This window comes from Mastacembelus armatus, chromosome 14 (assembly GCF_900324485.2).
Source record: "Mastacembelus armatus chromosome 14, fMasArm1.2, whole genome shotgun sequence".
Taxonomy (NCBI): Eukaryota; Metazoa; Chordata; class Actinopteri; order Synbranchiformes; family Mastacembelidae; genus Mastacembelus; species Mastacembelus armatus.
The window spans coordinates 20,892,276-20,964,364 of record NC_046646.1 but is presented as its reverse complement, the minus strand read 5'-3'; the positions used below and the strand labels follow the sequence as shown (position 1 = coordinate 20,964,364).

General features: G+C 38.5%; 2 protein-coding genes across 3 annotated transcripts in view; both read left to right on the top strand.

Moving 5' to 3' along the window:
- The window catches only part of gabra6b (gamma-aminobutyric acid type A receptor subunit alpha6b), a 13,035-nt gene extending 11,187 nt beyond the window's left edge, over positions 1-1,848 (top strand). The window contains exon 9 of the mRNA XM_026328324.1: positions 1,588-1,848. Coding sequence (XP_026184109.1) covers positions 1,588-1,848 — 261 coding nt within the window. The remainder of the gene's footprint in view (positions 1-1,587) is intronic.
- Positions 1,849-35,376: 33,528 nt separating this feature from the next.
- On the top strand, positions 35,377-58,642 carry gabra1 (gamma-aminobutyric acid type A receptor subunit alpha1). 2 transcript variants are annotated; one of them, XM_026328347.1, is made up of 9 exons: positions 35,377-35,456; positions 39,419-39,531; positions 40,503-40,570; positions 42,044-42,264; positions 43,785-43,867; positions 45,015-45,158; positions 46,030-46,182; positions 57,429-57,631; positions 58,280-58,642. In XM_026328347.1, exons 1-9 carry the CDS (start codon positions 35,377-35,379, stop codon positions 58,598-58,600), a joined length of 1,386 nt encoding a protein of 461 aa, XP_026184132.1. In that variant the 3' UTR covers positions 58,601-58,642. The 2 variants fall into 2 exon arrangements, with proteins under 2 accessions (XP_026184132.1, XP_033181434.1); XM_033325543.1 differs by lacking the exons at positions 35,377-35,456; positions 39,419-39,531 and having other exon boundaries at positions 40,553-40,570; positions 58,289-58,642.
- The last annotated feature ends 13,447 nt before the right edge of the window (positions 58,643-72,089 follow it).

Below are 72,089 nucleotides of genomic sequence, written 5' to 3'. Positions count from 1 at the left end.
TGTCATTATGAAAAATAGCTTGTGTATCAGATCAGCTACACATACGTACAGCACATGGTATAAACATGCCACATAAACAATGCATGAAGCATGTACAAAATGCATTATCTTTGACTTCTGAAGGAACCATTATACTAATATAGCAGCTGACATTTGAAGCCATAGCCTGGTGCTGTGGGAATCAAGGACGCCAGTTACAACAGAAAACATCAACACAAAATTCCCCACTCACAGAAATGGCACTCACTGTAAATCAGTAGGCTAATGATTGAAGGGCCTGGTCAACAGTGGGCTCAAACCCCAAATCCTCTGGTTGTAGCACCAACCATTGCCCACCATGCAGCCCAACATCACACTAATAAAATATAATTTAATGAAACCTTTTATCTGCAAATATTTCACTTTTGTAAAATTATGGGACTTGTCAAGTCTTATTCTGAGATTGGCCACCATGTATATTTTGGAAAGACTCACCCAGTCAGAGGACTGTGACAGTTTACTAGTGTCTCATCATGTAGAAAAGTGTGTAATCCTGTAACCTCATAAATCCAACATAAATCTTGCAAGATCATGTTTTGGTCCAAGATTGTAATCTGAAAAAAAAATGCAGTGTGTACTGAAGCCAACACCTAGCAACTGAACTGGTCACTGGACTATAGCGAGTTTATTTTCTAAAACACATGAACCATTATTCAAACTCTACACTGCAGACATTCAGACAAAACAGGTTATTTCAGAAAGAGTAACTCTGCTTTGTGTAGCTAATGTTTTAAAAATGGTTATAATTATGTTATACACAAATTAACACTGATGCGGTTTATCACAGGACAACATGTTATATATTTGATAAGGTTCTTCTTTAATTTTCTGTCCTGCTAATTTCCATGTCTACAGTGTCATGAGAGTCAAGCAGTGACTGTTAGTTTGGGTAGTTTTCCTGCTGCTCTCTCTCTCGGTGTGCCTGCACACTGTGTTTCTTGACCCATTTCCCAGATGTACACCCTGTATACGTACTGAGTTACATGCAGGAAGCACGTGCCAGGATTACATTGGTGTACTGAAACTTGATGAGGCATAGTGATAACCATGTGTCAATATGCTATGAGCCTCTTGAGAAATATGTTTTGTTTGCTTCCCACAGCTGCATTAGTGTTCATGGAATGGTCTGATTGGAATCACATAAAATCCAAAGCAAAATCATCATTCATTTGTTGAGCTTAATTACTGTGGTGCTCACTGCTATCCTAGTTATAATTTTTTTGCTCACACTCTCTCTCTCTCTCACACACACACACACACACACACTATCCACATGTACTGACAAACTTGCAACTGTGGAAATATGGCACAGATTTTTGTAATATTTCAATTTCCATTTTATCACTGTAGCATGTTGTCCATTTACATGCAGAATCCATTTCTATGATAGTGTTAATATTCCTTGCACATAAGATATGATGATTTTCTGACTTTCTGGGCACAGCACAACCCCAGTTTTATTACCAACACTCCCATATCACATGATGCAATATTCTCTTTAAAGTCGGATTCCTCTTACATTTTTTGTTTTCTAATTGCCTGTTCAAGGTGGATGCCAGTAGTGTGCTGAAGAAGAGGATGAATTCTGCTCCGCTGTTTGACCGCCCTGCCAAAACATTTCCCAACCCTCCTGTCAATGCACATGCCTTCCTGCAGCAGGGTTCAGCTGTGCCAGCCAACAATGTCCTGACTGGCACCAGCATCATCGACAAATACTCCCGCATCCTATTCCCCCTTTCGTTTGGCGCCTTCAACCTGGTCTACTGGATCGTCTATCTCACCAAGGACACCATGGAGATGTCCAGGTAAACAGATGGCGTGCTTGTTACAAATAATTCCAGCATTTGTTTGGTTGTACTTGGAGCACAGGGTGTTGTGGAACTGTATTTGTACACTAACTCTTTAGTGCATGTTATTTGTTTGATTTAAAGTAAATGCATTGTTTTTAGTTAGTTTTTCTTAAACATTAAAACATGATTAAATATGTAAGAGTTCATGTAAAATTAATTTCAGGAAATTACTGTATTATTATAATATAATAGTATAATACTATAATACTGTGTTACTTGGCACCGGAGCTGCCAGAGTATTACAGTGTTTTTAGATTAAACAGTGAATAGCTGATCGACGCTGACATTTTTGCAGGTAACTTGGTCATAACCCAAATTACTAAATGAAACTTTGGATTTTAGGTCAGAAATAGTTATTTGAGATTTAAGTAGTAGTTTATTGTGGTGCCATCAAACACAAACCAATATGCTTCACATTTCTGTGTGCTGCTACTTTGGTACATAATATTGATTATCTAGTGTTTGATAATAATCAAAATATCATACAATACAAAGAGTATCAGGAAACAAGCTCTGTGGTGAATTCTGAGAGCTCAGTGGCACATTAACAAAATTTTACAAGTGGTTCTTTCAAATGTGCATGATTAATTGAGATATTTACGTGACTCACAGCTTTTATTGATAGTGGAAACACACAGCAGTCTTCATAGCATGGTGTTTGCCACAGAAATATGTCTGTTATATGCTGTAGTGTTGATGACATCAAAAGATATATGTTGCTCTCATTCATCACCTCTACAAGTCCTGTAGGATTTGGACATTTTGACAGAAGGCTGAGAGATATACTGGTTCAAGGAAACCTCTCTTTTGATGATGTGTGTTTGTAAGCATGTACGAGTGTGCAGTTTGTCTCAAACATATGCTCTGAACATATCCATATGCCTGGTTGTGCATATATGTGCACACTATTGATGTGCATCACCACTCCTGAGGCATTTCAACTGTGTGGGTTCAGCTCCATTTATTCCCTGTCTTGCTCTTTCTCTAAAAAGAGAAAAGGCCTGAGGCCTGCACTGAGACAAGTCAGAAGACATGACAGTGTTGGCAGGCATCAGGACAGCTCCGCGTGACTAACCCTCTTAGTGACTCTCTCTTAACAATTTCTATTAATTGATGACGACTGTAAGCAGGAAGACACTTCCTGACAAATTGAGAAAGCAGCATATAGTCTTCAGCCTTTGAAATTCAACAAGAATTATGTTCACATTTTAGTGCAAACAGTGTGTGCAAAACACAGAAATGTTTGCACATAAATTCAGTTGTATGACATCCTGGAGGGATGTTTCAGGGAGTGATAAAATGAAAGTGGTGATACAGCACATAGTGTCTTAGGACTGATAACTGAAAATTCCAGAGGTGCTGATCATGGTCACAACAAAGAAAGTACAACCAAAGCTTGTCACTATGATCAACTGAGGTCACATTCACCTCACAGTAAAAGTCAAGATGTCTAACAGATGAAAACTGTCACCAAATATAGCTGCTGCAGCTGGTGTGGTAGAATTTACAGCTGAGTACATTTTAACTTACAAATTGGATGCATAAATCCAAAGAATAAGTCTACTACATATCCTCATGGATGAGGACTTCTATATTTTTATTATACAGTATATATTTATAGACAGAGTTGTATATAAATATACAACACTGTTTTGCACTTGTACTTGTATAGTTTTGTACTATTAAAGATATCTGCCTGTAATAAGGTTGAAGCAACCATATCTTGCAGGGAGGCCCATAAATAAAATGTCAACATTTCAAACCAGATTAGACTGGAACTGCAATCCATTGGAATTAGATTTAAGATCTGGCCAATGGAGATGAATATCTGACTACGTGTAGGAGTTAAGATGACAGAAACACAAAGTAGCACTGATGAAAATGACAGGACACAACCACAACTGAATCACAATCCACTGTGCAGTGCTTCACACTTACACAGTTAACACGTTTCGTTTCACTTCTAATTTTATGTACTGCAGCAGCACCCACACGGGCAGACCTTTGATTCTAGGTTTAGATCCACCTTAATCCAAATATCACGTCCACTGAATGAAAGCGGGCAGTCCCTTTCACTCCAGAGAAATAAATATACAGCTCCAGCTCTCCTAACTGAAAGCAGATAGCAGTGCATGAAACAGAGTCCTTTTCTCTCTTTGTAGCTTTGCTTTTATTATAAATGGCCCTCCTGCAAAGATGAGCTGGACCAGAAGAAAAGAATGTCTGTCTGTGTGTGTGCAGGTGGATTTGTGTGTGGGTCTCCTTCTGTAAGAATACAGGCATACAAGTGCATAAATGTGCCATAGCAGCAGTGCCTACCGACTGGAGGCTATTTTAATGAATAGCACCATTCAGGGTGAGACATGAAGGAAACAAATTTGCTGAAAACACTTCCTTCCTTGAAGAGCCCCAGCTGGTTGGCTGACTGGTTGCTGGCTGGCTGGCTGGCTGGCTGACTGGTGTATGTGTGTCAGAGTGGGTACAGCAGGCGATAAGCCTTGCTTCTCTTTATTGCCCATCAGAGTCCCAGGCTGGAAAAACAACTTCCCCACTGTTGCTCATAAATCAAAACCACTAAATGCTGTTACCAACTCAATTCCTATTTTTGACTGTCAGCCTGTAGCCGTAACTTTGGTGTAATGATCATTCAATTACAGGCCACTCAGACAGAGAACGAAGAAGACTGATATAAACACTGATCTTCTATCTGTCATATTACTCTCCCTGGCTTGGTGGGAATTGCTACATCTGCCTAGTTTGTGTGTGCATGCATGAATGCATTTCTCACACATCTGTGTTTGGTTGGACATCTACAGTACGTGTACACTCAACTGCAAATATATGTATATTCCTAATATGCATAAGACAAATTGCTATCACACAGAAAACTGCTCTCTGTCACTGACTTCCACTTCACATGTACATGCTCTCTCTCTCCTGCTATCCCTCACACTCAATTGCTTCCTCTATTTATCTTTATCTCAGTGTCACTCTCTCAGACTCACTCTCTCCCTCTCTCTGTCTCTATCCTCCCCCTCCCTTCATCTCTCTCTGTCCCATAGTGAACTGCCTGCTTCCTCTCACAGCCCAACAGCCTCGGCAGAGTGGTATCCCCCTACGTCATCTACTCAGCCTTAAAGTGCAAACTTGGGGAGAATTTTTACAATGTGGGCAGAATATATGCAAATATGTTGTATGTGTAGGTGTGAGCCCTAATATCCCATTTTGGTCTAAACTCTTATATTGACTTTGCTCTTTGTGCACCAACTAAGGGTGCAAAGAAGGCCATTACACCATTTGTTTATTTATGACTACTTAGCAGATCTTTAACAAAAGACTGAAGAACCGTCAGTATCATTTTTTATTTCTCTTATGATGCAGGTTTTAAAACTGATAATTAGAACATTAGAACAGTTTCACATTCGCTATTCAGAAATGTAGTTTTTGTGGCCATTTTCCACTGACAAATGTGTGAACTTGCCAGTCTTTACTGTTGAGAGATTCTTACTTTATTAGCAGCTAATACTTTTATTTAAGATACTTGCAAGTGATAAATCATAATTGTATCCAGTGTGACTTAAAGTGAGAGGCTTGCTCTAGAACCCACTGACCGGTCCTACACCTGCTGACGGACTCATATTCTTGTCTTTTGGTGAAAGGACCATTTCTCTTTAGATGAGGTTGCCCTACTACATTAACCATAGATGCCCAAGTAACCATGTGGCCAACATGCATCTATAGAGTTGGTAAAGAAGACTAATAGTCGAGATATCAGCAAATGACTGGATGATTAACCCACATGGCCATAAAGTGCATACTTTGTCCTCAAGTGTCTTCTCCTCTACCTACCTACTTTTTTTTAGCCAGTAGCCATGTAAGTTCTCTGACTGAAAATGGCTCTCAGTGCTGTCAAATGTGTCTACTGCTATAACACATCAGGCGGAGGAGGTGGAGGTGTGAACTACCTGGCAGAGGTTCCTAGACGAGTTTCACAAGGTCTTTGTGAACAACATTGGCAGGAAGCGATTGGAAAAAAAAAAATCAAATTTTAAATTCAGCCTGGAATGGATGCCAGCCTTCACACCAAGACTGAACAGGAACATACTGTTACGTCATACCAATGTTTGTTTGTGCTAGTATGCAGGCAGCTGTGTACATATATGAACAGAGTGTGTGTAGATGCCTGTATGCACATAGCTGTATGCTTCAATATGAATGAAATATACTCCATAATTCTAGGAAGAAAAAGTCTTTATAGAGGTGAGGTACCCGCTACTTTATGAGTCCAGCTGTCTCGGTCTCTCCTTAAAGCACATACAGTGCAGACAGTTGGCATTTTTCAATAAATCAAAACTAAACCTTTCTTTCTCTTCTTTCTGTCTTACAGGGATACCATCTAAACCAAGAGTTTGTTTACCTGGACATCACACACTCCCCCTGATCAGACACACACACATACACACTTAAACATACACAATAAACACATGACAAACACTTGCCAAGCATCTTTTATGCCGCCTCAGTGCATTGTATTACTTTTTAAGTACTCCCTTGGAAAATGAGTGTTTTGAGAGTACATCTACCCGCTCCTATTGCCAACCTGACCCAGGAGCTCACAGCCTATGGGCCTTAGGCAATGGAACTGTTCCACACATGTCCTACAGCTTTTTGTGACTCTCTCAACTCTTTATTTTTCTCTTCTCCAGTATTTAAAAAAAAGTTACAACACTTTTTCAGTGTCTGTTCGATGGCCTCTTCCTGAGTGGACGGGGCAAGGTGTATCTAGCCGTGTTGTATGTTTTTGTTTCTGTATGCGTGCAGCATGCATGCATTTCCACACACTAAAACTAATTTGCATGTGTGTTTAAAATGACACATTTCCTTGCTTGATATTTAGAACACACTTGAGGGAATTAGCTGCCCTGACCAGATCCAGTGTGACAGACTAAAGATTCTCACTTCCTCTACTCTTCATTTTTTCCCATAACACTATTTTTTGGTTCATTGGCTTAATTTCCCTCCACTAATGTAGTACAGAGGATGGGAAGCAAAAATCTTCAAAGGGTTTTTATAGTGTGTTTCACAGATACACTGGCCGGGTCGACTATTCACTGTCACATGCGCATGCAGATGGAAAAACGTGCACATGAAGACAAGAATTTAAAAAAAAAAAAAACACTACAACATATACACATGTCACACACTTACATTTTATGCTTCCCCCCAATTTATGAAATGATACCCACATTTCCTATAGACACAAGTAAACTGTAAAACATCAATGCATGATTTAATAACTGTTTTAGAGCTCAGTAATGTGATCCATCTGGTATCATCTTTAAGAAAAAAAAAAAACAGAAACATGCAATACCTGCCTACAAAATCAAGAAAGGAAGCTGCTGCCAAATTGTTGAGAAAACACATGTTCAGGTTTGCCAGATATTACTTGTAAGCTGGAGGAATTAGGCAGCAACGTGTACGCCATGCAAGACACTTCTGTTTACAATAAATGCAAACAAGGGGTGTAAATTGTGTACCATATGTATAAAACATTAATAAAAAGAAAGAAAGAAACTTAAACCACTAAACTATATATCATTGGTAGCATCTAATAAAGCAAGTTCTACCTGTAACCTGGCAACAACCTGTCCTTCCTCAGGGAAGATGTAGGCTCCACAGGGTGATAATTTGATCTTTTTTGTTTTTTTATTGTTTTATGTAGTGCAGATGTACCACTGAAGTTAAAGGATTTCTACATTGATTGCTAGTTTTTTTTTTTTTTAAAACGAGACCTCTGGCCTCTTGTTTTCAAAAACACTAAAAAAAGAAACTAAGACCTATCATCATCAATTAGACGAAATGTGAAAGCACATTCATTAATAATCCACTTGGGTGGATTTGCATATGATTATGCATTGTTTCCAATTATGTAGAGCAGGTAACATGTTAAACCTGTGTGGTGTCTAAAAATAAGCTGATGGGCTTCCTCATGACATCCATCTTCCATGAGGATGTTCTCATTAAGTGTGTCTCTTAACACAGGCGCCTCTGGAAACGTACACTGCACCAAAAGCTCATAGTAATCTTTAAAACTGTGAACTTCCTCTGGCTGTTTAGTTGATATTTGATTTTGATGAATGCCATGTTAAAGCTTTTGGTGTTAATTGCCCCTGTGCTCTTCTTCCGTCTATCACATACAGAGGACCCTAACTAGCAAGTATTGACTCTGTGGTTCAATAATACTGTTTTATGATGTGTTTTTCTAAAAGCCATTTGGGAATGATGGTCTTCATGTGTTTTAATCATGAGCACTTATTATGAGCACACTGATTTGTGAACAGACCATCACAGTAAAAGCTCATGGTAAAGCAACAGAGATATCGTAAGTCAACTATGTATGATTAAAACTTTTCATCTTAAACATTTCGTTATGTTTAAGAATCAAAATATGCAATGCAATAAAACATGCAATATGAACTCTGGTGGGATGCTCAAAGTTGGGATCCATTGCTTAATACTATATTCATATTCTGAAGTTGCAATGCATTCATGAGCTGATTGCAAACAAGCAATTCTATTGCCAGATAAGAACATCAGTATTGGACAGTTCTGCAAAACCTCAGATTACATCCAGTGCCAAGGACTTTAAAACGTAACTTTCTAGAGCATCTTCTATAGCAGCACGGCAGCTATGGTGTATCTAAGGCAAGACTACTTAGGCTACGAACACTCTGTGCTAAGGTTAGGGAAAGATCATGGTCATGGTTAAAAATGAAAATCTAACATGCTAATTTTCGACACATGACAGTAGTATCAATCTTTAGCCAGCTAACATTGAAATGGTGTGTAACTATGGCCTAATGTTGTTAATTATGCAGTGAAAATAATTTATTCATTTTACAGCCTCTTGTTGCATGTTATTTTTCTTTCATGTGTGCACCAGAGGACTAAAAGACCAGTGGTGTCAGACTGTGTGAACCGTCTTTGTATCCTCTCTCTTTCTCTACTTCATTCATTACCCTCCTCTCCTCAGGGCAGAGACAGGGCAGCTCAGCCCTCATCGCCCTGTATGTCAGGAACTATTCTGGGGAGACCTGACGGTTCCAACACACCCCCAACGGCATTTGCATGACATCCAACCCTTTATGTGCTTTTTAGGGTTGTTGAATGTAGAAGCCTGGTAACTTTAAAGAACACTGAATTATTTTGCTACAGTATGTGGACATAAACTATCCTTTAGTCATGTTTCATTCCACGGGCATGGGCTTCAATGTTTGTCTTCATTTCTACATGTCTACATGTCTTTTGTCAAGAAATTGTAGACACAATTTAGAAGACAAGGAATACTTTACATTATTGATGTGTATATTTTGTGAATATGATTAAATATTTCTGTAGGTTGCTATTTGTATTCCTCTATAACCCTGCTTGACGATCATCTCCACTACATTAACAGTTTCTACTGTTTTAAATGGACCACAGCTTCAGCAGTTTAGTTCCTTGACATTTGCTCCAGTTTGTTTTTTTTACTGTTATGAGGATGACATGTTTTAACAGCAACAGATGACAATAGTTGAGTATTCAAATCTTTGTCCTAGCTAATAAAGGAACTCCTGCTCACTTTTCCCACAGGACTGTATGTATGTCCAATAAACCCAGATTATATATATCTATATTTCCTTCTTCCAATCTCTTTGTTTGGAGATACCACTGTGCAGTGACAGATACCGTCACCTTAGAGGCTCTTGAGGTTTGTGAACATGCAATCTCCAAAGAGGAAGTCTAGGAAGGCATTTATTTTATTTTTATTGCCACAACTTTTCTCATGTGACATGTATGAAGCATATTTTATCAACACGGCAGCCTAAAATTACATTTCTGGATAATTATTGCAGTCGGTCTTTAGTAGAATCTTACAATGGTTAAACCTGTTTGTTACTTTTAACCACACAGTATGATTATCATTTCACACCTGAATGCTCTTGTACACTAAACGTGAGTCTTCCAGTAATCATAGTAATGACTTGAAATGGGATGTTGTGTGTGGTCATTGACTCACACATTATGTAATTCAGTTTCATTATGTTCTACTCTGTGGACAGTTTACACTACAGTAAACTACAGCTTATGACACTGAGCGTACTTTGACATTTGGAGGTGTTTTCATATGTACACAGCATAAACACACACACACAGTCATATTTTATCAGCTACAAATAAACATGAAAGGTAATTCATGCTCTCATTTTGGTTTAAGGGAAAGTGATTCTCTAACCTCAGCTTTGTTAACTATACATTTATCCACAGAGTGGTGTGACCTCCACCCCCTCTAGCTCCCAGCGTACTCTGCTCTTACTTTACTTTTATTATTCTACACTAAGAGCAGCCAGCAGGCACAAATAAGCAGCGAAAGAGAAGGAAAAAAAAAAGAAAAAAAAGGAAGTTTTATCATCCAACTTCCTGTACCATTCAGATGCAAATGCATGCTTCCAGACCTGTGTTAGTCTGGGTCAGCATAGCCAATCACAAAAGGGTAGAGTGCCACCTATTGGTGCACAACCTGAATCCTCTCCTTTCCACCACAACCTATCCATTCTCCTTCCTCCCACAGACACACTGGCGCTCAACTCCTACACACTGACTCACCATATGTTTTTATACATGCACAGAGAAAATCACAGTTTGAGCACACATTGCCACTTACATGCACACAAAGACTGACATGGAGCAATATCTTGTGTGAATACAATATGTGAGGATGCACACAGATGCTCATGCGTAGACAATTACAGCACACATTGTCATATCAATGCAAAAATAGACATTTTCATGTACTCACCACTTAGCAATAATTATAAAAATCATACACCTTAAAATTGAAGTGGGTAATCAGTGCCAAGATAAAGTTACACAGCTAAATATTGTAACAAGATTTGTATTTGTGTTATTTTTAAGAAAAACCTTTATTCAGGTCCTTATTGTTCAAATGCTTGTATGCTCATGTTCTTCAAAGTAAAATTTTAGAATTAGTTACATTAGTTTTTATATAATATAAAATATGAATTAAAATAATAAATGAAAAATCTAGTGTGCTTAAATATGGCTGTCAAAATCTGTCAAAGCACCAATTTTAATGGTCAATTTAAAATAATTGAAATCTCAATTTTAGGTGCAGAGTCTATTGTCAGGTGTCCTTTGATTTGATAACTTTTACACATTATTATAGTTTAGCGTCAGAAAAAGTTACCAACCTTTAGTTTTAGACCTAACACCATGAAGAGAGGTGGATGTGTGTACAATATGTATCACTTGAATATTTCCAGTGAAGCTGTTTCGCTGTTATGGTCATGGTTATGTGAACTCCTGAAGGAATAGCTGTTAGAGCAAGCATGATATGTGTAGGCAGAGAAACATGAAGGCGGCTTATTCTGCTGACCTTTGACCCAAAGGCAAAATAGTTTATGCGCACAAACATGCAAGTATACACATGCTCCCCCTACACAGGCACACTCTAAGCAGCATGAGTGGGGGTAGCCAGGCAAAAGTGTGGCTGTAGCTCCTCTACCGTGAATGAATTCCACAGTGCTGTCAGCAGGCACCATATTAACCACATCAGGTTTACTCAAATGCCAGACTGTCACATGCAGTCTGATTCATCAGCTTTCCACACTGTCAACCCACGAGAGAAGATCGAGAGAAAGGGAGAAGGATGGAGAGTAGAAGGGTACGGAGAGGCGACAGAAAGAAGAAGGTGAGAGGAACGATGCAAAGATTGAAGGGTAAAAAAAAAAAAATTGTAAAAAAACTCAGAAAGGGATAGTGGAGAGAACCAAACACAAAGAGATATAAGTAGCAATGGGGACTTCAGATAAATGAGCTCACCTGTAACATGTCAAGCTGGTGCTCAAGAAGAAAGACAACGCCACAAAAAGAGTATAACCCCAGAACACTGAGTGTGACACAAATGGGAAACATACTCTTTCCTTCTGTCTTTCTCTGACTAACTCAGCCACAAAAGTTGTTTATGTGGAAGTGCCAGCTGACTCTTCGGTACCGTTTCTCTTTCCTCTGAAGGATTTTATGTGATGTCATGCACACAGATCTCAGATTCCATTTGATGCTCAGTATCAGTAAGGTACATTAAACAATGCTTAAGAGGTTAACTTGATGGGTAGTATCTTAAATGGTTCAATCACCAGGCATATTGCATTTCAACAGCCGAATATATGGATGATTATGGGCCTGAAGTGCATTTATCCAGTAAGGCTTAGTCAGTCCTTCGCTTATCGATCCAAGAAGAAAATCCTCAGTGTACTGATATAAGGCAATGCATCACTGAATAAAAAATGCAAATGTGGTCTGACGAAGCTCATCACAGCTGGGGTGACTTGCCCACTGTTACATACTAGAAAGATATTACTCTTTTGTTTGATAAAAATATAAATTATGTCTTTTTTCACTTCACAAACATGGTCACAACACTTGACTCATCTTTGGGACTGTGGGCCTCCTCCGTGAACATTTCTGCAGCCTTATTCTACAAAATCTCGTACTTTTTCCGGTGAACTCTTGTATCTGCATAAACCTGTCATGCATCTGCATGAAGACCCTGAGGCGGCTGTCGGAGGGAGAGTATTTTCCTAACTAACAAGCTGTTAGTTAGGAAAATACTGAAAGATGCCAATAAAAATACCAAAATATAAAAACTCTCTCAGGAAAATAGGTGAGTTATGAAGATGATAATATGGCCAACAGAATATTTATCAAGCATTTAGTTTGTTATATACATTTTTAAAAAAATTAAATCAATTTCAGCATTTAAAATTCCAAATGTGTTCATTTTTAGCGTCTTCTCCCTCTGAAGGAAGACAGTTTGTTTCTGCAGAACTCAGTCTGGGCCACCTGGGATTTTTTTGGGTCATCTAAAGACAAGATAATGACAATCGTACAAATTCTGTGATTCTGTAATTCTCTTATGTGTCAACTAACAATAAATCTGTTCATATGTCTGGTTCCTGCATGAGATCTGTTGTCTTTTCAATTTGATTACATGGTCCAAACCACAACTGTCATTAATACTGCAGTTCTGTGGTCAGATGAAGTTATTATGGTAATTTAATAAACTGTTACTTACTGAAAGGTGACGGAGCTATGTGTTCATATGTGTTTGGTGTTATAATGACATTCAACAGTGTGACTAACAGTGTGCTGCACGCTTTGTTGCAGATTATTATTATTATTTTGTAAAAGTTTACCATTTCCTTTGGTTTCAATAAAAAAGAGAACACATACATATAGACTTCATTAATTTTAAATATGACTTTGTCTTTGGGTTATTGCCCCATTATGAGGTAACTAATAAGCTTAACCTCCTCTGATTCGAAGCCATTAACAGAGAAATTGCAAAACTTAACCCTGCTCTGCCTTTAGCCCCAGCAACCCTCTTGTGTAATTGACCTTAGTCTGCTACATTGTGGTAAGGTATATGTACAGACCACGTCTTATTTCATGAAAATTTATTTCCTGGTTAATTTGATGAGGAACATCCTGTTCTGATTAGACCTGCACACAGGGGATGGTTAAAAATAACCACAGAATCAGTGATAAACGACCTCCTTCGATACACTCTACCACTCCACACACTCGTAGAACGGAAACGTCACACTGGGCAGATTATGGAGCTCTGATGAGTATTTCAATATCAAATCAGAAACAGGTGAGCACACCTCATTTAAAAAAAAAAACATCACAATCCTCAAAATTCATTAACATTAAAAGGTCCAACTCCATGCCAGTTTCTTATTTTGTGTCAAATACCCAGTGTATGGATGACACTAAAGTTTAACATGCCTCATTTATGAGTTTAAGTATCAACATTTCCACCATAAAAAATAAACGTGTTTGAATACCTCCTTTAAAAAAAAAGCTAAAACTGAGTATTAATCAGTTACCAGTGGGAAAAATTTCAGAAGAAGTCTATTGACGTCTTGCATGTGCGGTCTTTAAATCATATAAATCGTGATTGAAGTGTCTTTGGTGAAAAACATAGAAAGATTGTATATCTCAGTAGCTCATTGAGTCATATTACGTCATTTCTTTGACAAAATTAGGAAAAGAAAATTGAGGAAATGAAATGCTGTTTACGTTGGTATGTAGTGCCTAATCCTTCAAATTCCAGTTTTTAATGAATGTATATGTATACTGCAATAAAACCAGTGCTGAAATATATATTGCTCTAAATTAATTTGGATAAATCGGTGTATTGTGCCTCATGGCGTTCTGTGCAAAAAGGAAAAGCAACATGCACCACCACCTGGGACCATATAAAACAAAGCGTTTTCTAGTCCAAATAAGCAATTGCCATGTAGGCATGTAGATGGTGCACTGTTTGGGAGCATTACATTGGTCTATATAAAGTCTCTACATAGCAACATCTCCAAGCATATTATTAAAATCTTTCCTGATACCATAGCAACCAAGTTTTTCTTATTACAAGAGGTCAGATGCAGCTTGTAGAGAAGATGGCAGGGTACCAACGGCTGGGTCGCCCACACTGGTGCTGTAGGCGAAAGGTCACATCTTAACTCTTACATCAACCATTTATTCTCCTCTGAAAATTACTCACAAATACACATCTGTTTCTTCATTTGTGTCATTTACATCCTAACTGTATTTCCCAGCCACTAAATAGCTCTTGTCAACATTCAGACTTAATTTGCTATTTCCAATGATTCGCACAGTTTTCACAAACAACTTTTGCACAAGACTCTGTATTGTCATAGAGACAATAAAGAGAGTCTTAATTTATCTGCTCCCTGTAGCTTCATGTTTCATACATTTCACACTGAGAATACAATTCACAAGTATCATTTTAACAGGTTCCTATGACAACTGATTAAACCTGAAGTACTACAACTAGTTTAATGAAACAACATTTGGTTAAAGAGTGTAACAGATTTATCTGAGTTAAAAGCTCCAGTTTAATAATGAAGTTGCTGCAGTTTGTATGACAAATCTTTATGAGGACAAATTGATAGATACAGTTCTGCATGCTGTGCGACTAGCCGATTGAATTTTAATCAAAACCATATCATTTAAAACAGGGTTATTATGAGACAACTGACAGGCTGGAGGAGGTAGCACAAGGACACACACTGTGTCAAAAGAAGAGCAACAGAAAAAATATTATCATTGAAAGTTGGTAAAAAAATTAGTAATTCTGTTTTTGCAAGCCAGAATTTGGCTTGCAGCACAACCCTGGTGAAGCTAAGAGGTTCAACTTTACACAAATGTCCTCTGATGACTTTTAGCATCAATATGGGGACGACTAATCAGTTGTTTCCTGCTGCTCCAGCTCAGCTGTGTAAAACTACCTCTACTTCAAACAACATGGAGGAAAAGCTCATCAACTACAGTCAAACTTAAATGAATTACATGTGACAGAGTGTTAGTGTAAATATGCATGTTTGAACACACAAGGAGCTGTGCTTTTATTGTGGGACCTCAATGGGTCATATGTGTCTAACGCCGCCCAAAACTGTTCTGATTTCTTCAGTCATTCATTCAGTGAGAAAATCACAGTTATTGACGAAGAACACTCATTACTTATTGATTTTCTGTAGCACTAGTATTGATAGTATCAGGAGTTCAGTGTGTGTAGTGGTGTTTTTTTTCCATTTTAATTACTACTCAAGCGAAACAGTTAGTATCATCTGGTCAACAAAGTAACTGTGATTTCACCTTAAAAGTGTTGGTACTTTTCAACTGTTTATGTTTCAGAACAGTGAAGTTATTTATAAAGTTGATTCAGCACATCTCTGCCATAAAACTGAATAAATGAATATTAATTAGAATATTTACATTTTGCAGTGTTGGTATTACAGAGATATTGCATATGACTAAATTAGGTGACCTTGTTTTTGACCACTGCCTGTACAGACTCACATATACCTCTAATTATCTGGTCTATATTCAACCATTGCTGACACACCCACTGAACAGTACTGCTGGTTGCTCAGCTGTCCAGTTATGCTTGTAACTCTGGTCCTGCCCACACACTGGTACACCCAAATCCCACATTCATACATGATACTTCTGACACTGCACTTTAAGCAGAAGACATTCATTGTGAGGATTACAGTAGGGACAGTGAGAGAGGAAGACGAGCACAGGCTGGGTGATGGGAAAAGTCGATCTGTACTTAAAGAGGAACCACTAAGCAGCTTGGTGTGACCTCAACATTTAGATTATACTGCAGATAGACAGTACTGTGGACGCACCATTACTAAACATGACATGAGCTGATATGACGTGTTATAGAGCAGATGGTAATTGTCTGCATATATTTTTTTTCTATTTGTTTTTACTTTGGTAAAAGGTAAGTTAATATACACAAAATGACAAAAGTAAAAGTAGTAGAAATTCATGTTGATATTCACACATCCTATGCTCTGTCAAGCTTTTACAGTATGAAAATAGTTATATAAGCAATTTATGAGAGTCCAGCAGTAAATTAGACATCGTGTTTGCATTAAAACATCTCTTTACATCACTTGGGTTTTCTGGCTCATGCACCCAGGAGGAAAAAAATTGTTTTATTGGCAGGCAAACCTGTCTCAGCCATCAGAATCTATTGAAATCAATGCATTTAGCATTTACTTTTTTTTCTTTTTGGCAATTTAGTATGGCCCCTACAGAAGGTCAGTAGACACAGGAGGGAAAAGACTCAAAGCTGATAAATAGAAGAGAGAGTTCAGCAGCCAGCAAAGGAGAAATGTAAATAAAGTTAAACTTATTTAAGAAGGCTGAAGTTTCATTGTACAAAAACAGGAATAGTAGTACAGACTATATTAATACACAACCTTTATAAACTTACTGTATATCACAAGAATAGTAATGACCAGTAATGACTCCTTTATGACTTAATACAGCATCAGCATGCATTATAGCAATAAATATTCTGGCTACCTGGACAGAGGTGAAGTGCAAGCAATAATTCATTCATTACTTTACACATAGCAACAAAACCATGTGGACTATATGAAACAAGAGTGGACACACAAAAATGGAACGTGTTTAAGTTACTTGTTGGAAATTCACAAAGAATCACAAATCTACTGTTTCAACAAGCATCAAACTGACAGAGTTTTCTGCTGTCTGATTCCGTTTCTCTCTTTTTTTTGTTCCAAGTTTGTATATCTTAAGTAGAAGACTGATGACAGGCCACATGCTGCGGACAGGATCTATGCTAATGAGGAATACAGGAAACCCCCCATGGGTTTAGAAGGCAAATTGAATTAAAAGTGGCAACAGTGACATGGACAGTGACAACAGTGACTCAGTGGACGCTGTATGATTTGCTTGAAATAGGTGTGTGGGCAAATGCCTATGAAAGCATCTTTCTTTTTTAGTATTAATGGCTAAGTAACAATTGCTTTAGCCGATATCCACGAGCATATATGTGTTTAAACATAAACATATATGTCGATCTTATTTAAAAAATGATTTGGTGTGGTGTGATGGTGGGGCAGCAGAAATATCAGACACAAATAAGGTCAAATCTACATTACCATGGTAACACACCAGAAGAGACCAGCTGGTCCATCTGTTCCTCGGCTAACTTTGAGTCGGTTCTCCTACACCTCATACCAGCTGCTGTTGTTATAGTCAGGATCTGCATGTTCACTCAAGCAGCAACATCCTGTGCTATTCAGCTTCACTAAACTACAGTTCTGATGTATGTGAAAAAATATAATACAAAAACAGCAAATGAGCAAATTTCTACTTGGCAGTCACTGAACTGGTTATATTACATATAACAAATACACAAAAGAAAGAATTAGCAATCCTCCTGAGTCACAGTAGGAAAAGTATTTGAATCTGTTACTTAAGTAAAAGTACCAGTACCACAATGCATGTGTTGCTGTAGTTGTGACAAGGAGCAAAACTTACCTCCACTTCATGCACTGTTAGGCAGTACAATCAATACAATCACATTATGTTTGAGAAACTCATATGCTACAGTATATGTATAATATCTTAATGGCGGCTTTAATATTTTAATATAGCGCTTTTCCCAGAGTGCTTTATAATTTGCCTCTCGTTTATGAGTTCACACTGGTGAAGTGACCACGACGGGGGCTGACCTGACCATCAAGAGCAGCCTGAGTTACAGCACATTGCTCAGCGATGTCTCAACATGTTCACAGGAATAGGCAATGATCAAGCTACCAACCCTGCGATTAGTCGACAACCTTACTGCCTCCTGACTCACAGCAGCCCCTTATCTAACAATTAGTAAGTGAGGCTGTCAGATAAGTGTAGTGGTGTAATTAGTACAATATAAGCATAAAGTAGCATGGCATAGAAATACTGGAGTATATGCACCGTCCATATATATACACTTGGTACTGTAAGTTTCGTAGTTAAGCTTGTGAAGGTAGAATTCAATGATGATGAGTTTCCCCCCCCCACACAATATGATACTAATTTTTCATGCTCAACAAAGAATAGAGTTTCTCTGTACAAAAGCCTAAACATAAAAAGTAGTAGATGGTTTTATGGCACACACTGCCACAATAAGTTGATAAGCAATCCCATAACACAGGCAGTTTCAGCTGTACACACACACACACACACACACACACACACACACACACACACACACACACACACACACACACACACACACACACACACACACACTATTCTACCCCAACTGCTCCATTGCTTACCATTGCAAGTGGCAGGTGAGGTACAGTAACAACTCTCTGTTGTGGAATTAAGTTTTATCATAATGTTGCACTGGTTTCCCAAACCTGTGTTTAGGATGTATCTCTTGTGAAAAAAGTGACAGTTTAAAAGAGCAATAAAATAAAGCCTTTTTAATTTGTCCTTTTAATCAAAGCACTGGTCTTTTCTGCCCTACATCGCCTTCACTCCTGCAGCACGGACAGCAGGTCACACTTGCATAACATGTCCGGCTGGAGTGTTTTCAGTCTGTATGTCAAAGGGATATTTTTCGGGGTAATTTCTCACCATGGCAGCCATTCTGATTATCATGAGCATGGGGGAGGGGGGCCCAGAGCTGAGAAGCTAATGAACTGCTTACATAAAATCTTCTGCCAAGGTTGCCACTCTCCGTCAGGATGTCTGGGAAAAAGCTCACTGGAGCAGAGAGTTTATACCATGGCTGGGCTTTGGAAGAGATAGAAAATGAGCAAGATGGAGAGAGAGAAATGGAGAATAGGGGGGAGAGATAAAAATATAGGGTAAATAAGGAGCAAGGGAAAAAGGTGAGGAAACCAGATGGCTACCTTTAGCTGTCTGCTTGGCTAGATGAGTGGATGGATGAATGGATTTAATGAATTTATACGTTCTTGAATGTATGGCTGGATTGGGGACATATGAAAACCAAAATGTCTTCACTATCTTGGGGGAAAACACAGTTTTTTGTCATTATCATCCTTTTCTACAAATGCAATGCAACAAGAGCATATGCCCAAGATGACGGTCAATCTAAAATAGTTGAATAAACCACACGTACATGAGCACAGATTTGACTGAATAACAAACTTTCATGTCAATGATGACCACTGACAAGACAGTTTTATCTCATGGGTCAGGGCAGTGATTGCTTTGGTTGAACGGTTCGCTCGTTTGCCTGGACACTTTTAGTTCACTGCTGCTCAAAGAACAAAATTAGCAGGAAAAATAATTATTTTCACTGTCTAAAATATAACAAATAGTGGGCCCCTAATTCATGTACTATAAGATTCCCAATGATTTTTGCCTATGATGATTTGTTTGAACTTACGGCCTGAAAAACGATTAATATCAAACCACTGAATAACATTATTGTATTGGTTGACATGTCCCTTCATTACTATGAACGTGGCCACTTATTTAGAGTTAGTTCCAGACACATCATCCTACTGTGGTAAATATTCATAAGCATATTACGATATGCAAATGAAAAGAGTACCCAATTAACACTGAGTAATGTTTGTCAACAACTGTCCTACAACCCTACCAAGCTCTGCTGTTCTCAGAAGTTACGATGCCCTGTTCAAAATATGAAAATATGTAGGTAGATCTAGACTTAATAAAGTGTGCTAAAAGTAAATGTTCATATATAAACCTGCCCCAGAACACCTTTCCATTCATTTAATTATATACATAAACTTTAAAGGACACCATCTGTCTTGACAGATGTGAGTACAGTTAGTGGACATAGACACAAACTTTTTTTAAAGCACCAGTTACTTTTAATGATTTCCATTTAAATGTGTTTGCATATAAATACATATCTTACTAATTGTCATTTAACATTTTAAGTTATTTGACTTAGGTTGTTACTCACATTATTCACAACACAGTAAGCTAAAGGAGTAGAACACCTAGTGCATCTTGAAAAGCATTCTTGGGTAATCTCAGGAAATAAGTATAGTGAATTGAATAATTATAGCTGGCATTTTGGCTCCAGATTTTTAATTTTACCTATTTTTCATAAAAAACATTTTCATAAATTCATTTTCTTATTTACAATACCTATTTTCTAGGTCATTGTTCCTCAGTCGGCAGACCACGCTGCTGCTTGTACCACTGTAAAGATAAATCAAACATGATTATTGTGTTTATATGTATCATGTAGTTCTGTTGTGTAAAGTTAAGACTAACCAGTAACATCACTGATTCCTGCTCATGTAAAAGCTGTGTTTCTCACTAGTGGGTGGTTTTACATGACCAAGCTAAAAGCAAAATCTAAATAATCCCTTCTGAGCCCACTACACGAGTGAGATTGTTTTTTTTTGTTGTTTTTTTTACATTAATTAAACAGTTTTGTTTCCTGGCAATATATTTCCTGCATCATTATCTATTCCTACTGCGTAACATGCGGTGCTATAATATAGCTTGACATTTTATATTTCCATTTTGTGATAGCATTTCACAATAATCAACATTGGTTTCTCAAAGAAGCTTTTTCCTGAGTTCATTCATGAATCATCCTCTAGCTTGGTTATTAAAGAAGATTGCTTAATGACTTGTGTATGTCTGGTGTAATGAAAGGGACATACAGCAGTGTCCCCTTTACATGTACAGCTGAATTATTATTTATTTACAGACTTTAAAAATGCCCTTCTAGACATGACATATAGGGAAATAAAATCTGTAAATAATCTAACTCCAAATGAGAATGTGGAGTGCTCACTAGGGGGCATGTAGAACTGAAGAAAAAAAGGACAGTGGGTGGTGATGGTGGGGTGGTAAAAGGGAATGAGGGAGGAGTATATGCCCATTAGAGACAGCAAGAGAGAGGCTGGTATTGGCATGAAAAAGGTTGGGAAGAGGGAAAATAACAGGGTAATGCGGAATGACAAATAAGGCTATTTAGAAGATGGACACGTGGGCAAATGTTAAAGCTGAAGGTATTAGACGGGAATACAGACCAAAGGGATCAAAAGGAGGAGGACAGAATAACACAGATAAGGAGAGGGGTAAGGGCAAAGCTTCAGTAGGAACTGAGGAGAAGGAGGAAAAGAGAAGGCATTATGGGACATCAGAGAGACTAAAACTTAAATGGAGTCCAAAAAACAACCCTGAAAAGAATCAGTCTTATATATAGGGAAGAAAAAAAAAACTCTTGTTCCTGTGAAATAAAAAGGAAGAAAGCAAAAAGGGATAGAAAAATGGAGTTAAGAAGACATAGTGGGTGAAACAAATAATGGAGCCAGAGTAATTCAGTAAGGCAGAAAGCTGAGCAAAGAGAGAGTTGGAAGAAGATAAATTAGCACGAGGGGTGAATGAGGAAGCAGAAGGATGAGAGACATAAAACAGTACAGGTGAATTCAGGATAAGGAACGAGGGCCAGGTATAATGGACACTGTGGGAAGAAGATAAGGGATCGGCTGGATAGACGGATAAATGGATGATGGTTGGATGGATGAAAAAAGAGGGTTGCCAGGAAAAAGAAATGAGAAGGGAGGAATATGAACATGGTCAGTGTGCTGAACAGATAATTGAGACAGGAGCACAAATCAAGCATTAAATGACAATGGAACCCAATTGAGCAAAGACATGTTACAAATAAATGAAATGTAGTGCATTTATTGGTAAACAACAGTGATGATGATGATAATGATGACACTGTGCCTCATAAATTCCTTTATTCTATGTCTTTCTGACATGACCTGCTTCTTAGAGATTGCTTCCCATAGAAATACACATCAGGTTGTGCTGCCATTTCTACATCAACCAATTTACAGCCTGGTCCAATATGCTGACGGTGCTTAAGTAAATACCTGCTCCAAGGAGAACCTTCAGACCAGTAAGGAGCTGACATATTTTACATCAGCACATATCATTCTAGGCCTGACACACAACCCAAACCAATGAAAACATTCCTTATGCCTTATCCCACTGAAGCACAGCTGTCATCTCACAAAACCTTGGCCAACAATAGATCTCTTGAAAATGATTACTTCCAGGCAATTTAACTGTGGCAGACTAATCAGTAGCATAAAGGTCACAGGTTTTATGTATTCATCATAAAGTGGAGTTCTAGTTAACCATTTTCTTTGTGACAAACCAAAAAGGCCTAAGAGCTAAGAAAAAGGTCAACATGCAAGGATGCATTTTTGGCAAATTATTTATTCAGCCTTAAATTTGTCTGTGCCATTTCTGCCATTTTGTGCTGCTCATAAGAACAACCGTGAGCTGCGGGACAGTTTTGGCACAGTGTTTAACAATGAGCACCTGTCACCATACAAGGTTCTGATACAGAACTTTTGTTATTGTAGGTATGAACATGATATAACACTAAAAGCCTGGCTCCATTCTCTCGCCCAGTAAACATGACAGTCTTATAGTAAGACAACATGCACAACACCAGGTTGTCCATGAAAAAAACAGCTAAATGGAACTTATGGTAATATTTTCACCTGTTCTTTTCAAATGTCAAAATGTCACATCATAGAAAAGATTTAATAGCAAGAATTTAGCACCTATTTCTGAAGATCTTTTAGGGTTTATTTTGCCACTGCAGTTTAAAAGCTGTAATTCCACCTTTGAATAGATCAGCGATTTCCATTGTGCATGGCATTTTGGAACAATAGAGATACATAAAGAGGACGGTTTAAACTAAAGTATTTTGTACTACGTGCAGTGACTTTACTGAGTATTTTTAAATTTTCTCATTTGTAGGTATGAACACATGACATAGCCCTTAAACCTGTTTTGAATTTGTGTGTATTATGGGATTAGGGCACATGTCACAAAGACCGTAATTACTGGGTTTTGTCTATTAAGGATTAACCTTGAGAGCAGCTCTGTCTAGAGGAAATGTTTGTAGAGCTAAAGATCCAATCTGCCATCTCAGCAGCCACTGTGTTCACCCTGTAGCACTGTCATTGTGGAAGACACAGAGCCATTCCCTGCACATTTAAAAGAGCTCTCAGAGAGACCATCAACTGCATGCCAACATGTAAATAAATATGGGCGACCACCTCTCAAGTGATGTCCTTTCAGAAATAGACACAAAGGTCAGTCCCTGTGTTCTTGCAGCAGTGTCTCATGGGTCAGAATTAGAAAAGACCCCTGACCTGATTTAGGTCTGTGCCCTGATGGAGGGTCCTCTGTTTTCTAAAATTGCATTTTGCTTGAGAAAAGGAGTAAAAAGCAACACAGATTCACAGAAAAGCATTGATCAACTAACTTAGAAGCTAAGCTAATGCTGGTGTCTTGGAATTTACCACCCACTTTGACACAAGTGCCACCATCATAAAGTGGATGGGTCATCTTTGCAAATTGAATGGCTCCAGGTGTCCAACACAAATCAGTTACCCCTTCAGTGATTGATGTCTTGCCCTGGGCGTCAGAAAAGACATTAATATGACAATTCCAAATCATAGCACAAGAAATGCCACAGGTGCAGGAAGCACACAGGACACAGAGTACAACATGGAGGAGGATTACAATGTTGGCTCACGTGATATATACAGTGTGTCAATCACCGTATTTAAAGGAGTTACACGTTGCTGTGCATATTCAACAGTATACCCTGTTGTTTAAACTGACAAAGAAGCAACGATATTTATTTTAAGCAAGCATTTCAAGAACTACATACAAATTAAATTCAATTAAAAATAATCTCATTATTAAAAAGACATCAAATTCTTTGTTTTTTCTACAGAAAAGGGAAATCTCTCCACACCTATTGCTAGTAAGGCCATTAAAAAAATACAACATAATTCTGTTAACATGGCAGTCTTTGGTTCAAACTTATTCAGAGTTAAAAAGATCAGAATTCAAAGGGACCTTCATTCGCTTCCATGATTCATTCCTCCTCAGCTAATAAACCAAGTAATTGTTTGATTATTAACAAGGTCTCAACAAAACTTATTATTATAATTGTTTTAATAAAATAATAATACTGATAATAAATTCAACCCCACTGCAACACTTAGCTGCAGTAATCAAGCTATAGTCCACAGTACATCTTCTCATACTGGTTATCAGTTCAATAAAGATATATGGATTCGGAAAACATAAAAGCCAGAGGACTGATTCTCAAACTGCCAAACCCTGTGAGATGTTTTCAGCCAAAGAACTTCATCCAAAACTGAATTGATGCTTCAGAGAATTTGAACCTACATTCTATTGTATGCGGCACTAATGCATCCAGCGCAGCCATCACCTTATTACCTCTATAAGCTCCAGTGGTCACCCTCACCAACTTGGTCTGTGGACTTTCATCAATCATGGTCAACTAGCTATGGAGCTGAATGAAGACTTGGTGGAGGTTGAAAAACATTTTGGACAAGCTAATGTAGCCTAAAGACACATTCTGAAAGCAGTGCACAGAGATATATGAGCTGTGATGTGACTCATTTAAATTTCTGCTACAATAGCTTTATAATTTTTGAAACTCAAATCAAAGCCCTAATTATACACATTTGTCTTTCCTTCTCAGTTTCCAAGTTTTTCCCAAATATGTCTACATACAATAAAACACTGCACAGTGCTGTCAATTTAGATTTACGTCACATCGACCAACATCAATCTTCATTACACAGCACTTAACCTTGGAAGTGACCAGTGAAGTATGGATGATATCACCTAGCACAAACCTAGAGGGGAGTTGGGCACTTGCAAGGGTGTGTGTGTCACCGAGGGAGCATTTGTGTTAGATGCTATTGTAGATGTGTGTGAATAATGAACACGTCTACACAGTTTTATGCTCATGCGGGCTCATATATTGTGTGTGTCGTGTGCAGCACTGCATTTTAATGTCACAGCAGCAGAACATTTACTTGCATCTTTACAAAAATCCCAGTCTTGTTTACATGATTATTACAGTGTTAATGCATGTCAACACAGAAATAACTGCTGCAGTGTGGGCGTACGATCAGGTAATCATTTGTTGCAGCTGTGGGGAGCTTTTTTTTAAAAAATTGTGTCTCAAATTATTTTTGATTCCTCAACATAACTGGTATAATTACAAAAGAGCCTTTGGGGGCAGACTGAATGTTTGTACATTTTGAATTCCTGCAACTGAGCAGGTCAGCCCTGACATTCGCCTAAGTTCAAATTAGGGAGCAAAAGGTGCTGTTGGAGATAGGTGTATAAAAATCGCAAACTTTTTTAGAATCTTAATTTTACATACCACACGTCACTTCAACTAGAGAAGCATGCTGTGGTGTACTCATCCTACAATACATCCTGCATCTACAACACTCCTGTTTAGCCTTATCAAAACAGCTGCATGGATGAAGGTCATGGATGAGGGCTTTTCTTTCTGACAGGAAGCAATGGTGCTCATGCCAATTGCTAATGTTTTTGTCCACATGGGCTTAAAGGTCTTCTCTTCTTTTTACAGGATGCACTCTTTATTGATTCATAGGAGCTGGTAGAGTTCTGAGATGTTTTATTACTACCACAGGTTTTCATTAGTTAGTGATTGGTCTTATCGTTAAATCACATTTCACCAGAGCCATTTTGTTTATGGCTTGTTGCACATTGTAATAGAATCATCGTTGACCATCTCACTATCTCTAAGTCACAGTGAGGGAGACAGCCATCACACATACAGTAGTTTTAGTTACAAGATTGTAATCTGGACTCTGACCTCATGCCTCCCCACTAGGAAACAACAGGTGGAGGCCAGGATGAAAGGCCAGGATACTTCATGGAAACTGCAGTAATGTCAGCAGAAGTAAGTGACAGCAAAGATCTTCAGAAAGAACTGTTGGTTCATACCTCAGTATTTGTTATGAAGAGCATTTCTGTAACAAAGCTAAAAGGAACTATTGTATAGAAAATATATGTCAATTAAAACCATTAAGCATGTCACACTGGTCACATCAGACATCCAGCTGTCTTCATGCAAAAATCTTTGGATTGCCTGCCTATGAATTTTTTCCCTCCATGCCACACTGGTTAGCCTCACATTCACATTATGCATTGTAAGTAGGGCTGATAAAGGTTGGCAGCACAGTAAAAGTTTTACATTTTCTGCAGAAACCTGATGGCAAAGGTATCTTTCTGCTGTTTTAAAACAATTGAGCAGAGAAAAAAGTAGATAAATTAATTGTAGGAGTTGATGTTTTTGCAGTGTATGCTTTCTTCATGTGAAACAGGACAGAACACAGCAGCTCATTGTTCAGCATATTTTAAAATTTGACATACTAAGATTTGTTAACAATAACTCTTCAGGCATTAATTATAATGCTGTGCGTCAAAAAGAAATATTCTCAGTCTTGGCTGCACAGTGAGAACAGAAGTGCAAGTTTTTGTGGCAGCAAACCAGAATAGTATCTCCATACAAACTGACAGTTTTCCTGAATGACTGAATGCTGGGCTCTAATGAGACAGGAGATGTGTGAAAAATCTTTCTTTCACATGCATGCACACTTTTACACCACCAGTTTTTCTCTCAGTCACTCAGACACAAACACACACACACACAAACTTCTCAACCTCCAGAATTAGAAGCAGCAACAGTCTCACTGAATCTCTCAGGCCACATGTTGCGAATGGCACCTTTTCAGTGTTTCATTACCTTGTGCTAACAATCAGAGAACACCTCTATCTCTCAGTCTGTCTTTATTTTGGGATCAGTGGGATGTTTGAGAGGAACTGTCATTCCAGATAATTGCCATAGTTAATAGTGCTACACTGCAATTTCTCCATTGCATCTGGAGAGTTTATGATCCATTATTGTCAGCACTCTAACTTGTAATCTGCATAAGAGGACTTATTAGACAATGGCAGGACGGTATGAAAGCAAGGTCTGTTATAGGGGTGGTTGAGTCCTAATTAAAAATATAAAGGACTTCCTGGCTAAAACATTCAGCTGATTTTCTCTAGACCGTAGGCAGATCAGTTCTCAAGAAATCACAACCCAGTAACTGCAGAAGACATTTCATGACACTAAGGTTCATATTTGATTTCAGAAAAAAACTGATGTCTTAGGTCAAATAATATTACAGTGCAGAGCAAAAATAAAAAAGTACATACACTGAATCTTAATGAGCATACAATTGACTGCACGTACAGTCAAAATATCGCAGTGATTTCAGTGCTGTGTAATGAAGACGGATGTTGGTCGATGTGATGTGAACCTAAATTGACAGCACTGTGCACTGTTTTATTGCATGTAGACATATTTGGAAATCGATAAGGAAAGACAAATGTGTATAATTAGTACTTTGAGTGCAGTTTCAAAATCACTGTGATATTTTGACTGTCCAGTCGCCCAGTTATCTAGAAGCTGAGTCTTGTTCTTCACTCATCCGAGCAACTTCTTCAGAAAAGCAAATGTCACCAAGGAGTCAAAACAAATATGGAAAGATGATAAAAAATATCAAAATATAATTATTTCTTGAACTTGAAGAAAACTTGTATTAACCTTTTATTTCCATACTTACGTATTTTAATTTTGGTAAATATTAATTATTGTAAGGTTTGTACAGTAATTTGAAGTGCTTTACATTGAGAAAATTACAAAAACAAAAATAAGTGAGCAAAATAACACCAATAGGAATTGCTCATTAGATTTAAATTATATCTGAAATAGATGGTTTGCACTGTGATGCTTGAGTAGCAGTAATGCATGAAGCAGAATCAAAGGTATTTGAAGGAAAGCAACTAAGCAGTGGAACAGATGGTCAGTGAGATTATAATGCCCAGACCAAACTAAACTGTTGCACATTGGTTGGCTAAATCTCAGGGTTATAATCAGTGTTATGTAAACTGACAAGTGAGAGTGATGCTGCTGCTGTGTGGTCCGCCTCCGCTCTGCGGCCCTTTCACTCATATCCACAACGCTGTTTGTATGTGTATGTTTACCGTGCATTCACAAGCAGACGTCAGTGTTTTTGAGAGGCTGAGACAAAGGAACCAACAGAGAGATCAAGCCCAGCAGGAAAACCCACTGAGAAATTCGGATGGTGGCATTCAAATATGTTTCCTGTAGCAGAAGCATTTGAATGACACAAGCCTAAAGAAGCTGCTCATCACAAACACAATGAACGCTGAAGCCAATTCATACAGGTCTATAGAAACACTTCCATTAAAGGCCACTAGAGGCTGCCTCCAAGAAACTGTGTTGGAGTGAATGGGAAAACCTCCAACAAATCCGCTGTAGACTGGTGCAGTTTACTGGGAGATAGTGAAACAGGAACAACATAAAGAGATCCAAATAAACTAACACTTCAATTAAATGAAAAGTGGATCTAGTGCTATATTTCAGAGTATTTTATTTGTTTCTGCGGCCTGCAGAACTTTCACACCATTAAAGAAGTAGACCATAGTTCCCAACAGGATTCAAAAGTTTCAGACTAGTTTCTCAGCGTGTTAGCTTTGATAAACCAGTTTGTGTGAGTAGACTCACTGCAAACTATAAGATTTATTTTTTTTTACCTGAGAGGATAAAAATACCAAATGAATCAGAGCCAACCTTGACAGAGAGCAAGAGTGGTGAGTTTTTTTCCACGATTATTTATTCAGTTTCACACTAAATATTTGTTGCAACAAAATGGTTGACACAGTCTGCTGCTGTGAACTAATTATGAAATATGTATGAATACATGTGCATGTAAACATGTTCATGTAATCTAAAAATGGAGCTGAACAGTGCACTGCCTTTAATATTTATTAAGAAGGTGTTTAAAAATGATGATGTTCCATTGGCAATCATGAATATTTGCATGCAAAAAGATACTTGCAGAGATTTATCTCTAGATTTGTACTGTGTGGTGCATGGGTGTGTGTATTCGTGTAGGTAAATGAATGTGTGTGTATGCTGGTAGATAATTCACAAGCATTTACCACAGTGTGCACGAAAAACCTATGTATGTGTATGCATTTATGTCTGCTGATGTACTTACACATATGTGTATTGCTTTTGCAAATGCATACTGTAAGCATGCTTAAGCTTTTATAATAGTCTTGCTGTTACTGAGCAAATTACATTGCGGTTTACTTTACTTACTTGAGTTTACCACACTCGTTTACCAGCATTTTGTGTGACGAAGCTGTAGAATATACTCTTATAAATTATATCTTCCAATTAGGATTTTTTGGACTATAAAAGCTGTTTCTAAATTATATTGTACTACGGCAATGGTGAAGTAATAGTGACTTTTTATTCAGGATTTCTAAAGAGCACTCTGCAATCCCCCACCACCAGATTTTTAACATGGGTCTAGGACCTGCCAACACTTTTTAATTGACTGAAAGGTCTTTTGACACACAAATAAACAATACACAATCTAAGTTATTTATATGTCCCAGTGTTGTCAGTAATAGCTGGTTTCTCCAGCCTGCTGCTCGGCTGTAGCACAATACAACATGTGGGAAAGGATCAAGTAATTTAGACATGCTAAATGTTGGCAGCTGTAAGAGGAAAAATGGATTCCACATTTGTCTAATATGCGCTAAGCTGTATTTCACTAGTATTTAGTTTCTTTAACATGTTTTAGAATTATATTTTGAGTGTAGCCTGAAACCAAGATTTTTAGTCAATGACTAAACCAATGCTCAAGTGTTTTCATTATTCAGAACATACCATCATCTGTATTTGCTATATGTGCACAGTATGTACTACTGCATGCATGCAAGTGTGCATATACACATCCATATGTAAGTATGTACAGCATATATGTCTAGATATCTATGTGATTAAGTTTGTATGAGAATGAATGTGTGTGTGTGTGTGTGTGTCACAGTGGACTTGGCCTGAAGCAGTGAGTCAGAAAAGATGCCAGCTTATGGCTGATTGCAGAGGGCAGCTCACAGAGGGGAAGCACACTTTTGTCTTCTACAGCAGACTGATCAGCCTGATTTATTCGTCAGGATGACTGATTGAGGCATGCTACTTTTACTGCACTGCAGGATGGGAACCACAGCCACAGTGGCTCTATGTGCATCAGTAAAACTGCTAGAAGGGCAGGTACTCTGTAATTTGGCAGCATAAACTTCTGTCAGTGCATTCTGGTCCACTCTTGTGCTAAACTTCATTCTAGCTTGTTGCTGGATCTGGACTTTGATTTATTGTAAGCGTGTCTACTTTTTGTGATGCAACATAGAGTATGAGTGACATCTCACTGACGATGCTCAATTACACCTGTGAAAAGTCTCAGTTTGTTCAGAGGAGTTGGTGGACACCAAGTTTGGGTTCAAAAGCCAAAGCAGTGGCAAGTTTCAGCCTGCTAGCTTTGTAAAATGCACCAGCCAAAGGGGCAAAAAAAAAAAAGCAAGAGCAAATCAAGCTTTAAGGCAGTAATTGAGCTGAAATACTGCACTTGGGAAAAACCCCACCACCAGTGCCCACCCCCCAGGGTTAGAGGCAGCCGGAGGGGAGCCCTATGTACTGGACAGAGTGGTCTTGAGTAACCACTTAATGGAGGAATAGCCCTGACCTAAGCCAAACTGAAATGCCGCTGGCTAGAAGAGCTCATGAGCGTAGAGACTCTCAAAGCCTCAGGAATCTTCATTTGAGTGACATCACGTGCCAAATTAAGAGATTCCTCCCCTGTGGAGAGCACACTGCACTGCAACAAGAAGAGGTCGACTGCCCTCGTCCACCTGTCCCGATTGTATCTCTTTTTAAAATGTTCTTTACCTCCTACAAATAAACAGAAACTAAGATTTCATCTGCTGTTGTCTGTGTGCTGGCTGACAAAGACTGAAAGACTCTGGGGGTGTGAAGTTGGTTTCAGCCATTAGAAGCGGGGGGTTTACTAAAGAGCTGACCTCCTTTCAGGGTCATGAGTCCTCAAAGGGCCACTTTCTTTTTGAGAGACAACAATGCTGCTGGTTTAAGTGGCGGACAAAGGCTGCATAGGACATCTGAAAGAGCAAGTTGTTGTGCACTTGAATGTGTAGCTATATACACCCAAACAACACAGTGAGAAACTAAAGTGTGACTTTACTATAAAAGGTCAAATGGACAAATACTAAAACACACTGGTATGTTTATTGATTATGCACCTGATCAAAACGTAAACATCCAGAAACAAATAGAGATACACACATATACAAACTGACACTCACACAAAGGTGACTACACATTATGGGCCACACTGCTTCTAAATGTTTAGCACAGCTGCTTCTCTTAGGTTCATGCGAAACAAAAATTATCACCACATACAGGTCCATGACGAGCAGGGAGGCGCAGTTTGTCAATATTCCTTCTTTTAAAATTCAAAATCACTGTTCGCTGTGACAGATTATTTCCCTATAACCTGCACCTAAATTACCGCCATCCATCTTTCTCCGTTTAGCAGTACACACACACACACACACACACACACACACACGCACTTCACAATCCGTTTCCATCACCTGCCCAGGCAAGGATCTGTACGTGAGTAAGCAAGTCGCCTTTGCTTGCTGTCATTTGTTTGAGCGTCGTCACTGAGATTCGGCTTAATTGACCACTGGCAGTGTTTCGGAGAAGCTGAGCCCCTGAAGAAAAGCTCCTCTTCTGCAGAACGGAAGGTTATTCAAACGTGAGGTGGGGAAGGAGTCGCACTTTCACCCCTCTCCACTATCCGTCGCGGGCGTGCGCGTCTACACGACACGCACGCGGGCACGTGTTAGTTTTGCATGCCCACACGTGCACGCGCGCGCACAGACAAATCGAGTCACATGCAGTGGTGGCGTCTGGCTCTGAGAGAAGAGAAGCAGCTTGAAATTATGCTCCACTTGCATTACAATAGCATTAATTCTACGGAAGGAGCGCGGCGGGGGAGTGGAGTTTTTTTTGTTTTTTTTTTTTCCTTGTGATTATTATTAAAATATGCGCGTGCACCTGCAGCATCAGGTTATGAGGACGAAATGTGAACAGAGCGCGAGAAGAGGGAGAAAAGGAGAAGTCCTTGTCAAATATTTTGGATTATTCTGTTGTTATTTCTGCCACTGTTTTACATTAGTTATATTTAGAAGGTTTGGATATTATGTTTATGCTGCATATCATAAAACATATAACTATTAGATTTTAGATACAGATAGATAGATAGATAGATAGATAGACAGACAGATAGACAGACAGACAGACAGACAGACAGATAGACAGATAGACAGACAGTATTGAATACTGAGAATACAGAGGGCCATGACGTCCCTCATAATTAATCACGCACATGCACTACTTTAACCACGCGTGAGAAGGCAACATACGCACACACACATACACAGAGACACACACGCACAAAGAGGAAACGTTGCACTGCAGACCACATCGACGTGACTACACTGCCAGCTCACTCTGCCTGCTGTAATGAAAATAAACCCCCAGTCAAAACTGAAGGCGAAAAAAAAAGAGTTGCTTTTCTGTCCAAACCATTCCCAAATCAACAGCTGGGATTTACAGGAGGCTTATGCGATCATGAATTGCACTGATATTATATAAACCCATAATAATGTCCTATTTTTACTCTTATGCCTCCTCTTGTAGCCCTTAGTGATGAAAATGTCCTCCGATTTGTAGTTTAACTTGAAATACGCAGATGACTACAAAAATATACGCTGGGTACCATGAGCCCATTTTTTTCCTCCCTTGCAGATGCACGCAGCTCAGCGCTCCTCGGCGTTCTGAGCTCAGTCTGGAGTGGCGCGGCTCTAGCAGCAGAATATTTGGCAGTAAACAGAGACACTGTGCTGTTGTCTCGATGCGAAACGTGGGCTTTTAGGAGACGGTGAGTGATTCGAGGAGGATTTTATTGCAAAGAGAAGCTCTTATCAGTGCAAGCCGGTGAGGGAGCACGATTTTCTTAACATTTTGGAGGTGGCTTTTTCCTGCTTGTGTGCGCGCGTATCCGAACCGTAAAATCCATTCATCCTAAATCTTTTTTTTTCCCCTTTTCGTAAGTACTTCGTGTCCGTTTTATGACTGCTACCGTGCATAAGATGCCCTAGCTGCCTTGATCGCGAGACGGTCTTTTGATAAATGTCAATTGCATCTCCTTGGAAATCATCACGTAGGAGTCAGGAAGAGTCAGAGAAAGCGCGGTGGGGAAAAAAACAAGGGATTTCAGTTGAAAATGTAAGAGGATTTTTATTTAGCAGACACTGAAAATAGATTAGGGCGACAGCAGTGGAAGTTAAATTGTGCTGCATATAAAATGGGCGGGCTAGTCTTTATATTAGGTTGGCACAGCCTATTCTAAATTTAAATGGTCTGCGCCTGGACACAGTCTTCGTGCCATGCATATTAGGCGAGCAAGACATACGTTTTGGCTTGAGGTCGGTACACAGAATAGATTTGTTAGTTTGCTTGAGCATTTGTGTTGCTGACAGACAGAGAGTTCAACTCACTACAGCACCACCAATGAACAGTGAGAGAGACCTGCGCATATCGTCAGCAGCCGCTTCTCCAGCCTCAAGCTAAAATTCGTCAGATCTGAGATCACAGAGGATTTTTCTCATTCAGTCCGACTAGAAAAGATATTCACAAAAGTTTGAGGATATAGACAGCGGACAGAGAATATACCCCGACTCATTTGCTGTAAGTGATTTTCTCATAAATTCTCGGCTTTTTGTCAGGCAAAAGGGGAAAGGGGAGTAATACTCGGATTTAGACAGGGGTGGTTTGTGATGCTGGACACGGGATCGAAGATGAGTTTTACTGGGTAAAAAGGGGAGTTTACCGTCGAAATGAAAGCGTATTTTATGGGGAACAGGAGTGGTCTGTTGCTTTTAACGCCAGGCAGCTTGGTTTCAGCACCGCGGACAGCGCTCCGAATAAAACAGCATCAACGCACATTTGCTTAATTACTCCGCCACGCACGAACTGGATCACCATGCATGTATTTAGTCCAGGTTTGCAGAGATGCCAGTTGCAAGCCAAATTTCTATCCAGCTCAAATATATATTATCATATGTTGTATGGGAGAGGGTGGCATCTCCTGAATAACTTAGAAAGTGTGCTTGTGCGGGATTTTCTCCTCTATTCGTTAATCTGCATCATGTCCCCGCTTTATCAAAACCTTGTCAATCAGATGTATTTGATTTTTATTTCATTTTAAAAGAGCACTGTAGAACCCTCCGAGTCCTCATTCGCTCACAGTGCACCTTGGAACAAGCGAGTCGCATGGGTATTGTCTTCTATGTGGGCTGTGTTTCAGTGGCAGAATTTTGTGGTCCTTTGTGAAATACAGGTTACGCGCTTCTTTTTGTTTTTTTTTTTCTTTTGACAAGTAAGTATCAATTACTTAAACGTTATGTTATCAAAAATGTACCATGCATCTGAGCATTGTGTTTTGCATGCACAATAGCGCAGACTATTGCTTACATACTTTATGACCCCGCTGACATCATAGCTTAAAGAGTGAGGAGGAAGCAAATGTCCTTATTTTATGAGGATTTGCTTTGATATTGCAGTACCGTCGGATTTCCATGTTGTAGGGTATTAGATGATGCTGCGTACAGGTGCTACAGGCTCATACAGAGTGATATGTGGTCGATGATATGTTGCCTTGTTATTTCCTCTTAATTATTATGCTACAGATGTAGTCATACCGTGTGAGTACTGAGGGTCAGTTATAAAAGTCGTATTTGCACTGGGTACCGTTTGGATCACGGAAATGCTGAGAAGCTATTCAAATTCGGTCTCCCACACAGTTAGGGTGTATATCACTGTCAATGTGACACCTAATTCAAAAGGACGATGCAAAACCATCATATGTGATGGCTCAGTGCACGAGACAGGACCATTTGGTTTGATTCACGTGCTGTCAGTGAATCTGTGAAAGATGTTAAGACCCAAGACCAGAAACCTCACATAAAGCATCTCTATAGAAACAAGATCTCCCTCAGAGACTCCACTTCCATGTTGGCTGCTGACTGTTTTGGCAGATCTAAATGTTTATTTGCACCAGATGTGTTGAAATGACAGATTAATGGTGCACTAGTGACTCACATGACTTGGTAATGATGTTCATTTTCTCTTTGACCTCCAGCATTGAAAGGTCCTCATATTGCAACTATGTGTGGACGGAGCAGGACGGCCTTTCTATGTCTGTGGGCTTCCTTGCTTGTCACTAATAGTGTGCTTGGTGGGAAAAGGTAAGAACAAATCTTGACTTACAAATGTACATATATGCCTGTGTATTATACTGGAACGAAGGGTAATGCTAAATAAACCACGAATAATCTGTACATATCATACACATTGGTCATATAACCTGGTTTTAAAGCCTTTTGCAGTATTTGAGACAAATGGACAAAATGTCTATGGTGAGGATATCACTGGAATACTGTAACTGCACATAATGAAATTTAGAGGACAAACCATGAAGCCACATTGCATTAGATAAAATCAAATTTCATTGAAAAGGACAATTACTGTGTATTGCTAGACCGTGTGCTTGGCAACTAGTCAGTTGCATAATATATGCCATATATGTCAGTAAATCAGTCGGTCAGCCAGTCAGCCAAGAGGACATGGTATCATTGTCAAGCTGATAGTTTGTCTTGCCTATTGGTCTATTGGTTTTCACTGTTGCAGAGCATATTCATTGTGGTTGTATCTGGGGCATCCCCACAGGACACATCCGTGCTTATAATTGCATAGAGGTAATAAGAAATGCAACACAGAGTGAGGAGATGAGGAACCAAAATAGCTACTATCCATGTTGCCAGAGTGTAACACCTTTTTTTGGTTCACTAGCCTTATGGGACAACATCTACATTATCAGTTTTCAGACCTGCACTGTGTACAGTAGATGATGTGTGTGTTGCAGCTTGATATTTGGCACAGATCTGTGCACGTTTTTAACAGTGGCTGCAGGGATAGTAGGGTTGATGTACAGACACACTGTCAACACTGAGATATCAGAACCAGACCAAGACAGAGAGAAAGAAGCAGAATGATTGGATAAGGGATGACAGCAATATGATTCACTGTCATGTGACTCAAACTGCATTAATTCCCACATGATTCAAATGCTGGGTATTCAAGTGTAACATCATAATATGACTCCACTGGGATTAATAATTTTGGCATTGAACACTACATACGTAATCAGCTAAATTCACAATTCACAATTACAAATAACCACACCAAAGGCGGAACCACCAAAAGCTGCTGCAACTGCATGAGATTACCTTTGCTCCCATCCCATCGTGGTTCTTCTGAAGAATCACAATGGGTTGGAAGGGTTTTTCTGCATGGCTGAATAATTCAATACTGTCATCTCAAGTCAGCTGTCACAGGCAGTTGACTTGAATTGTGCCATCTCGAGATGGTCCAGTTCTCTCTGACAGCTACACCACAAAAAACAAAACAAACCAAAAAACATATAACCATACAGTGTATATTTCATCTTATGTGCCCTGAGCTCATGCAGAACACAGCCAAATGTGTCCACTTTTCAATACATACGATGTAGTGTATTACATTATTGCTCACTGATGTGATCAAAGTGATTAGTCACAGTTGTAGCTTAGATTTGAGATGTACTCACTAAGAAATGGAGGAGAGGGGGGCTGGGGGGGGGGGGGGGGCTGATTTACCGACTTTGATGTGCTGTCCATTGACAACATTAGAGAAAATGTAAAAGTACAGATTACTTTGCTGAGGAACTGTCACTGCAAACTGCAAATCAATTACCACCCAAAGATTTACTACATAATCCAGTCTCCTTTTGAAGTCCAGTACAGAATCTCGCACATATATACACATCTTGGGGGAATTCAACAAAGACCTAGAACACCTAGAACTCACTACAGTATAGTGCCAACAAAAGAAACTGCCTTATAATTAGATACCTGAGTGACAAGAGAGAGGGGGGTACAGTAAAACTGAGAAAGAGAGGGAGAAACAGAGAGTGGCATTGGCAGAAAGTCTGAACAGCATTGTTGCTGTTCAGATGACCTGTAGATGGGGATGGTGTACAATATTTTATGAGGAAGTGGCCCCTGGCAGTTAAATGTGTATTTTTCTACAGCATCTTTTATCTCAATTTTGTTTTCATTTCCTTGACATACAACTGTAACCCCACGACCCCCCCCCCCCAAGCCCCCCCCCCCCCCACCACATCACCCATGTTTCCCATACACACTGTATTGTGTGTGACACACAGTCAGCCTTAAAAAATAAAAAAGGTATGTGCCATTTTATTCCAAACTAAATATGCTTAATTGTCAGTATATCAATTGAGAAAAACTATAATAAATATATTTCAAGCAATGAAACGTCAAACAGCACAATCTTAAAATATGTGCACCACCATTAATTATTAAGGATTTATGAGGATAATTTCTTCTCCTTGTATTTCCCCTTAAGTAGTACGTTTTAACTACTGGTGAACTTGAAAGAGCTAAAGGACATATTTGTTTGTTTTCTGTGGTGATGACTGCTCTGTAACAGTGAACACCAATAGACCAGTTGTTGGTGTCTTGGTCTGGTTTGGCAAACTGAAAACACAGAAAGTAGGAGCATTAAGAAGTATTTTTATTTCTGCATCAGCTGACGTCCTATGGATTTAATTCACACATCCTGTATTTATGCATAATTGGCTTCCCAGGCATAAACAAAACAGATAAAGTATTTTTTAAATATTTAGAGCCTGTTACACCCAAGACGGATTCAAATCAAAACTGCTCATCACAGTTTTCACAGTTGTATTGCTGGCTATGGTTTTCTGATATTTTGCCAGATATAGGGAGGCTTGTGACTTAGGGGAAACTGGAGGCATTAACCAGTGTGCATTAACCCTTTTATACAAATCCATGTGTGATGTGGGTGGAGCATCTTTATTTAGCAGCTTATATTCACAGCTGTAGAACATGTTTCAATCCACAGCTCTGTACGTGAGTTGTGTCTCTCTAAAACACCAATCCTCAGTTTCACTTAACAGTATCATCACCTTTTCTCTGGCCGTCTCTTCTGCCCTTTATGTCTCCCTCCCTCAACTGTAACCCTCTTTTTTCATCTCTTTTCTTCACATATTTCTATATACGCCCTAGTCCCTCCTGCCATTCCTTCCCTCCTCTTGCAGGTCCCTGCTAACTAATCTTGATGACCTCTCGCTCTCCTTGCAGCCATTCAGCTAGCAAAGCTTGTTTCCAAACACTTGCTATTTATTTACCATGCATTCAAACCAAATGCTACTGACTATAAAAAGACGGAGTGAATGATGGCTTACCGCATACAACACATTAATAAGGCTTTCATCTGATTATTATAAGTGTTATCACTTATTCAAACACATGAGTGAATATGTGCACAGGCTCACATATGTACACGAAACCTGAGACTACAGTATGCGCAATGACACGCACACACACACATTATTCCTGTCACATTCTGCCTTTATGACACACAATATAATTAGGGGCTGTATTCCTGATTATGGGTGTGTTGAAATATTCATGCATGGAGATGCTGCAAGCTCCGCTCTCACAATTACTGATTGTGAGTATTTTCAGCATTGCTCTAAGCATTTTGTTTCATGTTATTCAAACAGCACTATCAGCAATGCTTTTGTGGGGTAAAAGACCATATTAAGGTATAAATAATGTATTATGATTTCTCTATTCTCTCTCAGTGTATGTGTTTGTACGTACATGGGCGCCTTACATGCCCAGTTTTACATCTCAGGGGTAACACTTGCAACCGTGCCTTTATAAAAACAGTGATTTTGTGAAGAGAAAATACAGGTTGACTTCGCCTTTTGGGATATTTTCCTTTTCAGTCCACCACTGAACAATCACTTGCTTACTCATCTCATATATCAATATGATTTAAAACCTTATGGTCACACACTAGGAAATTGGAAATTGGCAACAATGATGAAACATGTCAAGGTCATACAGGATATGAGTTTAGTTCTTTTACACTTTGATCCACAGGACATTCTCTGCTGCCTACTTACCTCCTCAAAGATGTCTACAAAGCAGAGATCTGCTTTTTTGTCTTTGATGAATATGATTCACATTCAGAGTTTGTTGTTTCACTTTTTGCAGTTTTGACAGTGGTTTTGGACTCTGGCTGTATCTTTAAATTTTCTTCTTTGCTTTGCCAGCTCTGGGCAGAATGGCATGACAGATGAACAGAAAGATAACACCACAGTGTTCACCAAGATCTTAGACAGCCTTCTGGATGGCTATGACAATCGCCTCAGGCCAGGACTGGGAGGTCAGTGAACCCAAGTCTTTGAATGTATTTTGTCTCTTGTTTTATTTTTTGCAAATACGCAATAATCATGCAAAAGGCTTCTACAGATAGCTCACTGCCCACTTGTCCTCACAGGATAGCAACTATATGACTGAATCTGATGTAGGTAGGTTTGCACTACGTGTCAATTTGAGAGTCATTCTTTACCTGCTGTTTTTATGAAGTGATGAATTGTCATAAAGCCAGTACTTGTATTATGGATGTAATTTTATTGTGTGGTCTTCTATTCACTGTGTTATCAACTGTCCATTATTAGAAAAAAAAAAAACAAAATACAAAATGGCAGTGAGACAGAATCTGATCCAGAAATGGAAAAAGAGAGAATCAGATAAAAAGAAACAAAGAGTGAAAGAGAAAAAAAAAGGCAGAGATAATGTGAGAATTGGTGTGTGAAGGACACCAAGGATCTCAGTGTGATGCAGCAGGCATCAAACAGAGGCGAATAAAACCAGCCCTGCTAGAAGTTCAGCTGCAGAAGGGAAGAAATTATGGATTATGATGGGTATCATTCATAAATCATGCTGTCATAGTTCAGTTTCAGAATCACAAGGAATGAAGCCACTCTCACACTCTCACTGCCTCTGCTACCCCTTCCAAATGCACCCTAGTGGACTCATTTTGTCTATCAGTATTATGGGACCAGAGTGGCATATTTTCAGTAATACAGCAAATTTATTAAGAGATTGAACTTCTGTCCGGGTAATGAGGCTGACACTGAAACCAATAGCAACAGAAATGATTACCGACAACCAAAATTGGCATTTTTTTTTTAATGGTGGTGTTTGTTTTCACTATGTCTAAGTATTAAAAATAATGTTGAATAAATTGAATGGATCAGGGGCTATAGCCAGGTGGTCTTGTATTAACAGGTAGTTACGGGCTAATGAATGCCACTGACAGTCACTCACTCTGGCAATTTCCTGCTTCAACAGAGCGTGTAACTGAAGTCAAGACTGACATTTTCGTGACTAGTATTGGGCCAGTTTCGGACCATGACATGGTAAGGCTCTTTTTGCCTCCGTAAATGTCACTAGTTTCCCCATGTTCCTGTCCCTCCACCCTCTTTTAATCTTCTAGCACATAGGCGTCTCAAAGCTGTAAAATAATTAATACTTTGATGATTCATTTCATTAACTCCTGATGTGTTAATAAAACTGACATGAAATGTATTTTCTGTGCATAGTTTATAATCTCACTCTACATAAAAACCCCTCCTACTCATTAACATGACTGCATGTGATTTTTATGTGCATCAAAATGTTGTGGACCCTGAAAAAAAGATGTTTGCATTAATGTTTCAAGACCCTCCACATCTTAATCTGTCTTTAATGAAAAATCTGGAGCTGAACATGTACTGACAGCTGACAGTACATATCACTTTTCTGATTCCTGTAGTCTTCTTCAATCTGCTGCCTAAAATAAGCTGTGAGCTGTTCAAAATGAGCATCTGATCTTTGCCCAGTGCACAGCAGCACAGTCCATCTTATTCAAATGTTACTACAAGAGTCCTCTTATATATATATATATATATGTGTGTGTGTGTGTGTGTGTGACGTGTGTATACTCTATTTGACATAATCTCAGTTAATTGCTGTATCTGACGTGAGTCAGGACTATTTGGGTGTTGTGTTAAAGCCAGAAGGAATAGCCAAAGAATATTTCCCCCATCTCTAGCATTTCCACATCTTCCTCTATTACCTTAAAGCACTGTTTGAGCTTATGCTAATTATCTAACCTGGGTCGAGAGGAAAGGGGGAAAGCGACAAAAACAGGCTGTGCTGTAATTTTTACTAGCTCACTTTACTCTGCCGGATAGTCATGTGGAACCATTAAAATCTGCTCTCAGCTACAGTTATTAGCTGCCTTCAAATGAAATGTCCTTCTAATTTTGTGTCCAGTGTAATTTAGATTACTGAGCAAAGATGTTGCCCCAAAGATAATGCTAACAATGATAATTTGTGGCACTCACTTAACAATGCAATATAAAATGACCAAATACCAAACGATATCCCATCTGCATATAGGGCATTAAACTGACCAGAACATAATTATGCAAAATGCAAGAAAATGAAAACGTGACCACACACAGAGTACAGTATAATATGTAAAACAGAGACCAATTACTACACTCTAACATTAGATTAGCATTATTTTAGGAAAGATACCAGACAAAACACCATGCACCTCCAGTCATTACATCCTGTTTGCCAAGCCTCTAACATGAAGAGACAGTTACCTGCAGGGAAACTAGGTCAAGACTATCATAAGAACGTCAAAATGACACAAGGTAGGAAAAAAGAAATCATGAGAACATGAAAAAGATGAAAAGGAAAATAAGGCCAGATTACTCAGCAGCTTCCCCGGGCTAACTGTAAGAGATGAAGGTAGAAAGTAAATTTGCTACAAGGTGGGTCCATGGCTATCTCCTTTTTTTGATTTCTCTTCTCCTCTCCTCCTCACCATGCACCTGTAGGAGTACACCATTGATGTCTTCTTCAGACAGAGCTGGAAGGACGAAAGATTAAAGTTCAAAGGCCCGATGGCTGTGCTGCGTCTCAACAACCTGATGGCCAGTAAGATCTGGACCCCTGATACATTCTTCCACAATGGCAAGAAGTCAGTGGCCCATAACATGACCATGCCAAACAAGCTGCTGCGAATTACAGAGGAAGGCACGCTGCTGTACACCATGAGGTAGGCTGACGATTTCTACTACACCAGTACAATGACGATGTTTTGAACAAACCAGCACCTGAACAGTGTAAGCTGGCAAGAAGAGGCCTTCTTCTCTGTCAATATAATCACACATTCATTTGTCAAAGAGGAAGGAGAGCAATTTTATGAATCCACAGTAAGGAAATATTGGAAATATGGCCGTTGACAGATTTAGGACATTGTTGAACAAAGCATAATGAGTGTCTTTATTTTATATTTTTCAACAAATTCCATGCCGTGACATGATGAAGCATCAAAAGGTCGCAAGTACCAGTTATTTAAGACAATAATTTAGGTCGGCTTGGCAAATAAGTAGGTAGGTAGCGCTTTTGTTAGTTTTTATTTTCAACTATGGGTTAATACATATTTGGTGCACTAGTAAGTCCTCACTGCGGTATATGTTTTAACATATGACAAATGAGTGTCCCCATGTTCACGGTAATGAAGACACATATCACTCAGTCCACTGGTGTTATTCATTGGCGTGTTTTTAATCATTTTTTTGAGAACAATGGATGTCTGTCACACTGAGGAATAAGGTGTATCAGGCTTTAGCTATGCAGACAATGCTTGTTAGCAAGATCAATCCGTTCTTGGCTTTGGTGTTTATTTATTGTATTATGTTACTGCGATATTGCATTATGTACTTCTACCCTTTTAATTGTTAATACAAATAATACTGACTTTGGTACATATGGTTCATTTTACACAAACATGATTTATGACATCACTAAATTTGTATTTTTGTTTATATACATGTATTTGTTTTTTGTTCTTTGGAGATTATAGTCCGACATATATGAGACTCCTCACATAAATTTGAAACAAAATTTCTCATTTTTCCTTTATAGTGGAAGAACAAAATAGTTTCATTCTGTCGTGACCTTTCACTGTGGGGATCCTATCTGACAGGTGCAGCAGGACGATAAGGTGTACAACCAGCTGAGCTTACTTTAGATGCGCATGTAGCATCCCATTAAAGCTGGGCAGATAAAACTCTTAAAGACAGTACCAACCTTGATGCACACCACAGAGTGATGCTAATGTGAGATGTCTAAAGTAAGGACCGTAAAACATTTGTATTAGCTGTATACCAGCAAGTGGAAGAGTGAAGGAGGAGCCTATATTGTTGTCACAGATGAGCAAGATAAAGGATGGATGGGGGATATGTGTGTCACTGGTGGCCTTGCATGCTGTTTTTCAGCAAACTGTCAGGAAATAGAAACCCAAAGCTCAGGGAACTGAAGCATTTCTGTTGGTTTGGGGAGAAGTAGCTCCAGTTTGACATTGTCTGGTGCTGAGAGACTGGAGAAAAAAAGAATACACCACATGTTCCTGGTGCCGCACTGTACTGCATTTTAATTCTTGAGTCTTAGTGCTTCCAATCCTCTTCCTTGCACCTCCACCAGCACTGCCACCATTCTTCGTGGTTTTGGTTCATTTTACTGTTTTACTTTTTTTTTCTAATTCACTGTACTTGTCTGTGTGAATCTCTTTAGGCTTACAGTAAGAGCAGAATGCCCCATGCACCTGGAAGATTTCCCTATGGATGCCCATGCTTGTCCATTGAAGTTTGGCAGCTGTAAGTAGCCTCTGTGCTAATACACAAGTTTGGATACGTGCACATAAATGCTCATAAGCATGATATGCAGAGGCACACACCTCTCTGACACCCCATCACTATCTCACGCAACTGGAAGCACAAACCCAGCACCAGTCCCTGATAAGGGATGACAGTATGGTAACAGCTGTTCTCCCAGAGGAACTGTCTGCCAAGGCATCTCCCTTCCCTCCATTCAACCCTGCCAGACCCCGCAAGACCCTGGCAGGCATGCAGCACACAGATCTGTGTTTATCCATGGCAACATTCTCTGTAATATTTCCAGAACATCACACAAGCTGCTCACAGCTGACAGTTATTCCTACCCTGCATCATTCTTGGGAAGGAGATACAGTGATGGAGGTTGAAGACAAGAATCAAGAATTAGAGGGGAAAAAAATGCAACCAACGGAAAACAGAGAAGTGAATGTCATACAGTTGCTGTGCCATTCCTCAGACAGCTGCACAACATGAGTGAGATGACCAAGCCTCAACCTCCTTTAAATTGAACTCACTCCCTAAATATTTCAGTGACAAACTCTCTTCTTTATGCTGCAGTCTGCAGTCGAGCCATCCTTTCCTCTGCAGTGGTCGAGCCACACTGCAGCTTTGACAGGTTGGGTGGCCAGAGGGAAGAAAAGACTAACTTGGTTGTTTTAAGGTCATGTTGTCCTGTTAGGATGTTGTTTGTTTTCTTATGAGGGAAGGATAACATAATGTGACATGACAAGATGTGATACAATACTGCATCTCATGATAAAATGAGGGGAATTTGATAATTCTTAGATAATACATATAATTAAATAAAACAGAGCAAAAGAGGTCAGCAGACAGTCTAACGAGGTGAAACGGGGGGATAATATGCTTAAATTGAGAATGAAGCAAGACAGGCAGAACTCAGATGACAGCAGACTTGACAAGATAAAAGACAAGATGAGACAAAATGAGATGTAGTAAAGCAAAGCAAAGCAAAACTCAAGGGTTTGAGAGGGAAACCGCATCTCACATTTATCTTCTTTTACCTGGCATCCCTAGCAGTGCTAAAAATATGACCTGCAAAGCTACACACAATGACAGACAACCAGCAGCCAAATAATTTATATCTTTCCACTCTGTTTGTCCTTGTCAGATGCCTACACTCGAGCCGAGGTGGTGTATGTGTGGACCAGAGGGGCTGCCCAGTCTGTTGTGGTGGCAGAGGATGGGTCCAGATTAAACCAGTATGATCTGATGGGCCAGAGTGTGGATTCTGGTGTAGTGCAGTCCAGCACAGGTAGGTTTCAGTTTGGTGATGCTCAATTCCTAATTACACAGTTTACTATTTTGAAGTGAAGTTTTGCAATTAGAAGGAGATATTGAAATTTGTTCACAGTGAATTATCTAATCAAAATTACTAAGACAAATTAGAGTTCAGTGCTTTAACAGTTGTCTTTTTCATCAACATAAAACAACAACACCAACGACAAAACATCAGTCTTCCTTGTCATTCATCATTGCACTAGCTAATGGTCTGTAACTGCATATTTTTGACATCATCATATTCAGTGGCATTGGTTTGTCACTTCACAAATGACAGGCCATGTCCCAGATTCATAATTTCCCTACTGGCCATTACATCTTTTTTCACCTCATCTTTTTGGTCCATTGATACTGGCAAAAATTAGTGAGAGCATAAAATGGGTGACCTGTTTAAAATGACACTAGCTGCCAGCAGAGACTAATACTGACGACAGCCCATGGTCCATACTTTGTTTTAGCAACAATCAACAAACTCACAAATGAATGTTTCCATCAAGTTTATTGAATAAGCTATGCTGATACGTCATGCATTATATTTCTTTTACTCTGCATTTGTTCCTGTTATTTATATCTAAATCAGCTACCAATAATTGTCATAACCAGATTGAACCCAGTGCGGTTCTACTACAGGCTGTCTAGGTATTGGGTTAGGTGACCTTTAATTGTGCCACTAAATCTCAGCTACAATAAAACTGAAGGTAACAACACAACAAACCATTTTGGCAAAATAAAACTATAGGGACAGGTACAATAAATTTCCTACATATACAGTATGTTTTAAAGGTACAAAGTTTTATCTGTGAATTCTTTTGGATTTAATCATGTCCCTTGTCTGCTGACCACAGGAGAGTATGTTGTGATGACAACTCATTTCCACCTGAAGAGGAAAATTGGTTACTTTGTGATCCAGACATATCTACCCTGCATCATGACAGTCATCCTCTCCCAAGTGTCTTTCTGGCTCAACAGAGAGTCTGTCCCTGCCAGGACTGTCTTTGGTGAGTCGTCTGCTCCCTTGTATTCTAAACATCTGTGGTTAGAGAAACAAGCCCATCACCAGAAGGTTTCAAATCTGTTCTTGGAAGTTCTTGCAAGTCCCAATATGACATTATGTAGTGATTTTACTCCAAAACTCTTCTTTATAAAGTAAAACACATTTGCCAAGATCTAAAAATTAAATTCTATAATATTCTAATTTATAAACAGTTGAAACCCTTAGTATGCAATTCCTAATGAGGCTGTATTACAATTTTTAGCTTTTTTTTTCTTAGCTGAATATATTCTTACTTAATACACAGAGATATTATAAATGGTTATAAAATGCTGCCCTTAGACTGAGAGTGTATTTGGATTTTGGGCAGTTTGGATTCAGGAGAAGCAACTGTGAGATACACAGCTTCTCCATGTACCTGACCCTGTATTGCTGTTTTATTTGCTGATTTTACTAAAAGACTAAAACATTTTTGTTGTCAGTGTTTGCTATAGTGTGAACAACACGTTTCACTTTGCTATACAAGACAAGACTTCAGTGTGAGCAAGGCTGCTTCCCCTGGTCTATCGCCTCATGATACTGTAGCACGACTGTAATACAGTTTGATGACTTTGTGATTATCAATCAAACAACTCAAAGAAAGTATCTGACACCACTAGACAAAGATTCTTTTATATGGACAAAAATATACATAAACACACATGCACAGACGCATGCACACACATGCACAACCACAATCTAAAATAGTTCAGCCTTCTAAAGGATTATGCTTGCTTTGTGCTTCTAGATGAGAATTAGATGAGAGCTGGAGCCAGGGGGTGATTAGCCTTGCATAGTAAATACTGGAAGCATTGGGGAAAACAACCAGTCTGGCTCTGCTCAAAGTTCAGCACCAACACCTCTTAATCTGAAAAATAAACATGTTCGCTCTGTGCACAGAAAGAACTTAAAAAAGACAAGATGTTGTAAAAATTTCTTAATAAATTTTGCCAGGCACAGTGAGTTTGTGGCGCCTCTGCTGCTCATAGATGACAGTGAGTTATCGATCTTCTCGTCTAACTCAGCAAGAAAGCTAATAAGCACATTTGCCACAATGTCAAACTATTTCTTTAAAGAATATGAAATGTTAAACATGACTGATTGAACGATTGCACATTCAACCCAAACCTCATTATATAATAGTGCTATTTTAGTCTATTTTATTCTATTCTGTCTCACCATCAGTGAGGTGAACAAAAGCTTTAATCAGCTGTGGACAGTTTAAGCACAGAGCTCAATGTGAATTTGGATTTACGTGCTCGGGATATTTATCCACAAGCGAGTGTGTTTGTACTGCGCATGATGTTTTCATCACTGTGTGCACACACTGGTCTATGTGTGTTGCATGCATGTGTTTGTGAGTGTTTGTATGAGTCTGTCTGTCTGTCTGTCTGTCTGTCTGTCTGTCTGTCTGTCACACTAAGGGCTTACATAATACCACCCAAAAGGAAAGCTCTTGATAGTCTGCAGCATGCTCTGTAGCAGCAAAGCACAGCAGCAGGCAGAATGTCCTTGAGTTACCTCACCCTGCACTCTTTCTTCTTCTTCTTCTCTCTTTCTCAAGCTCTTTCTTTCTCTCTTCTTGGATGTCTCATGGTTGTCAGTGTCTCCCCTGGACCACTACTTAAAAAGCTTTCCCAGAATTATTATACAGGCACCAGATTTTGTAGCTCTGCAGTCTCCAGCAGGCTTTTCCACTCATCCTGCAATGTTTTGGTGTTTGTGTGTCCGTGTGTGTGTGTGTGTGCGGATATGAGTGTGTGCCACAGCTTGCTACCTGCGGTGCTTGTCACGTGTCCAAGGGAAATGAGGATGGCCTACATTAGAGTCAAAGAACTATCTAGGGCATGTGTGTATCCCTCATGCCATCATTGCTGGTTCATGAGATTACTCCATGCAATTTGTGTACACACACGTACACGTACACGTGTACACACACACACACACACACACCCTCAGACACACACACACAGTTGAACATACAATACATATATGCAAACACTCATGAGCAATGCAGCATCCTGGCATGCTAGATAGGTCATTCGTGTGATTAATATGCATCATCTGAGACAGCAGATGAATGAGCCTGTACTTCATAGAGGATATAATGTCAATACTGCTGTAAATGGGTCATTAAAAAAACATAGCAGATCATTTATTGCCATCTTAATACTTCAGCTATCATCTAAAGTCAAAGATTTATGCAGTCTCATATTGCTTAGATATAGTACGCATTAATCTTGTTGAATCATGCAAAATGAAATCGAAAGAATAACAAGCACCTAGCAACTGCATGTTCATGTTAGACAGGTTCTGCTGTGTACAGAGAGAAATGTATCTCAGCACTACTGGTTTCATTTTTGGTTGTGACTTCACGTTGCTGTTTTTACTGATTATGAGAGCTGCACTTGTCAATGGTGCTATGAACATTCAGTGAGTATGATGCGAGACAGACAGATGTCACAGTTGTGAAACAAGCATCTGAGGACTTGACAGGAACAGTTTCCCTGATAAACACAAATGACACCTGATGTATTGTTGTCTCTTTTAGAAATCATTATGTACCTCATTATGTATGTGTGATTGCCATTTTACAGTCTAGCTCATGTTTGAGACAGATTGCCCAAGTAATTTTTGCCTAAAAGTCACAATGGTAAAAGCATGTCAGATCTGACTTCCAACAACCAAAACAAACATATTTAAGTTGAATGCAGTCACATTAATGTCATTGTAACCACAAAATAAGGTGCAAAACACAAACAGTAAATGAAAGGACTGTAAATGAGAACGTCACCAAAGTTTAAAATGACAATCAGAGCAGTACTGCCTCCCTGTATGAGTGAATATTCAAAATGCTTTACATGTAACATGTGAGCAAACAAGAATTAGATGAGAATGGCAATGTAACATCTTGTCTTTAAATGTTGATGCATCACCAGACATTTTAAAGTACAGTAAGATTCCAGTAATTATCTTATAATTTTCTAATACATAATGAAAGTACTGAGGATTTTTATTGAGGGAATTCTATTAATTAGATCTTCAAAAGGTAAAAGAAGCTTTAAAAATACCTCATCAATAAAGCCTGTGAGGGAACAAAAACACTCTTCTTCTTTCATATTACTTTTCAATTCACTGCTCTTCTCCTGTAGTAACACCAGTCCCTCTCACCCATCAGTTGCTAGATAATGTGCAAACATTGTGGCTTTTTTCATAAATGTCTGAAACAACGTCATCAGGAACATTTAGATAAATGACTCCTACAGTGTACAACAAAAGTGAATCTTAATAAAATGTCATTAAAAATACTTTTTCTTTTATTACAAATTTATATGTTTTTAGGCAAATCCTCACAAGCCTTACAGAGTCGGTCTGTAAAGCAAAACTGACTGCCTGCTTAAACTAGAGTGGATATCCATTTTAAGAGACATTTGTTAAAATATTTTATTTGTACAACTATAATTTTTGGTGATATAGTCAAACATCCTCTGAATGGAGGAGACTGATTTTGGACAAATCTATGAAAATATGTTACACTAATTTCAGTTTTGTGCGTCTGTGAACAGCAGACACTGTCCATGTAGGATGACTTCACACACTGTCCTTCACACTGTCTAATCTGTCACTGACACACCAGTTACCACAGATAATCCTTGTGCCAAATCATAAGAACTTACCCATCTGCTTTTCAATGCAAGATTGCGTAAATAGCAAATTGTGTGTAGCATCATCTATCAAGGATGGCCAGAGCCTTAAGATGTTCCTACATGTCCTAGCTACTGCTGCAAATGTGTTTAGGCTCATGTTGAGGAACTACTGATGCTCTAGTACCATTTCCCGTCTTATGAGGTCTCACAATCTGGTTTTCTACTTGTTCAGGCAATTTCTTACCACATGGATCCAAAAATGGTTTGTTTACAGGTTCTTTTATAACCTTGTTCATGCAGTTAGCCTTAATTGAAAATTCTGGTGCTATCAATTTTGCTCCAATGATACTGCACAGGTGTACTCACTTTTGCTGCAATGTACTTAAGGGCATGTATTTTCAAACTGGTCTATCTAACCGGTTTGTTCATATTTTAAAGTAAAACTCATTCAATGTGAGGTCAAATATTCTCAATTTAAAATAATACAATTATCACAATATCACAATCATTTTGTGATACTGCTTAGTTTTGGTGTACTCTGAAAGGTGTACAAAAAACAAACAGCATTCCTCTTAAAGAAAATACGATAGTTTGTTATTTACTGTGTGGGGAATGGATAAACTGCACAAATGCACTTTCCTCCTGCAAACAACTCACAGCCTGGTTTGTTTTCATTTCAGAACAGAATCAGAACACATCAAATGGTGCACTGATATGAAGACTAAGCAAATAACCACTGTAATACTACAGTATATGTGTTCTCTTATTAATACAGATGTGGTCAAGTTTATATTGCCAACAAAGACATTTGAAACTGACAGAGAAATCCCATTAACATGAACAAATGCAGCACTGAAAACAGAGCTTAAATTACATTATGTGACTATGAAGCAAAGCCTCTGCATTCAATCTTTTTCCTAAAGCCTGCCCTGTAGATGAATAGGCAATTTAAAAACACAGCAGTGGGTAGAGTTATCTTATTTATCATTGTGCCGATTAAGAGGCTGATTAGTTTATAGATAGTTTGGTGTAGTGGAAAACTGTTGGCAATTTATTCATTTGTAGTTCAAATGAAAACCAAGAGGAAACAGCCACTGATGGCACTGATATGGTGCTCTCTCTTACTTCTTCCCTTTTTCTCCCTCCTTCTCTGGCTCTAAGCTGTCAGGGACAGCAGTGCATAGCAGATTAGCTTGCTTCCTTCTCACCTCTTAAAGACTGATTGGCTGGGTATTTATTGGTTCTCGCATGATACTGTTTAATGCATCTACTTAGTACGGAATAACATCTTGTGTGTGTATCTGTGTGAGTGGAATGAAATGTGTTACATACAATCACATTATGGGGACTCTCCTTCCTAGTGAGGGCCAGATGTGTATGAGTCGGTATATACTGTATGTTTGTTCAATATACAGTATGTAGACATGCCTGGTGCATGCTTATAAATTCACAACTGGATGAAATGCTGCAGCACAAATCTCAGAGCTGTGGCGCTGACAGTCATTTAACTCACTCACCCAATAACATGTCAATTTATGTTTTCATTTATGTAAATTAGAGGTGAAGTAGTGATGCTGACAGTAATGTGCTCCTGAGCCAGGCCTCCCTGAGGTTTCAGTCATTGATAAAGCATGAATGCATGGGTACCTACAGCACAGTGGAGATTTATTAGGACCAGATCCAGCTTCATGTTCCTAAGTGTACATTCATTTCACTGGCTACATTGATCTGTGATATACATGCAGACAACCCTGTCTTCTAAAAACGAATTTAAGCAACTTTTCTATCAGGAGATTTTTTTGTTCAAAGTCATACTTTTCTTTTCAACATGATAAAAACTGCTCTACATTGCTCTTCAACTGTTGAACGCCAAAACTGTCATGAATTATGTGTAAATTACCAGGCAGAAAGAGATGACCCAAATGCAGACACTTCGACAGGTAGGTTGGCAGGCACTACTAAATAGAAATGGGTAAAAAAAAAAAAAAAATAGTAGCTTCTTCTGAGTCCAGGCTGACAAAATTGAGCAGTGAGAATCTAACGTAGGAGTCAGAGTCAATAAATCCAGGCCAAGAAGAAAGAAGCTAAAAACAAGAGTTCGGAGCATGAGAAAACATGTACACTAGGAACACTAGAAAACACAAAGGGTTAGATAAGTGAGGCTACTGCTAGGACATCAGACAATCTAGCAATTAAAGTAGGAAACAGAAAAGTATATACTGTACAATGAGGGAGCGAATCAGGGAAGTTGAGACATATGTGGTGGGTGGACTGAGGAATAAGGATGGAAAATCTGGGGAAAACTGGAGGAAGGAAGAAAGGAGGACAGTTTCTAAAAGTCTTAACTTTAATTTAATTAATTTATTTGAATTAATGTAAATATTTAATAAATTTAATTTCTGTCCACAGAAAGAGCTTAGTCAAATTTCTTGTTAGTGTGCACAAACTTGGCCAACAAAGTTGATTCTGATTCTGAAATGTTAAGAGGGCAGAGGAAGCATAGAGCAGAGACCAGGAACTGTGACAATTACAATGCCCTCACATCCTGTCTCACATCCTGGTCATGACGTCTGTGCAGTAAAAGCATGTAAAACTAAACTAACTAAAATGAAACAGGATTTGCATCTTTGCAAATGTGTAAGTATTGTAATTATTGTCTGCAATGTCCTTGTTTGAGTTTAATCATGCATGCCAGTTAACAGTTTGTTCATTAACAGCTGCTGTATTGCAAGACATTCTCTTTAACACCAGGTCTAGATTCAGGATATAAGTTACACACAAAGGGCTGTATTCAGTCAGTAAGCAGGCGTCCCACTTCAAAATCCACCTTTGACCTTATTACACATTTTGATTATCATGTTTGATTGGTTACCTACTCAGTCGAAATACCGGCAGGGTCAAATCTCTGTCTGGAACCAGGAAAAAAAGAGAGAGCGATCACAGCCACTTTCCTTCATGCTCACTCTCCTCCACAGAGATTTGTCTGTGTACATTTTACTCTCTGGTTCGAGAATGGTTAGCTGTCACTCAAGGTTGGTCAATCAAGTTCTGAAGTGCAAACCAACAGAGCAAACAACATATTGTCAGAAAGATCAACAATAATAATACACAATGACTTTGCACCTTCTGCTGAAAAATTATTTGACCTTAAAGGACAAACAAAGAGCCAATTAATTTATTTTTAGCTATGCCAGGAGCAATTTATTTTATAATCTGTAGCCTTACACGGGGATTTGAGCACTACCCTGATAGGCATTTAATCAAAATTCTATAAGTTTTCCCTTGTTGTGTCAGAAACCTATTCACCATGTGGACATTATCTGTCCCACTTTCTCCAAAAATGCACATTTGGACTGTTTGCTTATGTGGAGTTATATAAACTTTTCCTTGCCTGAGGCAGCACTGATAGTCCTTCTACCTTGAAACTGTCTGCCTCACCTTGTCATTCGTCTAAATCTCTAATTCAGTTTCCCCACCACTTTTTCTCTCTATCTTGACTTTTTACCCATCACTCTGTTTGTGCGTAATTTAAAAGTGAGTCTGCAAACAGAAGCAAAAACATTGTTAGAAGATATGTATCATATAAATCAAGTGTCAGCGCTTGCGCACACAGATAAATCGAGAAGAAGGCGCTCTCTAGAATTGAGTTACACTACTATTAATCCAGTTAGAACTTCTCAGATCACTTACTTTGTTCATTAACAGCCTTCAAAGCCTGAAGTCTATTAGTTACAACATGTCAATCTGAGTCATGGTTAAAAACCAGATCTGGAGTCATGTTCTAATGAATTAAACTGCTAGTGTTCTAAACGGATCCCTAAGTAGACATGTCACTAAGCAGACATGAAGGGGAGTTACTTCCTAGAGGTGGGAAATATTTGCCTGTCCACCTTGTTAGTAAATTAAATATTCACAGACAGTGTACATACAGACCCTCAAACAGATTAATGTGTGCATGGAACCAAACGAACCAAGACATGATTATACAGTCAAATTCATGCATTATTCCAAATTATAAGACCAGTTGTTCCATTTTTTCGCCTCTTGTTCTTTCGTGGTATTAAGACATTGGAGAAGTTGGGAGAAGAGTTGTTTCCATGACAACAGAGCTCATCAAACACAGTAAAGTATATATGATTCCAAGCACTGTGGTGCTTTTGCGAGGACTTGTGTAATACCCAATGGTGCAGCCTTCATCCTCCCTCACAAAATTAACTGATTTTACTGGCAACGAAAATATGCGACAGATTGACATTACTCCGTTGCTACCCATCTTTCCATCCACCTTCTTTTCCCTTCATTCATTCCTTCATACTACTGTATCCAACATATCTCCAAATATGCATGTATGTCATGTATTTGAGTTATTGAATTATTCCTCATAGCAGCTGCCTCTTTAAATCCTTATTCATCTTTCTTTCATCCATCTTGCCACTGTAGCTCATTACAGAAGCAATTATGTCACTTTTTTGTGCTTCAGCACCTCCTGAGGCCATAAGTAGCCAAAAATCACTTTGCACTGACCGTCCCCCCATGGTGAACATTGTGACACCCATCTCATAAGCAATGACACCTTAATGTTAGAGTGAATCTCTACTGAAAATCTCATGATGCCGCTCTCAGGCTTAATATGATTTAAACTGTTTACTTGCCATTTCCTGTAACCAATTGTATATAATTACCTAAACACTACCATTAAGATCTTAAACATGCCACATTTGCAGAGATATTGATTATTAACAGAATAACAAAATGTGAACTGTTTTCTGCATTAGAATGTGCTGTGTATGTTTTGTTCCTTAAGGGAAAGCAAGTGTTGTCACTGAACATGACGATATCAATAATTTAACATTTTCACATTAACCATTATTCAGCTAATGCAAATTTTTTTGTACATAAATTGTGAGCTGAAATGGAAGGATGTGAAAATCTGGCATTAGTACAAGACTAAGCATCATTTAATATTTTCATATCTCCTCCTGCCATGCATTCCCATAATAACGTATTAGCAAACCATTCAATGCCCTACTTAACAGTGGGTGTGGTGCAGAACATTTTCATGTGGATTTTATATATTATATTTAAAAATGGCTTCTGTGCTTTACATCTGAGTCTTATTTAACTGTGGCTACTTTTATTCTCCATGTTCTCTACATCTCCATCTGTGTACATCACTTGTGCTGGATGAGTCACGTCCTTACGACAAACTGATACTGAATATTGCCACTTTCATGTGAAACTATGTTTGGTTTTTTTTTCATTTGTTCAAGCTGTGCTCATGCCAAATGTAGTGAGACCATATGTGACGATTAGGGAGCTGTTACTCTTCCTATATCTTCCTCTTAAATTAGATTAATTAACCCAGTTATCTATCAGGTATGTTACATAACAAGCTGCAATGAAAAGCTCAGAAACATATTTTAACAATAAATGACTTTGGAATAAATAACTGACCAACTTACTGACTAATGGCCACCATGAATGTATGACCATGGGCCGTGTGTAACTACTGTTCTAATAAACTAAATCCATCAGAGGTGTCTTGTTTGGTTATGGTTAATGAACAATCATTTATTTGGCTCTGACTAATGAGAACATAATAGTCATCCTTTATGCTTCATGTCACTGCACTAAGTTGGCAATGCCAAAAGCATGTGAAAGGAGAGTGGGAGGATGAGGAGTCCATGATTCATCACTTAACACTAACAGAACTGAGGAGAAAGAAGAAGAACATTCTTAAGGGAACCAATAACATTTCAGGATACATACAGTAACTGAGCACCAACTGCTTTGGTGGCTTGGAGGTCTGGACACAGAAAGATGTGGATTATACAATATAATGTAATCGAACACAAATGCTAGGTTTTAAATTGTTTCTCTTTAGCCTGTGAGAGAATGGAGTCTATTAGATCCTTTAGTTTAGTTTTTGAAACCATGGTGGTCTTGTTGTGCAAATATATTGTGCTCACCTTATGGAATCATCATTTTTGCTAATGCAAGTCCCCTGTCTTTGACATATGTCATGAAACTCACAAACTGCCTTGTTGTACTGTTCCTGTACATGGCAGCTGTTCTTCAGCTTACTTAATGGATTGGTGGATGTTATTTGCTGTGTAAACATCTGTAGTAGCCTGTTCTGTGATGAGCACCACATCATTAGATATGCTCTGACCCACTTCCTCTCCCTGTCTCTACTGCATCTCATCGAAGCTTTCGGGAGCTTATGTAGTTTAGCGATTTGATTTTCCACAGGTAGCTTGACTCACAGTACACTTCTTAAATTGAGGCATTTTAATATTTTCATGTCTTAATTGTAAATGCGTGCACATTGGTATGCAGGTCAAGACAAGACAGTTTATGAAAACCAGGGTCTCTGAGGTGTATTGCATCTTCCTGCACCTGTGGAAATCTCCTTTCTGAGTCTATTAAAAGCACCAGTTACACACCTGTATAACCTGCTGTACAGACTAATGTGAATAAAACTGCATGCTCATTTGATTTATTAATAAAAAATAACTTGCTATGCGCAATATGGTTCCAGATAGAGTATGGTGATACCTTTGCTCAAACAAATACAGAATATGCTTCAAAACTTTGTCGATATACAGTTAAATCTGCCAAAACGTGGATAAGTATTCCTGTGGAAGCCCAGTATTTATGCAGTGGGTATGCCTTAATACTGCAAATCTGTAGTGCCCATGAAAAGAAACATTATTCTCTAGCCCTTAACCTACAGTACAATCTAACTGACCAGCATACCCGAAGACTAAATAGCAGCTAAACCCAACCTTGGCTCTACATTGTGTCTGCTTAGGCTACGGTTCATCTCATGACCAAGACAAGCTCAGTAGTTCAGCTCTTCCCTACATATTTAACGTTCGTTCCACCAGTCCTACCAGTAGGTTAGTTACTAGTTATATCAGAAAGTGACCATTCTCTGACCTAGTAGCTTTAATCATTCTGAGATCCTAACCTCACCCATGAAAAGAGGAGCTGTGTCGTGGTATGATCTGGCCTTATATCTGCAGCGTGTTTGCTCAGGTAAAGCTACACTGGTTAGCCTGCTGTTTAAACCAACTAACATGCTAAGTTAACTAGCATGCTAGCAGCATTCCATGCTAGCAACCAGTGCTCCAACTAGAATGGCAGAAACTTTGGTGACTTGTGAACAATCTTAAACTCTGTACGACAGATCAAGCCAACTGGACTTAGAAACCCACAGCGGTTACAGTTCAGTAAGGTTTGGGCACAAAAACAATCATGGTTACAATAACAAACTGGTGTTGTGGAATGGTCATGGATTAAAAACATTTTCCACAGGCCGGTCACAACATGCTGCATAATGTTCACTAATATAATAAAGATGGATTCAGTTTCATGCTACATCACTTCTTTTCTGTAAGTGTCTCATGAATTTCAGTCCTTTGATACAGAATAGCCTCTAAACATACTTCACATACTTTCTTTTCCAACATTTATGATACATTTATACATAATGACAGCAGCTACATTTTACTGGAGTTGATCAGATTTTATATATTGACCTTGTCTGTGTATCTCTCTGCAGGAGTGACCACTGTCCTGACCATGACCACACTCAGTATCAGTGCCAGGAACTCTCTCCCTAAAGTGGCATATGCCACAGCTATGGACTGGTTTATCGCCGTCTGCTATGCTTTTGTCTTCTCGGCTCTCATTGAGTTTGCCACAGTCAACTACTTCACCAAGAGGGGTTATGCCTGGGATGGAAAGAGTGTGGTGCCCGAGAAGGTATTTAAGGCCCTTTTTAATTACTTACTATACTTACTACTAAATAGTCTAGGAAATGCTTTAACAGAATACAGCTTGTTAGGCACATGACTGTATGTACGGCTTTTAGAATAAGGACAAATCCATGTTTCCAGTAGATGGAATGACTCAGACTCTGAAAATAAAATTTAGAAATTGCACATATGGACATCTGTTTCAAATAGTTATTCAGTTAGTTAACTGCTGAAAGAGCCAGACCAGGCAGGAAACATTAGGTTGTTGCTGCCAGCTCATCTCATACAAAATGAAATTTGAATAACATGACATGAACATTAATAGTTTAGTGTTCATCTTGTGCTTTCTGCTCCACTTATCTCTGCAGTTAGCAGCATGATACTCTAATCTCTACTCTAAAAAAAACAGAGTCCAAAATGAATTCTTAGGTTGTTGAGTTTATTGGAAATATGTAGGTGCGGGGAATCAATATTTATTACCTTAATATCCATATTTTACTAAATATTCAACAGGCTGCTGAGTGACACTTTCACATGAATAATTGTGCAAACGATAGAAGATGTTGCATTAAACAAGCATTGCATAAAGTAATATATGAGCTAAACGCTTTATCCTGTTCACTTTTCCCACATTTCCCCCAAAAAACAAAATTAGCAAAAGAAGAAGAAGGAATCCCTCCTCAAGAAGAACAACACTACAGCATACCCAGCAGCCACTGCTACAGCTTTCGCCCCCAATATTGCCAGGGACCCTGGATTGGCCACTATTGCCAAAAGCGCACCACCACCCCCGACTGAGCCCAAGGAGGAACCAAAGCCCAAGCCTCCAGAGGCCAAGAAGACCTTTAACAGTGTGAGCAAGATAGACAGGATTGCCAGAATAGCCTTCCCTCTGCTCTTTGGAACCTTTAACTTGGTCTACTGGGCAACCTACTTGAATAAGAAACCTAAATTGCAAGGGGTCAATCCACACTAATCCATGTTTCATTCCTTTTAAATTATACCTGTAATTATTTCATTTCCTTTCTTATTCCTCCAAAAAAAAAAAAAAAGTATTTATTTTCAGACAAAAATGTGGTATTCATGCTGGTTTGAATTCCCAGTTGTTGCATTGCTTCTATGTTTACCTACATTTTGGAGATTTGGAAAAGAAAATTCAGAAAAAAAGAAAGATAACAATACAGACTTTTGAAAGGGTGTTATTCAGGTCTTGGATGATGCTTCTAAGAAAATGCTACTATAGATATACAGCCAAGAGAATGCTATTCTACAACTGCACATAGCCGAAACTTGTTAAGGGGATTTTGTTTCTTGTATTTTAAATTTTTTTTCCATTTTGTTTTAACATGGTATCACAGACACAGTAAAAGGCACTTGTGTATATGCATGGGCAAGGCATCCTATTATTTATTTATTCGAAATACAGATCAACATTGACTGGTGGCTTAGTTTATTTAATATTGGCAGCAAAATGCTACATTGTCTGTCCAAATCTTCCATTATCTGTAGATGTTTTACGAGATTAATTATGTAATTCTTTAAAATACGTTAGGGTTTCTGCAATAGCAATAAAACACGTGTCAGCGGACACACCATTGATTTAAGGATCAAAAAATACAAAGATTTAATCATCTCAAAATTAATTTCCTTTCACTGCATTGTAAATATTATCAAGTGTTAGAGATGTCAATATTATGTTGAAGCTTTGCGAGGTGTAACTAAAAGGGTATGTTTATTGAATACTTGGAAAGTAAACTTTTTTATTTATTTTTTGTTTCTGTTACTGAGACTTTCTACAAAAAGAGTATATACTGGTCTAATTCACGCTTAAGTGACTGTTTCTTGCCAAGTCAACGTTCCATTCGAAGCTGCTTTCACAGTGAAGTAATATTTTATTCAGCTGTGTAAACACTGACATCGACAACAGCAACATCATCGGCGTAAACTCAGAGTGGCTATTTATGAGGAAGAATGTAAAAAATTATCTCAAATCTTGGAGTGCATTTTACATTTAGAATTAAAACACTTATTATTTATGTATTTTGTTTGTTTTTTGAGAATCTGATGATTTATGATGGGGCCTCTTCTGTCAAAACACAATTTTATAGGAAAGTACAGTAAAAATCACTATAACAGGGCTGGGGCACATAAAGCAGGAGGAGAAGTGCCATGTCCAACTCCTGTGATGGTTAGTACTTTATTGATTGATGGCATATCTTTATTTTCCATCCCACTGTGTCCCCTGACCCTCTTTGCCCCTGACCCCATCACCTGTCAGCTGAAAATTGAGACATAACACTCAGAAAGTACCAGCTACACTGCCTTCAGTATCACATGCCCCGTTTGGACTTATTTGTTGCTGCTTGTTGGTGGGCAACAGTGAGAGACAGGGACAGAGACAGAAAGAGACAAAGAGAGAAAGGAGATGTTGAGTTAAAGTGGCACTGGAATCTTACTTTAGCTGGCGCTGTGGTTCGCACAGAGAACTTGTCTTGTAGTTCAATGATAGTGACGAAGATGAATATATTTTTGTAGCATGATGTCAATCCCTCTTCCAAGAAAAACCAACATAAACTAACACAAATGTGAAAAGAATGCTTTTGTTTTTGCCTTTAACATTGCTTGCGCTTTTCCTTTTTAATCAGAAAAAAACCCATTTTAGAGAAATGCTTCTTCTCTGATGTGGCATGTTAGGATTTATGAACAGTCCATTTTAAATTATGTTAATGTAGCAATATTGATTAGCAAGGGCTTTACTTAGGACCTGAATCTGACACTCAGTCTGGGAATGATATCCACTGTAGCTTTACATTGTCCCCTCCAACTTGTAGTTTCATCTGTATGCTGTACATTGAAATCTAGAAGTTATAGACATATGGTCAGAAATAACATTGCATTGTGTGTCCATGTGGAGTTCTGAAACCTCTGGCTCCCAGTCTAACCTTGTTTCAAAAATTATTTGCATTCCTTGTCGAAAAGTGGGGATTATAAATGTTTTGCAGGGCGCTGGACAGGCCTAAGGCATGCAAGCCTGCAACCCTGCAGATTGTTTTTGTGTGCTAAGGTGAAGAGATCACACTAACGCAGGAGGGAAACAAAGCTGGGATGGGTGGTTTTTGCTATTGCTATTATTTGCATTTTAGTTTTGACCAATACTAAAACTATCCCCTCAATGGCAGATGTTTTTGCAATTACATGCAAGCAGTCTAGTGTTCACAGCCACTCAACCTACAAGCAGAGAGTAAAGGAAATGTAAGGTTCAGGGTGAAGAGTTGTATAAAGATATTCTAAAGAATTGTATGTATATTCTCATGAAGAAAAAATATATATAGATATATACATATGTAAAATACATAATGCATACAGTATTTGATTCTATTACTGAAGATATTAGCTAAGATGATGATGAATATTGTTTGTAATATCAAATTATTGTTATGCATTTTGCACATTTAGAAGAACAATAACATTACATTCATGTAGTCAGCTTTGTGCTATGCAAGGACAGCTTTGAACCATCACTGATCTTCTCACCCTGACCATTGTGTTTTAGATTTACAAGCTATTATTAAAACTGAATAAATAGTGCTTAGCTTTTATATCAGCTGTGCACCCGTTAGTTTTCTTTTTTCGATCATTGCTATACAGGGTGACATCAAAGAAAATAATGGATTACCTTTTTTGTTTGCACTTTGGATTTGTTGGTGGTTAAAGAGAAAATGGCTTTCAATGTTGATTGCACTTCTTCTCCAGAGACATGCAATAAAACGATTAAACTGAAAAACCAGGAGCAAAACTATAACAAGATCACCTCGTTAATACTATTTCTGTTGAGCTTATTTGTCATTATAACAATGGAGGCAGGTGAAGTGTTACTTTTGCTAAATGGATCATTTTGTTTATTTTAGTTTCCAAACCTCAATGATATTAAAGGGACAGCCAAAGAGTTTTGACTTCAACAAGAGAAAAGTGGATTTTGTACACATTTTTGTTGGGAATATCTTTCATAAGCCCCAATCTTCTACTGCAAACAGGATCAAACAAATGCTACAGATAATTTCTGAATATTTTTAAGCCTGGTCTGGTTTTGCTACATTTAACGCTCCAGAAAGAGAGAATGTGACATTAGGCACAGTGCAATCATGAGCTTCCAACTTTTACTTCACATTCATATGCAGAGCATACATGTATATATCACATTTGTAAGCCCATCAGTAGTTTATTTTATTATGTTAGATCCAAGGTCCATTGCAGTTCTTAGCAGCACTTACGTTTCAACATTGAGTCTTTGGTTATTCCTAGATACCCACTGGAGTTTTTCTTGTATTTTTATCAAGCAAATTATGTTTTCGTTTTCACTGAAATGTAAAAAAAAAAAACTAATTTTCTAAAGCACAAAAGTTTATTAGGGCACGTGAAATTAGAGCGAGACTGTGTACATATGGACATCTACATACGCAAGTGCACACAAACATACATGCATACTGTACACAGAAATGTGTTGGTAGTTCAGTGATACTGACAGGGTTCTAACGGATGTAGATTAAATGATGAACCGTCTGTAAATGTTTTCTTTTGTTTCTTTTGGTTATGATATGGCCCTGTAGAATCTGATTCTCTGCATTAGTCTTTAAATAAAAAGAAAACAAATGAAAGTCATGGCTATACCTCTGTCCTTGTGCTATAGATTACTATACAAAAACCAAGACACAGTCCAGTCTCTGTTTTCACGTAGAAGTAGTAAGAATGTAAATCATATGTCATGGTCATGTTACTTTTAGAATAGGTGTCTCAATTATACTTTTAGATAGTACACAGTAAATGTAAGATATGGTCATGCCAACTAAAGCTTACAATGGAAAAGGAATATTAAAATAAATAATAATACAAGGTTATGGCAATAAAAGTCAAGTTTACACAAAAGAGTGGTGCCATTGTGGAAAGAAAGTCCTGAATGATACGGGTGCCCGAGTCCTTTAGCTGATTCATTCCAATTTTTTTTTGCACCATATGAAGGAATTTTGTAAAAGTTTCATCAGACTCTAATTTAACTTCTGTTTTGTTTATTTCATGCCTCTAGGAATACAATGCCCTCTGTTAGTCATTTGGTCAGTCCAGAGTGAGATCTAAAAACATTTATTGCCCACAGGATGAAACGTCTGACTTGATCTCCTGACTTTTCATATACTGTCACCAACTGGTCTCTCATCCAGTGAAAATTTTCAGCACCATCTTGAAAGGCGATCGATCTTCTTGATGATTAGGGAGTTTCATGAGGTTAACTCCCCATAGTAAATTGTAATCACTTTGATAATCCTTTCATATGGCACCATCGTTGGATTCTGGCGTTTGCATAACTAGTGAAAATCATGCAAATAAGCTCCTAAAAATAAAGGCAGAACGTGTTAAAGCTGTATCACCGCTGTTAATATTATTAGTGACAGTCACATGGTAGTAGTTGTTATTCGTTACAGTAAATGGGTGATGCCTGCTCTCAAGCATCTCTCAAATGTATTTTTTCCTTATCACTTCTCTTCTCTTGCTGCTCTCAAACTTCCACCTCATCCCCATCTTCTCCTACCGTGCAATGAGACCTCAGATGCAGGCAAACGTGCACTTCTTCCTTAAAAGCATGTGAGCTGCCAAGCCCTGAGACTGTTATGTAATAAAACTGCTTCTTGCTGGCAGAAAAGCAGAGAGAAGAGGATTTTTCTCATTCTCTATTCCTGTTCTCCTCCTCCTCCTCCTCACCATTTCCCTCTTAGACACACACACAAGGGGCATGGGGATGTGCCTCACTCAGTTTTAGGCAGAGGATAAATTATACTCCAACCGTTTCTTACTCATGTGCATGTATTTGTGTTTTTGACACACATTTTAATTTCATGACTCCATTGTGTGGCCAGGTATTGTAACAAATACAAACACTCCTTTCTTTTTAGGCAAATAGTCCTTCCAGTCTTCTAGTTTTTGTAGAAACTCCATTTAGAGTGGCATTAAAGGTCTGTCCATAAATCATGTTTTCTGCAGGAATTAATTTAAATTAATCCAGTCCTTATATTACATAGAAGAAATTGCACTTCTGTCAGAACAGAGCAATAGTGCTTACCAGTGCCCACACTTGTTAACACAAACTAATCCAACTCAAAACCACAGTACATGCTCAGATTAAAAAAACAAAAAAAAGAATTACACATCAGCTACAACAAACCACTTTCCAATTTTGATGTAAAATTGACTTGGTAGTTGTTGTTTTTTTTTGCCATTTTAAAAACTATCAAGATAAAATATGCAATTGAACTTTTGTCTAGTCTTAGCCACATATTTGGTTCTGGTGCTGTAATCACAAATCTGATTGAATTCATCCCTTGCTTTTATCTGTGTAGGCCCTTGGCATTTTGGTGAGCTATTTCTTTTACAGTGGCCAACAATTACATGGTCATATTTTATTGATCTGATTAAGAAAGGAATAATCTGAGCTCCACAACATTTGCTCATCCATCCATTCATTATCTGTACCCACTTATTCCTATTCTAGGGTCACAGGGACCTGCTGGAGGCTATACCAGCTCTCTTACAGCAGGGCCACATATAGACGAACAGCCACACACGCTCACATTCACTCCTATGGGCAATTTAAAAATGATGGATGCTTCAGATCATACAAATGGGGACAAGGAGTCACTCTGTCTTTCTGAAACACATCCAAGATACCTTGTGCCACATCCAATCCTCCAGACTCCATAAATTCTCAAGCAGTACATCAGAGACTCACATCCCATGAGATTTCTATTGGTTCTCCACCTGCTTGCTCATTTTTGTGTCCCTTTGCTTTAGCATCTCACTCTTTTCCATTGCCCGCTCTCTCTTTCCCCAATTACCCTTTGGAAGACAGCAGATTACTTGGCCAGGTATCAGGACTTGTGATTTGTTTTTCTCTTCCAATTGAAATGAATAAATGAATACTTAAACAGCAAGGAAAATGCAATTGGAGCAAAAGAATCATTTTACATTCGGCAGCCACTCAAACTAAATGCTTCTATTATGAAGATCTTGAGCCAAAGTACAGCATTGTTGTTATATGTACCAATATTTTTCATCTGTGCATGTAGTGGAAACTACACTGGAACAACAATCTCTTTATACACAAATGTTTTTTTTTTTTCCCAGGATGGTAGATAGACATGGACTTTTCAGTGTAAACATCTGAATACCAAGGAAAAGTAATGACGGTCAGCCAGAACAGTGAAGTTGCAGGTTTTTAAATCGAAACAACGGGCCAAAAGACACTATGACACTGTAGAGTAGATAGCTGATCATTTATTTACCATTTATTTATTTATTACCACCTCAATTCTTCAATTGTTTTTTTTTAATTTAACACTATGCTGAGCCAGTGCAAAAAAATTTCATTCTGTGTACACGTGTACATTTGAATGCTAATAAAGTCTGTCTAAATTTAATAATCTGATACCAATGGTCTAATATGGTGTATAAACCCAAACGGTTTATACTCAGAGGATTTGTAATCTGTTCTTTTTCTAATACTAGTACAAATGGTACCAAAAGAAATGCTTTTCTTTGTGCAGCTGCAGGGAGAATTGTCCAACATTGACTCCACAAGCATGGCAAACTCCACATCTGAAGAAACTACTTCACCAAAGACAAGCAACAGTTTCATAATGTGAGAAGCTATCATATCCGTCAACCAATTATGATTTGACTTCATGTGTTGTGTTCTGTCCTTGATGTTCAACCTCATACTGAACTCTGAAACTGTGCTTTGCTCATTCATCCTCAATGTACGATGGCCCAGTTTCCCCGAGGGGCTCTGCACACTGCATGAGATTTCCACAAATTACAGAGACAAAAAGCAGTCCCCATATAACAACAGTAACACAGTTACAGTAACCTCAAATGTGCTTAGATGCAAATTCTACAAAAAAAAAGTTACCATTTTGGAGGAATAATGTTGCTGAGAGCACAGAAAATGACTTGGCCATGTTGTGAAAGCAAAGCAGTGCAGACCTTAGCCCATGAGCTGTTCTCTTGCAATAAGGATAATGTTAGTCACATAACATGACATTTACAGAGCCAACACAGTGACAGGTTTATCTAAATGAGGTAGTTGTTAAGTCGTGGTTGAATGCTGCTGAACACTGGGCATCAGCTAATGATGTGTAATCAGCCAAAGGCAAGACTCGTCAGTCCAGAGGAAAGACCATGTGATGGTAGCCACAAAAATGGCACATATTTTCTGTCATGAGAGTCTGAGTCTTTTCCTTCTACAGCTCTCATTAGGACGCAAACAACTTCTTTTATCTTTGCCTTTTCTGTCATTACCTTTTTCATGTACTTTCTTAGACTAGACTGCATGCTCATACCTTGTTTCCAAATTTTTGTTTACCCTTTGTCTGTTTTTTTTTTCCTCTATCATTGTTTCTACTTTTGTTTAGAAGTCGACTTTGAGTGTCAGTCTGACCACTGAGCCATCGATGTCCTATTAAACCCATCCCATCAGTTCTAACTGCAATAGATGTTTTGTTACTTTCCAGAAGAAGTGAACTTGTGCCAAGATTGAAATGAGATAGGGCAGACAAAGAGCACAAGAAACTAAAGGGAACTGAGGTAAAGAGAAGAGGAACTGGCTCTAAGGGAGGAGCGAGAATGGTTGGAGGTTTTGGGAGGTGGATCTATAAGGGCATGTAAGATGATAGATTAAGGAAAAGAATGAGATGATCAGCAAGGATGAATGAAGGTCTAGAGGCAGAAAATGTCAGAGGAACTTAAGAATGGGGAAAAAGAGAAGCAGAAAAAAAAATGAGAGGCAAATGGAAAAAACAAGGTTAATTACAGGAGAAGGTGAATGGAAGAGGTTGGGGATTGTCTGATATAGGAGGAGGCAGTAGAAAGAATAAAAAAGCCCAGGAAGGAGAAAAACATGACAATGACTCAAGAGAAGGGCAAATAAAAAACAGGAATGATCAGGGGTTGGAGAGCAGAGATGCAATCAAGCATAAAGCCACTTTTATAGTATAAGATATGATAAAGCTGGAAGGTATTTCATATACCTTAAAACATACAAATAAGCGGTTTTAAGAACTGTTTTTCCCAAATTAGAAACTCCATTTTCCTCCTCAACCACCTCTAACTAAGCCCACTGGACGTCAATAAGACAAAAGTCGCTTTGTTGTCTACAAAACCACTTTCTGTTTTCGACGACTACACATTCAATTTGTTTGTATTTTATATAACGTATATATAATGTCACTTATGTAACATAATTAAAAGTTACTGTTTTACCATCATTGGATTACATTTGTGTGCTTTCCACTTGCCAGCCAAGCATTCTGAATCAAGGGAAGTCTTAAGCTTGTTGAAATCCATGGTTATATTTAATACTGAACAAAAGAGGGTTAATTTAAGTGGCTTACATCACCAAATGCATCCTGTTCCATTAAATTGCAAGTGAGGGCTTTCATGTGGAATTAACTAGTTTTCTGACTGCTTACAAAAACACCACTTAAACCACATGTGTTAGTCACAAACATATAAAGGCATATGGAGCCCATTGTTTTTTTGTACCACTGCAAAAATACAAGTAGTTTTGCTCTTATGAAACAAAAGAACTATAATAATTATATTTAATCAAAGTAGTATGCACAATCTTTTAAGTTGCATCAAATGAATAGGTATATTCAGTTTAGTGTAAAACTCCTATTTCCAGTGCACTGCTGTAAGGTGGTGCTTGTGGATTCAGTGACCATATCTGCAGCATAAAATCCACTTTGTGTGGAACAAATTCAGCCCGTTCGCAGTTTTTAATTCTTTTATTCCAAACAATGGCTCTGGCTCCAGTTGTGCTGTGGTAAGCTCGCTGGCTACGCAGTAAGTAAACACTGCCTAATTCTTGAAGGTCAAAGTATAAACACTCTAGGATCCAATACGGACAATATGTTCGCTTGGCTCAGTGCAGTTATTTGAAACTTTTTCATCGGAATTGAACTGCTACCCCGGGTTATTATAAGACTGTGTGTGCTTTTAGAGCTGTATTGTATTAATGTAAGCTGTAGAAGGCATACAATGTATACTACTGACCCAGTGCAGCTACACTGCTGCACCTGTCACTTCCTGAGGGCCTGTTGAGCACCAGGTACAGTATACAATACTTATAGATTTGCCTACAGGTAGGTGTACAACTGATGAAAAAGATAGATTTGGTCACTTACATTGTGTTATTCACATTGGTGCTTCATGCGCACGTGTGTTTGTGTGTGTGTGTGTCAGTGTGCATGGGCTTGTGTGTGTCCTGCCTAAAGCTGTGTTTCTTTCCTTTTCACTCTAGTAAATTACAGTATAAACCCACATTTACCATGGTCAGTGCAAGCAGCACCCGGATATGGTTCTTCCTTGTCTTGTGCTCTGTTCAACCTTCAACCAAAACTCTTTCACCCTTTAGGGATTTTGAAGGGATCATTTGTGTTCACTCTTCATTTGTAATATTCCTTCACCCTCTGTCTGTTTTTTTTTTCTTTTTCTCCATCTACTCCTTTCCCACCCAATTTTTCTTCTCACTCGAAGGCCTTCCGGATGTTCTTTGTCAAAACCAATAGTTTCCATGCATATCTCCAACAAACTCTGCAGTTCAAAAGGCTATGAAACTCGCTTCTGCTCTGCCACATATTGCAGTTCAATCATATACTGTTACCATGACATGCCCCTTTAAACCATGTATTCTGGGAAGAAAAATATTCACTTAAAATGAACAAGTTGTTACGAATTCAATCACAAGACCATACTTTTTTTTTTTTATCACACTTTCTCATTTCAGATAATTGCACCACAGACCCTGGGGATTACCCTGTAAAACTGACTTCCTGGATGTATGACACAGTGCCGGCTGTAACATTAAGAGGTGTATTAGCTTGTACAGGTACAAAATATAATTTCCTCTTGAGGCCAATGCTTTTCCACCCTCAAGAGCCTAAATCAATAAAGAACTTATAGGATAACACAGTGTGTAACCAAGGAAGCACCGTGTGAAACATAAAGTGGATGTGTAGTTAAGATACATCATGTTTTGAAATGCAAAAATCATAAAGAAAGATAGATTTGAAGAAGACATGCTTTTCCATCTACTTTTCAACTGTTCTGTCGTCATATTTTCACATGATTTCGCATAATGCCAAAACTCCTCTTCACAAGCCCCAGCCTGTTCAGAGTTCAGCACTTTATCTGTAGAAGTGTGGTTTTATTCTCAGTCTGCTGTTCTCTGTTAGGTAGGCAGCAAATACTAAAGTGCAATGAACCATAAATCAAGTTTCGATAGACACTGTACAGTGAATCAACACGTCTCACATCACCTCCCTAGGGATGCATGGGCTACTAAAGCATCCATCAACACTGTTTGCAGGTTGAATGCAAAGAGTGAGGAAGGCAAATTGATCTTCATCAGACAATCGTCCTGCTTCCTCACTTCCAAGCTAAATAGCAGTTACAAAGATATGATATCATGCTGCAGGTTAAAAAGTGTAACTTGTTTCCAGAGACATGACAAGAAGAAATATATATATTTAAAAAAATCTAGATTCTTACTGCAAAACAGAGCTGCATTTTTTCAGCTACTCACAAATCATGTGACCAGTAATTGTGCATTTCTTGCAAATGTTCCAAATATAAATGATGTGTCATCCTGCATGTGTGAGGCAGCTCAGTGTCCTAGTATGTTTCCCTTTTTGACCACTGGTAATACTCTTGAGCTGAATTGGTAGCTAGTGAGTGCTGACAGTTACTGATATGTTGTGAGCCTGATGTATTCTGTCATGTGTTATAGTGCATGGCAATATATAAAGCATTACCATTTCACAATACTGTTATTTACTGTTATTGTTGTTATTCCATTTTGACATTTTTTAATTAATTGACTGCCCCTTAGCTCTCCCAGCCACAGTTATCTGCTACTGCGACTGGTCAAAGCTGTATACAGACACTTTTGACACAGCTTTGAAAGTAAAATGTTTCATGTTTAACAGTCAACATTCGAATACCAAGTATTGCAAATTGCAATTAGCTTGAGAACTTGCGATTTCGACCAAAACACTGAAAAACAGCTGCACTTACAAGCAGTAAGAATTCACTAATTATATAAAATAACAGGAAATATATTTTTATGGAAACAAAAGAAACGAGTTCATTAATGTGTTTAGGGAACAATGTGTAGTATTCAGTTTTGTAACTGCACTAGATAAGGGTTACAATACACACCCAGACTTTTGTCTTTTTCCAGCATGATACCATGTCATCTGATTCTTTTTTTGTTTTTTTCTTTAAATCCGCTCTTTTGGCTAAGTGCACTGTTTGACGTTGTTCATAAATTCTGAGATTTCAGGATACAGTGGGCCACAGAGAGAAAAGACTGAGGGAATATGTCTTCCTTTTATCAAGTACAGATGTACTACTATTGTTTTGGGGCAGCAATTTCATGTTAGATGAGGGTATGCCTGAGGCTCTCTCATCTGAAATGCTAAAAATCTGTATGATTTTAAAAGACTGTTCTTTTCTGTCATGTTTTGGAAAGAAGAGACAGGACAGTGCTCCCACCAAACTGGGCTCTGTGCATATGACACAAGGACCCATCTGCCTCATACATACATCTACAGTCACCTTGAGCACAACAAATAGCAATCAGAATTTGATGTAGTGTGTATAACTGGGTGGTTGATAGCCACAACACTGCCACATACTTCTCACAAAAACAATCATGTAAACACACACACGGACACACATACACTGCTAATGCTGATGGAATTTGTTATTGTTTACATTTGTTCTTACTTCAGGCAATGCATTTTCCCTCCTCCTCTACCCCTTATTGTTTCAAATAGCATCACCTGCCCTTCTGACCGTACCCACCATATAAACAACATCAACAGCGAGAGGTGGGGTGGGAGATAGATAGATAGATAGATAGATAGATAGATAGATAGATAGATAGATAGATAGATAGATAGATAGATAGATAGATAGATAGATAGATAGATAGATAGATAGATAGATAGATAGATAGATAGATAGATAGATAGATAGATACTTAGTAAGGGACTGAAAGAGTGAGATGGGGAGAGATTGAGAGAGAGAACACCTCCATTATTCATCTGCTCATCTCACTGCAGTAGATCCAGCAGGGGGAGGTGTTGCAATATTTGGTTGGTTTCTGCCCGTCTCTTGCAAAAACAGAGCTAACTGCAAAATCACATACAGACTTACACATACATGCAACTTTTTTTCCCCAAAATATGAGTTACACAAAGATGCACTTGTGGTTCTTACCAGGGTCATTTCATATTAAAGACAGCTGTTTGTCCATTCTTTCTTGTCTATCCACAGTATATACATCGCTTGTCTCTCTCTCTCTCCTGTTTTGTCAAACTCAGGATAGGTACTGTGCACGTAGAGCAGGGAGGTGAAAGAACTCTTCAAATCCATGAAATTTCTCCCCTCACTTGGGAGGTTTTGACATTTTGTCTGTCTTAAAAGGCAGGGAGAGCAGGACAGAGAGAAGGAGGGAGAAAGGAGGGCAGAGAGAGAGAGAGAGCAGGATGTTGGGATGAACCCAGACACAAGGACAGAGTTGTATCTCTCTGTCACACACAATGTGATTGTTGTATTCAGTAGGTGTCCATTATCACAGCACAAAAGAAGAATAAAAGGTTTGGGATTTGGGCTCACTGTCACAGTCATTAGATTTCATTGGCCTCCTAACAATGTGAGTTTTAATACAGTATACCCAGAGAGTTCCTCCTAGTCTACCACTCCATGTAGCTTTCTTTTGATTTGACTCTTGATTTGGTAAATCAGCATATCACAACAGTGGCAGTCCTGCTTCATCTACAACTGCTCTGCCAAGCTAATGAGATCCTGATATTTTCTCAGGCACTATCAGAGCACCCCAGGCCAGTGGATACTGATACTTAATTGTGACAGGTTGTGAAACAGAAGACTCAGGGGATCAGGGCTGAATGGTGTCTCCAAAAGCATTAGGAAAAAATAAGTTACGAGCCCCTGAAAATACCATTTATCTCTGCATTTTATGAATATTAGTTACTTGATTCTCTTAACTAAATTGAGTGGTTACATAAACTGTAAACACCAAGTAATGTAAGTAACCAAATAATGGGTTTAAATTTAATGGCAGAAATGCGTTCCATGAATAATGCCCAGTTATTTTAATATATATTAGATAGTGGTATTTTGCTCTTTTCTGTGCTATAGGTAAAAATCACAATTTATAGCTTATTTCTTGGACAGTAGATTGAAATTTTTAAAAAGTTTCATTTTTTCTATCTCTGTATTCTTGCTTTCACACTGTGTGGGGGCTACCTTCATCAATAGCTATGTATTTGCTTAGAGCAAAAGACATAAAATAAAACATCTTGACTTTAAATTTTAATTAGCATCAAAAGGTC

What these genes read in the sequence shown, in the direction of transcription:
- gabra1 (XM_026328347.1), top strand. Translation starts at nt 35,377, where the DNA reads ATGTGTGGACGGAGCAGGACGGCCTTTCTATGTCTGTGGGCTTCCTTG. An exon ending in AGTGTGCTTGGTGGGAAAAG is followed by an intron (nt 35,457 to 39,418) that starts GTAAGAACAAAT and finishes TTGCTTTGCCAG; the next exon opens with CTCTGGGCAGAATGGCATGA. An exon ending in TCCATTGAAGTTTGGCAGCT is followed by an intron (nt 43,868 to 45,014) that starts GTAAGTAGCCTC and finishes TGTCCTTGTCAG; the next exon opens with ATGCCTACACTCGAGCCGAG.